This window comes from Benincasa hispida, chromosome 1 (assembly GCF_009727055.1).
Source record: "Benincasa hispida cultivar B227 chromosome 1, ASM972705v1, whole genome shotgun sequence".
NCBI classification, from domain to species: Eukaryota; Viridiplantae; Streptophyta; class Magnoliopsida; order Cucurbitales; family Cucurbitaceae; genus Benincasa; species Benincasa hispida.
Window position 1 is genome coordinate 29,077,407 of NC_052349.1, and position 72,089 is coordinate 29,149,495.

Consider the following 72,089-nt stretch of genomic DNA (forward strand, 5'->3'; position numbering starts at 1 on the left):
GAATGAATTACAGACTTATAAGTCTCTAATTGATAGAAGGAGAGACAAATGTTGCTCATTACAAAATGTTCCACAAGAGTTCATCCTCTGGAACTAAGTCTGTTCCATCATTATCTGGTTCTAAGAAGATCCAAAAGAAGAAAGGAGGGAAGGGGAGGGCTCCCACTGTTGGAAAAGGCAAGGATAAGGTCAAGGTAGCTGATAAGAGCAAGTGTTTTCCCCTGCAATGTAGATGGTCATGGGAAAAACAATTGCCCCAAGTACCTCGTCGAGAAGAAAGAAAAGGAAAGTAAATATGATTTACTGGTTCTAGAAACTTGTTTAGTGGGAAATGACCATAATGTCTGGATACCTAATTCGAGAGCCACTAATCATATTTGTTCTTCTTTACAGGGAATTAGTTCCTTTTAGCAGCTCAAGAAAGGTGAAATGACGCTCATGGTTGGAACGGGAGACACCATTGGGGATGATGCCCTAAAGTCTTGTGTCCTGTAGTTTGTAAACACATTTTGTACGAATGCTTGTGATGTATAATACATGATATTTTCTTCACTACTTGACTTTGCACATTGGATGTTTTATTTGCTTTACCACAAACCAATAAACTAAAATTCCTGGTTGTCATTATGTAACTTAAGAATGTATGTGGTGACCCGTAAGTGGATCATGTCTTAAGTGATAACCAAAATGGTCTGTAGTATATGGATATAAGAGGGAAACTTTATCCTGGTAACGCTACAGATGCGACTCACTTTGTGGAATAGTTACAAGTGTTGTGACTTGCTACAGATGGTCTGATCCTGATCAATCGTGTGGGGATAAGCAAGTGGGGGCGTCCTATACAAAGAGTTTGTATAAGACCTGACCACGAAGTGTTAACGTCTCGCTATATAATGTCATTCATGATAGAGACTTCACTTCACTAGGATAGCCATAGGTAACATGACCTCAATCGTGAGTGAGCTGGGAACTCAGTTACATAAAATGGAATTCACTCTTTCCCCGAAGCAAGGGTAAGTAGATAGATTGCTCCTTTAAGGGTTGAATCCCAGAGCTTGAACGATGTGGCATCACGCACCTTCTCATGGCTCGAGAGGTGTCCATACATAGTAAAACTATGTTGTATTGTTCATTAGAGGGATCAGTGGTACTTAAGAAGTTAGATGTAACTATAGGGGTAAAATGGTAAATTGTCCAACTGTACTTACGAGCATCTGTGAAAGGTTATCGTACTAATGATTGGTTATATCCGATGGACACAGAAATATATATGTGGTAAAAAGAGTTCGACTGTCGATCTTTAGTGGAATGCCTGGAAATTAACGGATGGTGGATCTCTTGGCTAAAAAGTTTAGCCAGATATTCACGTACCGTTGGAGCTTCGAGCCATAGGTCCATAAGGTCCCCTTGGTAGCTTGGATACAAGTTGACAATCATTTTTGGGTCAGTTTAAAATGTTCAGATTGATTAGAAGGAGTTCGATTATATATGATATAATTGAATTGGTTAATTATATATGATATGATTGATTTTATGTATGAGATACATTAACTGGAGGAAATTGGATATAAATAAGATTTATATCCAATGGAGGAGAAAACACTATGGTTGACATATGATATTAAACTATAGGTTAATTAATATAATATAATTATATTTATTATTTATTAATTGGACAGTTATGGGATAATTGGTCGTCGTTTTCTCTGTAACCATGAGTTAGTGGGAAGTTCAACTTTGTTTTCATAATTGAAGAATAAAATGAAAATTTTTTTCATTTTGCAAATAAAACATGGTTAATAGCTCACAGTTTGTTTTGCTTTCTATTGCTAAGTAAATCAGAGCCTATACGATAACTTGTGTTTACTAAACGATCACTTACACGCGCGCGCCATCTACTAGACGATCGCTTACCTTTTCCTACACGATCGTGTACCTCACCTAACGATCAAGCATTTTGTCTATACGATAGACTCACCTTTCTCCCACTTGTTTGATCGTTGCATACGATCTCTTTTCCTCCCCCCTCTACCAAATCCGAACAGAGCCCACTCTTTGGATTCTCACTCCGAGAATACTAAAGGTTCCAAGTGGTGGTGTTGTCCCCATTCTTCATCTGTTCGTGTGGTTTCCATTCGTGGTAGACTACCGGAGTTGTGTTGAACGATAGCTTGCCGTTCCAACGAGAGAAAGAGCATCCGTTCGTGGAGAGAGTGAGATTTTCCAAAAAGAGAGTTTTCAACTGGTACGTTTCTGTTCTTTGTGTTGTTTTTTCTTTAAGCATGCCGGTAATTTAGTAGTTTGATACATATCCGTATGTGTGAATATAAATGTGGTAATTCTGTCACAATGCTTTTGGAAAGATTCGCTTCCGCTCAGAGGTACTTTTGTATAAGAGTTCCTTCAGCCATATCAGCTCGTGCAGTGGGAGCTGCAAAGTTGTTTTTTTTTTTTAGAAATAGATACTTGTTTTTGAAAAACTTGTATATAGTTACTAAAATTAAGAGGAACCTTGTATCTATTTCTTGTTTAATCGAACAAATGTATTCAGTTTCTCTTTCAGAAAAATTGTATGATTATTTGTTCAGCTAAATTAGAAAACAACTTGTATGTGTTAAAACCAACTGAAACAAAAGCACATTTAAATCCTGAGATATTTAAAACTGCTAATACTCAAACAAAAAGACAAATAATTTCTCCAAGTAATAATAATATATATCTTTGGTATTTGAGATTAAGTCACATAAATTTTGATAGGATCGGGAGATTGGTAAAGAATGAACTTCTAAGTGAGTTAGAAGATGATTCATTACCTCCATGTGAATCCTGTATTGAAGGAAAAATGACTAAAAGACCTTTTAGTGGAAAAGGTTATAGGGTCAAAGATCCCTTTGAGCTCATATATTCAAATCTTTGTGGTCCAATAAATGTAAAACTCGAAGAGGGTATGGATACTTAAACTATTTCATAGATGATTATTTGAGGTATAGTTACTTATACCCAATGAAACATAAGTTTCAAGCCCTTGAAAAGTTAAAGAGTATAAGGCTGAAATTGAAAACCTGTTAGATAAAATGATTAAAATATTTTAGTCTGATCAGGGTGGAGAAGTACATGGATTTAGTGTTCCAAGACTATATGATAGAACATGGAATCCAATCCCAACTTTCAACACCTGGTACACCTCAGCAGATAGATGTACCAAGAAAGGAGAAATAGAACCTTGTTAGACATGGTTCGTTCTATGATCAACTATGCTCAATTGCCTAACTCGTTTTGAGGGTATGTAGTAGAGATTTCATTTCACATCTTGAATAATGTTCCCTTAAAGAGTATTTTTGAAACACCTTTCGAGTTATGAAGGGGGCATAAACCTAGTTTACGTTACTTCAGAATCTGGGGTTGTTCTGCACATGTGTTAATGACAAATCCTAAATAGTTGGAACCTCGTTCAAGGTTATGCTAATTTATTGGTTACCCTAAGGAAACGAGAGGTGATTTGTTCTAAAACCCTCAAGAAAACAAGGTGTTTGTATCGAAAAATGCTACACTCTTGGAGAAAGACCACATGAGAGATCATAAACCACGAAGCAAATTAGTATTAAATGATGTTACTAAAGAATTAACAAAGATTGTTGATGCAGTTAATCCTTCATCAAGAGTTAATGAAGAAGCCAACACTTCAGGTCAGTCTCGTCCTTCTCAATTGTTGAGAGTGCCTTAACGCAGTGGGAGTGTTATATCACAACTTGACTGTTACTTGGGTTTAATTAAAACTCAGGTTATTATACCATATGATGGCGTTAAGGATCCCTTTTCCTATAAGCAAGCAATGAATGACATAGACAATAACCAATGAGTCAAAGCCATGGACCTTGAGATGGAGTTTATGTACTTCAACTTGTAGATCTACCTGAAGCGATTAAACTCATAGGGTATAAATGGATCTATAAAAGAAAGAGAGATATAGCTGAAAAGCTACAGATCTTCAAAGTTAGACTTGTAGCAAAGGGTTATACCCAGAGGGAAGGGGTTGACTATGAGGAAACGTTTTTCCTATTGCTATGCTTAAGTCTATAAGAATTTTCTAATCCATAGCCATATATTATGACTATGAAATATGACAAATAGATGTCAAGACTGTCTTTCTGAATGACAATCTTGAAGGGAGCATCCTTATGTCTCAACTCGAGGGGTTCATAGCCTAGGTCAGGAGCAAAAAGTTTGATTTGATCCATTTATGGATTGAAACAGACATCTAGATCTTGGAACATTAGATTTGATACTATGATTAAATCTTTTGGTTTTGATCAGAACATTGATGAACCTTATGTCTACAAGAAAATCATCAACGATAATGTAACTTTCTTGGTACTTTATGTGGATGATATCCTACTAATTGGGAATGATGAAGGGTACCTTACTGATATTAAAAAATGGCTAGCAGTCCAATTCCAAATGAAAAATTTGGGAGAGGCGCAGTATGTACTTAGGATCTAAATTATTGGGGATCACAAAAACAGACCGCTGGCTTTGTCTCAAGTAACTTATATCAACAAAATATTGATTCAATATTCGATGCAGAACTCTAAGAAGGATTTATTACCTTTCAGGCGGGGGTTCACTTGTTTAAGGAACAATATCCTAAGAAACCTAACAAAATTAAGGATATGAGACGTATTCCCTATGTCTCGGCTGTGGGCAGCTTAATGTATGATATGCTCTGCATTAAGCCAAACATTTATTATGCAGTAGGAATAGTCAGTAGATCCCAGTCCAATCCAAGGTTAGACCAATAGACTGTGGTTAAGAATATCCTCAAGTATCTTAGGAGAACGAGGGACTACATACTGGTTTATAGAGATAAGGATTTGATCCTTATGGGATACGTCAACTCTAATTTTCAAACTGACAAGGATTCTAGGAAATTCACGTCAGGATCAGTGTTCACTTTGATCGAAGGAGCTCTAGTATGGCATAACATCAAGCAAGGATGCATTGCAGGCTCCACTATAGAGGCTGATTGTGTAGTTGCTTGTGAAGCGACAAAGGAAGCAATTTGGCTCAAGAAGTTCCTGAGTGATTTAGAAGTGGTTCCAAACATGAACTTGTCTATCATTTTATATTGTGACAACAATGAGACAGTAATAAACTCTAAAGATGCCTGCAGCCACAAACGAGGAGAACATATTGAAAGGAACTATTACTTGATACTGGAAATTGTACAATGAGGAGATGTGACCATCAGAAAGATTGCTTCGGAGCACAACATTGTTGATCCATTTACGAAGGCTCTCTCGGTTAAAGTGTTCGAGAGTCATCTAAAGAGTCTAGGTCTAAGAGACATGTACATTGTATAATCTAGGATAAGTGAGAGATGTGTAATAGGTATTTAGATGCCCTAGTTTATTGTATTTATTTACCATTCTCACTGTTTTGGATTATCGATATTTTGTACATCCCAGTGACTAGAGTTTTAGTTTAAGTGGGATCTTGTTGGGTTTTATAACCTAAAACTCGTATATAGTAAATGTAAATAATTGATTGTCATCTATAAAGAGTTATCGATGTTATTTCAATAAGTATTATTGATTGTGTAGTATTCTTTTTGTCTTAATAACTATAAATACAATAAACTAACATTCTAGATTGTCTTATGAGTCTTGAATTGTATATGGAGACATACAGGGATAAATGTTCAAGACACAGCCTAAGGGTCTATAGTGTTGGGATTGGCGTCCTAAATCTCCTTGTAATCTTGTAGTTTGTAAACTTTGTATAAACATATTGTTGTTATTAAAATAAGTGTTATTTTATAAGCATATACTCAATCCAATAAACTAAGATCATAGGTTATTTTATATAATTTAAATAAATATGTAGAGATATACAAGTGGATCTTGTTTAAAAAATAACTTAAACGGTCTGTAGTAGATGGATAAGACTGGGTACCTGTTAGGATTAGTGTCTTAATTCTCCCAGAGTCTCATAGTTTGTAAGCATTGTACACATTATTATGAATAAAATAAGAGTTATTTTGTTTTGCATTTACTCATATCGAGATCCATGGTTATTGTATGTAAACTTAAGCATATATATGAGATATACAAGTGGATCATACCTTAAATGAACCTAAAAGGTCTGTAGTATAAGAATATATGAAGGATACCTTATCCTAGTGACACTACGGATACTGCCCGCTTTGTAGAGGTTTACAAGTGTTGTAAACTATTACAGATGGTCTGATCCTGACCATTCATGTGGAGACATGCGAGCAGAAGTGTCCTATACAAAGAGTTTGTATAAGACAGGACCACGAGATGACTAGTCTCTTTATATAATGCCTTTGATACTTGAGAGTTACATCTCACTCTAACGACCATAGGCGACAAGACCTCAAATCCTGAGTGTTTTGGGAACTCCTGCCCTTGAGGGAGGTCCTTTGATTAGTATGGGTGATAATGGTCAGATTGCCAACTCAACAAGTCTATCTTTTTAGGGATTTGTCTGGTTGGGGAACTGGGAACTCAGTTACACAAGACGGAATTCACTCCTTCCCCGAAGCAGGGGAAGTAAATAAATTGCTCCCTTAAGGTCTGATTTCGGGCCTTGATCATAGTGGCCACATCCTTTCTATGGAAGAAAGGATTAAGTCATAGTAAGACTATGACTTGTGTTCATTAGAGGGATCAATGGTACTTAAGGAGTTATATGTAACTACAGGGGTAAAATGGTAAATTTGTCCAATTGTACTTACGAGCGATCTATGAAAAGTTATCATACTGTTGATTGGTTGATATGGACACAAAAATATATATGTAGTGAGGAGAGTACAGCTATTGGTCTTTAGTGGAGTGCCCAACAGCTAACAGATGGTGGATCTTGTGGCTAAAGAGTTTAGTCAACTATTCACATACCATTGGAGCTTTAAGTTATAGGTCCATAAGGTCCCCTTGGTAGCTCAATGGATTCAAGTTGAGAATCAGTTCTTGGAGTTAGTTTGAAGTGTTCAAATTAACATGAGGAAATTCAATTATATATGATCTAATTGGTGTGATGTATGAGATATATCAAATGGAGGATTAATGTAAATATGATTTACATTAAGTACCATAAATAGAAAAAGAACTATGGTTTGTATGTTTCATGAGATGAAATATTAAAACTATAGGTTATAAATATAATATGTTATGTTGGTTATCATATTTATTTATGATAATATTAATTATTTGATAATTATCTCTTTTTCTCTAATAACCAATTGAGTGGGAGGTTATTGGTGGTTTTATGGTAACCGTGAGATAAAAGGAAAAATATTTTCCTAAATTTAGAAGATTTGCTTAATTCGGAAAGGAACTCACGAATTTCTACCAAGTGGAATTGAGAGTTACTTGATTCGAAAATTTTCTCACGGTAAAGCTATCAAGTGAAAGTGTTTCACTAAGCGATAGCTCATAGAGAGACTAAATGATCGTAGAGTGTGACTATACAATAGTTCATTCAGTTGGTCGTAGCTAAACGATCGCATGGCATTGTCTATACGATAGGCTGCCATCTTCTACACAATCAAGCATATCGTCATATGATAGATAGCATACTATCTCCCACTTGTTTGATCATCTACACGACTATTGCCTCCAGTTTCTTCCTTAAGCCAAGTCCATACAGAGCCCATAACTCCTGGATTTCCACATCGAGATACCAAGGTAACCATTGTGGTGGTGTCCTCACTCAACTTGATTGATTTCGAGGTTCTGGAGGCCATTCGTTGGGTTTGTGATTGTTGGCTGTTCGTTGTGTTCGTGTTGTTGTTCCAGTCGTTGTGTTCGAGGGTTGTGTTACTATTCTTGGACAATTGGAGATTGATCGAGAGAGTTTGAAGAATGGTTCTTCAAAGGTACACCTACTCTATCATTTGATACTCTCCTAAAGCATGTTGTAATTTCTTGTTGTGCATGACCTGTAAGTTTCCGTTTTCTAACTATAATTTTTTATGTTCAATTTCGAATGGAATTTGGAACGATCCTTCCACTGCTCATGGAAATCCTCATGTCTAATTTCCTTCGGTACCTTATCCTAGTGATACTACGGATATGGCCAGCTTTGTAGGTGTTACAAATGTTTTAAAGTGCTATAAATGATATGATCCTGATCATTCATGTAGAAGCATGTGAGCGGGGATATCCTATGTGAAGAGTTTGTATAAGACCGGATCACGAAATGATTAGTCTCTTTATATAACGCCGTTAATAATAGAGACTGGATGACCATAGGTGAAACATGACCTGAATCCTGAATGAGTTATGAACTCTTGCTCATGAAGACGGTCCTTTGATTTGTATGAGTGAGAGTGGCCAGATTTCCAACTCAATAAGTATACCATTTTGAAGATTCATCTGACTGGGGAGCTAGGAACACAGTCACACGAGACGGAATTCACTCCTTCCCCGATGCAGGGGTAAGTAGATAAATTGCTCCTTTAAGGGCTGATTCTGGGACTTGAACATAGTGGCCACACCCTCTCCTAGCCCAGAGGGACTTGGTCATAGTTGGACTATGACTTATTGTTCATTAGAGGAATCAATGGTACTTAAGAAGTGAGATGTAACTATAGGGGCAAAATGGTAATTTTGTTCCAGCTGTACTTACGAGTAATTTATGAAGGGTCATCGCATTATTGATTGGTTATATTCAATGGACACAGAAATTTATCTGTAGTGCAAAGAGTGCAGTTGTCGGTCTTTAGTGGAATGACCGGCAGTTAACGGATGTTAGGTAATTTAATTAAAGAGTTTAATTGATTATCCAAGTACCGTTGGAGCTTCAATCTATAGGTCCATAAGGTCCCCTTTGTAGCTCGACAAGGATTTAATTCAGAATTATTTTTTGATTAGTTTGAAGCGTTCAAATTAATTGATGAAATTAATTATATATGTGATATAATTAATATAATGTATTTGATACATTATTATATAAGGTAATATGAGAGGAATTTGAATATGATTCAAGTACTAATTATATGAATGAGATTCATGCAATTAAATTTAATATAAATATGATTTATATTAAATACCATAAATAAGTTGACAGGAATTAATTATTTGGATATGATCAAAATATCAATTATATGAATGAGATTCATAAGTGAGTTTACTATAATGTGATTTATATTAAATGTCATGTATGGTTGAGAGAAAATATATCTATAGGATATATTGTATTTGATACAATATGTGACTATAGATTATGTATTATCTGGGATATAACATATAATAAGGTTGTTATTATATGTATAATTATTATTAGTTTTATTTTATTTAATTAATATTAATTAATTAAAGGGAGGTCCCTCCCCCTAATTTCTTTCCGACAAATACGTGATGAAAGGGGTCAGATAAAAGGATGGTGTTGATTCATCTTCATCCATGAAACACCAAGAGAAAAGTTCTCTCTAAGAAAAAAACGAAAAGAGAAGAAAAGTTCTTCTTCTCCCTCTCCTCCTCTCAATCTCCTTCCCTCTTCCAAAACCCTAAGGTAGAACCCACACCTCCTGTCATTCTCAACCCTTTAGGAGAATATGGAGGCTCTGGTTGCTTTTTGGAGAAGGAGATCTGTTCGTGACTTGTTTGAGGGATTCTTGAAGAATAGTCTTCAAAGGTAAGGATTTCTGAAACCCTAAGTTTTCCTTTGTTAATGCCTGCTATAATTTATGTAAATGCATATCTTGTTCTTGATTTATTATAAAACTTTCATTCAATGAAAAATTAATTTGTGACGATCTTGTTTCTGCTCAAGGTTCTCTCCTCATAGAGTTCCTTCATAAAATATAGGGATAAGGCTATGTACCTTATCCTGGTGACACTATGGATACGACCCCACTTTGTATTTGATACAAATGCGCTGATCCAACGCATTCGTATAGGCGATATGCAAGTGGGGGTATCCTATGCAATGAGTTTGCATAAGATCAGATCGTGAAATAGTAACCAATAGAAGTAACTCTGTCGATTAGTTAGGTTTCTATTTCAATAGGATGACCTAGGCAACTTAGTCTTAATCCTAAGTGTATCATGAACTTCTGTTCACGAGGGATTGTCTTTTGATTTGTATGGGCAAGAATGCTGGTTCGCCAACTCAATAAGCTTACCATTTTGGGGACAAGACTGAGTGGGGAGTTGGGAACATAATAATACAAGATGAATTTCACTCATTCCCGAATTTAGGGTAAGTAGATGAGTATTCCCTTAAGTGATGTCTTTAGAACTTGAACAAAGGATCCTACCCTCTCAATGGCCCGAGAGGGGTTTTTGTTTAATGGTTGGACCATAAACATATTGTTCATTAGAGAAGCACTGGTACTTAAGGATACAGAGGTAACCCAGGGGTAAAACAATAATTTCACCTAATTTATATTACGAACACTCATAAAAGACTAACTTGTTGTTATTAGTCCATATCTGTGGACACAGAATTATATCTACAGTGAGAAGAGTGTAGTTATGACTTTTTAGTGAAGTGTACCGAGAGTTAAAGAATATTGATTAATGTGGTTAACGAGTTTAGCCAATTAATCTTATATCGTTGGAACTTCTTATATATAGGTCCATGAGATCCCCTTCCTAGCTCGTAAAGGGAATCGAGGTAACTATGTCTTGAATAGAGTTTAAAATGTTCAAATTCACTTAGGAAAATAATATAATGTATGATGATAAATTACAATATAAAGTTTTTATTTTAATTAAACTTTATAATATAAATTTAATTTTAGATATGATTCAAAATTAACTTATGAGATAATTAAATATTTGAAGGAGTTCAAATATTAATTTAATATGAATTAGACTCATATTAAAACTACGGGTTAGAATTAATGTGTATTTGATGGACATTAAAACAATAGGATATGAAAGAAATACAACTGAATATGATTCATTTGTAGGTTAAATTAAATATTTGATATTTAATTTGGTAATTATTTAATTGAAAAATTAAATAATTATTTAATTTATTTAATTTAACTTAATTTTATTAAATTAAATTAATTGAATTAAAACTATAGGTTATGCGAGAGATGTTTCATTTAAATATAATTTAAATGAAATCATTAATTAAATAAGATTTACTTAATTACTAATTTAATTACTTATAATTAATTAAATAAATTAAATAAATTTATTTAATTTTAGATTAAAATGTTAACTCCCATGTAGGGAGTTAATAGAAACGTGGGATGACTCCCACGTTTCTCTCTCTCATTTGATCAAAAACCTGCAAAATGCATGTAGGGAAAGAGGTGTGTGCTTGATAACAGAAGGGTTCTGTAATTTTATCTCTCCAAAAATTCTTCTACTCTTCCTATAATTTTGGTTTCCACAAACCAATCCTCAAGGATTCTCAGAGAATAGGAAGGAAGCCCCTTTTAGTGGTGTTTTTTATTCCAACCCAATTGGAGAATTGACCATTTCATCTGAGTTGTCAACGAATGTGAGTAACTATTTTCCTTCTTTGTAGAAATTTTTCTATAGCATGCTTAACCTAGATTTAATTTACTGTAGGTTTTGATTTTGTAAATCTCTGTGAAATAGTTTGTTTTTCCCACTGGGTATTTCAGAATTCCTAAATTAATTTCGAGTATGGTCCTGTTTTTTTTTTCGCTACATTCGGACTTTGATCCGTACATGTTCAAGACTTGGAATTAGCCCTTAAAGGAGTAATTCATATACTTGCCATATAAATGAGAAGAAGTGAATTCCATCTTATGTAGTTGAGTTCCTAGCTCCCCACTCAAGCAAATCCTTAAAATGGTAGGCATATTGAGTCGAGGAATCTGGCTACTCTCACCCATACAAATTAAAGGATCGCCCTAATATGCAGGAGTTCACAAATCACTCAGGATTAAGACCAAGTCACCTATGGTCATCTCTGTGAAATGTAAGTCTCTTCTAGCAATAGTGTCATAAAGAGAGACCCAACATTTCGTAGTTCGGTCTTATACAAACTCTTTATATAAGATACCCTCACTCATATGTCTCCACATGAATGATTAGGATCAGATCATTTGTAACACTTTACAACAATTGTAACATTTACAAAGCAGGTCGTATCAGTAATGTTACTAGGATAAGACACCCAACCTTATCCATATATTATAGATCATTTAGGTTACTACTTAACATGATCCACCTGTATGTCTACACCATACATGTTTAAATTACATAAAATAACCTTGGGTTTTTCTTTAATGGATTATTGCATATAAAATAATCAATCAATGATTCAAATAACATAGAACTATGAGGCTTTAGAGCATACATCCCAATAGTAACAATTGTCGACGTGGTGATTTCAGAGGTTGAGATCGAAAATAAAATTTGATGAGAGTAATCCAAACTCTAATTCATCAAAAGGTCGTGGACGAAAAAATTATTCGAGCCCAAATGGAGAAAGATCAAATAATGAAAGAAGGTATGATAAAAGATAAATTAAATGCTTTAACTATCATAAATTTGGCAATTGTTCATAAGAATGCATAAATAAAAGTTGAAAAAAATGCAAATTATGCTAAAAAAGATGAAGAAAGCAGTGAGTCATGCATACAAAGGTGACGAAGTGTGTGAAAATAATGCATGGTATCTTGATAGCAAAATAAGCAATCACATGTATGGAAGTAAGTCGATGTTTATGGAACTTGATGAATCCATTGGTGGTAATATCACATTTGGTGATGTCACAAAAATTCATGTTAAAGGAAAAAAGGTAAGATTTTGATTAATTTGAAGAATGAGAAGCATTCTAATGTTTATTATGTACCTTATATGAAGAACAATATTTTGAGTTTGGGACAACTATTAGAGAAAGACTATAATATTTTGATGAAGGATTATAGTCTTTCGATAAGGTATAATCGTGATAATATGATTGCTAAAGTGAATGTGATGAAGAATAAATGTTTTTATTAAACATTCAAACTGATGTTGTTAAATGTCTGAAGTCATATTTGAAACATCCATCTAGGATTTAGCACTTGAGACTTGGGCATTTAAACTTTGTAGTTTGAGATACTAGCAAGGAAGAACATAGTGAAAAGACTGCCGCATGTCAAACATCTAGATCAATTATGTGAAGGTTGTCTTTAGGCAAGCAATCAAGGAAGAGTTTTCCACAAGAATCTTCTTCAAGAGCAAGGTGACCACTAGAGTTAGTTCACACTAATCTTTGTGGACCGATCAACCCAAGTTTTTTTTATAAGAATAATTATTTCTTATTATTTATTGATGATTTCAGGCGAAAAGCTTACATTTATTTTGACAAGGAGAAATAATAGGTATTTGGCATGTTCAAGAGATTTAAAGCTCTTGTTGAAAAGGAAAGCAGTTATTACATAAAAGCTTTGAGATTAAATAGTGGAAGAGAATTCACTTCAAATGAATTCAAAGATTTTTGCTTAGAAAATTGAATTCATCGACCTATGATAGTTCCATGGACTCCTCAATAAAATGGTGTTGTTGAAAGGAAGAATAGAACGATGGTTAATACCACTTGAAGCATATTGAAGAGTAAGAAGATGCCAAAAGAATTTTGGATACAAGCTACTGAATGTGTTGTATACTTGTCTAATTGTTCCCCTACTAGAAGATTGCAGAACAAAACGCCTCAACAAGCATGGACAAGAAGAACACAATTCCATTGCTCATTTAAGAGTATTTAGTATCGCTTATGCACATATGCCTGATCAAAAGCATAGTAAGCTCGATGATAAAAGTGAGAAGCATATTTTTGATGGCTATGATGCAAGATCAAAAGGCTACAAGCTTTATAATCCTACTACAGAGAAGACGATGTAAGTAGAGATGTTGTGTTTGATGAAGAAGCAACATGGAATTGGAATCATGAACCAAAAGACTAAAAGTTTTTATGTTTTCCTGATGATCATGATGAGTCTAGTGACATTGCTTCTCCATCAACACCACCAACGTCGCCAATCACTCCACAACAAAGCACACTTTCATCGCAAGTTCAAGTGAGGGGCCTCGTGGCATGAGAAATTTACCATACATATATGATGAAACTGAAGAGTTGAGTAAAAATTTTAATAATTTTACACTTTTTTGTCTATTTGGTGACAGTGAAACTTTAAATTTTGAAGAATCTTCACCATATGAAAAATGGAAGACTACGATAGATGAAGAAATAAAGGTTGTAAAGAAAAATGATATGTGAAAACTTTTTACTCTTCCAAATGGAAAAAAAGTCATAGGTGTCAAATGAGTATTCAAGACCAAAAAAAATGAAAGGGAGAAGTGGAGAGATGTAAGGCAAGATTAGTTGCAAAAGACTATTCTCAAAGGAAAGACATTGATCATGATAAAGTATTTTTGCTCTCGTTGCTTGCTTGGAAACCATAAGGTTGTTAATTGCACTTTCTGCTCAAAGTAAATGGAAGATCCTTCAAATGGATGTTAAATCAATACTCTTGAATGGATATTTGGAAAAAGAAGTCTACATAGAACAACCCCTTGGTTATGCCTGCTAAGGTTAGACTATTCTCAAAGGAAAGACATTGATTATGATGAAGTATTTTTGCTCTCGTTGCTCGCTTGGAAACCATAAGGTTGTTAATTGCACTTTCTGCTCAAAGTAAATGGAAGATCCTTCATATGGATATTAAATCAACATTCTTGAATGGATATTTGGAAAAAGAAGTCTACTTAGAACAACCTCTTGGTTATGCCTGTTAAGATTGATGCCCTAAATCTCGTAGGTTCCTATAGTTTGTAATTGTATTGTACAAGCATTTCATTTATGTAATAAAATATATGTTGTTTTCTTCAAAATTCGTTGCATTAACTACAAACCAATAAACAAAAATCCAAAGTTATCTTGTAGCTTAAACATGTATGTAGAGACATACAGGTGGATCATGTTTAAGTGATAACCTAAATGGTCTGTAGTAGATGTACACACATTTTATTTATGTAATAAAATATATGATATTTTCTTTCAAAATTAGCTGCATTAACCACAAACTAATAGACTAACATCCAAAGTTATCTTGTACCTTAAACATACATGTAGAGACATACAGGTGGATCATGTTTAATTGATAACCTAAATGGTTTGTAATAGATGGATAAGGTTGGATACCTTATCCTAGTGATACTACGAGTATGACCTGCTTTGTAGATGTTACAATTGTTATAAATTGCTACAAATGATCTGATTCTGATTATTCATGTGGAGACATATGAGCGGTGATATTCTATACAAAGGAGTTTGTATAAGAACGAACCACGAAATGTTTAGTCTTATTATATAACGATGTTCATAGTAGAGACTTACATTTCACCAGGATGACCATAGGTAACATGGCCTGAATCCTAAGTAAGTTGTGAACTTTTGCTTATGAAGTTGGTCCTTTTGATTTGTATGGGTGAGAGTGGCCATATCGCTAACTCAATATTTTAGGGATTCATCTGATTAGGGAGTTAGGAACACAACTGCACAAGAAGGAATTTACTCCTTCCCCATTGTCAGTGCAAGTAAATAAATTGCTCCCTTAAGGGCTGATTCTAGGGCTTGAAAAATGTGGCGCCATATCCTCTCCTAACCCGAGAGGGGTTTAATCATAGTCAGACTATAATTTATTTTTCATTGAAGGGATCAATGGTACTTAAGGAGTTAAATGTAACTACAGGGGAAAAACTGTAATTTTGGCCTAACTGTACTTACGAGCAATTTGTGAAGGGTTACTATACTGTTGATTGGTTATATCCAATGGACACATAAATATATCTATAGTGCGAAGAGTGCAGTTTTCGGTTTTTAGTGGAGTGTCTGATAGTTAATGGATGGTAAATAATTTAATTAAAGAGTTTAATTAATTATTCACGTACCGTTGGAGCTTCAAGCTACAGGCCCATGAGGTCCCCGGTAGCTCAATTAGATTTAATGAGAATGAATTTTTCGATGAATTTGAATTGTTCAAATTAATTAGGAAATTAATTATATATGATATAATTAATTAAATTTAATTGTATATGGTATAATTACTAAATTATTTGATACATTATAATATTAAGTATTTTAATTGAGAGAAATTAAATATTTGAATATGATTCAAATATTAATTATGTGAATTGGATTCATATAATTAAATTTAATATAAATTATATAAATGGAATTTATATTAAATATCGTTGTTGAGAGAATTAAACTATATGTTATATTGTATGGGATACAACATCAAACTATAGGTTATATCTTATATTTGATATAATATATAGTTTAATATATATTATAAGATAGAGTAGTTATTATATATATATATTAAAGCTTTTTAAATTTTTTAAAATTTTATTTTAGTAACAAAAAAATAATTATGGGAGGGAGTCGTAACTCCCTTCCCACCTTTTAATCTCTCAAACGTGAGAGTGGGATATCCCTCATTCTCTGTAGTTTTGCAAAAACTGAATACAAGAGATTTTTGAAAAACACGAAAGGCTATGTGATAATCTTCTTCCTTCTTTCTCTAAATTCTCTCAACCAATCTCTTTTCCCTCTTACAAATCCAAAATAGCCAAAGCCCCACACCTTCTTAGTTTCTCACCCAGAGAATACCACGGAAGCCATTGTGGTGCTGTCCAATTGTTCGAAGGATTTTTCTAGTGAAAAATCATTCTTCAAAGATAAAGGTTTCAAACCCATTTTATTTTCCTGTAAATTCTTTTATAGCATACTGTAATTTTTTCATTAATTGCATAATTTCATTCTTTTCTTCTGTAAAATTATATTATGTGAAATTTTGGGAATGTAGACGATCCATCTTTTCCACTCAAGGACCCTTATTTGGATCCTTCAATTTCGTGAAAGGATGTGAAGATAAAGTTTTGAAATTAAAGAAGAGTTGTATAGATTGAAACAAGTACCAAGAATGTGAACTAGCAAAATCAACAAATATTTTCTCGATAATGGATATTTGAGATGCCCTTATGAACATTTTCTTTATATTAAGACTAATGATCATAGAAATATATTATTGTTAGTTTGTCTACATCTGGATGACTTAATTTTTACAAGAAATTGTGCAAGTATGTTTGAAGATCTCAAAAAGGTAGTGACCCAAAAATTTGAAATGACAGATATTGGGCTGATGTCATATAATCTTGGCATTAAGGTGAAACAATTAGAAAATGGAATTTTCATTTCACAAAAACGATATACTAAAGAAATTCTAGAGAAGTTCAAGATGATCAATTCTAAATCTATCACAAATTTGATTGAACCTGGGACAAAACTGTCCAAATATGAAGAAGGAGTTGTCGTTGATCCTTCATATTTCAAAAGCTTAATTGGAAGTTTGAGATATTTAACGCACACGATAGAATATTCTTTTCAGCGTTGGATTGATAAGTCGGTTTATAGAATCTCTTATAACTACTTATTTGAAAGTGGCAAAGAGAATTCTTCGTTACCTCAAAGATATACTTGATTGATAGATTATTTTATTCTTCATCGAAAGAATTCAAGCTTGAAGGTTATTGTGATAGTGACTGGGTTGGAGATATGAATGACCGAAAAAGTACAAGTGGATATGTTTTATTTGTTGGAAATATTGTATTTACTTTGAGTTTTAAGAAGCAACCTATTGTGACATTTTCTACTTGTGAGGTAGAATATGTTGTTGCAACTTCATATGTTTGTCATGCAATTTAGTTAAGAAATTTACTGAAGACAGTTGCAATTTTGCAAGATGATGCAAATATGATCTATGTAGATAATAAGTCAACAATTACTCTACCAAAGAATCTAGTATTTCATAATCGTAGGAAACACATTGATACAAGATTTTATTTTATCAGAGATTGTATTTCAAGAAAGAATGTTCAAGTTGAATATGTGAAGAGTGAAGATCAAATTGCATATATTTTCACAAAATCACTTAAAGTTGATGTATTTAATAAGTTAAGAACTTTGTTTGAAGTCTTCAAAAAACATGTTTAAGGGGGGATGTTGAAAATTAAACATGTTTTTAATTAGATAAATTATAGATGAATTAATTCATGAGAGTTGGCAAAATTAAAGGATGAAAGTTAATTAAGTTAATGTAAGAGTTTTATGTATTTAAGTATGAGAGTTTGATGAATTAAAGTATGGGGGTTAATATGAGTTTTTATATATTTAAATATGAGAGTTATGGACCCGTGAGAATTCTATAAGTAGAATTGTTGTTTGAAGAGTCTTTCAAATATAAGTGTTTTGTTTTCTCTCAAATATTTGTTTGTTGATTATATATTTGTGAGGGTCCATCATACGCTTCCAACAAGGTGAACATAACTTAACTGACATAACTATTAACTTCGAGTTTTGAGGTTCGATCCCCACGTATTGTAAAGAAAAATTACATAACCTTAAATATTGAAAACCTTGGTCTACATGTTGTGCCATTTCTCAATCCTCCTCAACCCGTGCTGTCTATTTGTCTCAAGTTGTTATTCATTGTTTATTCTAGCTTTACGATCATTTTCATTAACTTTTTAAGTGTTTAAAAATATTTTTAAACATTTAAAAAATCAATCTAAACATGTCTTTATTACACTACGTTTAACCATTTTTTTTTGTAAAATACTGCATTTTCATCATGTCATGTCCTTTGAATTTTTAATGTTTAATGTGGAATTCTTAGTGATAGAAAAAAATTTAAAACACTTTCGAAAGGTTGAGACGAAACTTTTAAAGTTTATGAGTCTCTTTTGAATGAATTTCAAAGTCTAAGGATATTATCTACAATTTAACCAAATGGATAAATGAGTGGTTTTTAAATTCTCTCTCTCTGAGATGAGATGTCTATTTTAACAGCAGAAAAATCAAATAAATGATTGCAAAGATATATATATATATATAAATAAAAGTAAGCATGTTTTAGTTCATAATACATATCCAAGTCAAAATGAGTTTAGCTCAATGTTAATTGACATAATCTTCTTCCTTAAAAGTGGAAAGGTTGATACTCAATCCTACAATTGTTGTATTAAAACAAATACATACTAAAAAAAAAAAACCAATCACTACTACTACTATAATTATTCTTAGTAACAATACAATTCATATCAATTAATTTTTATACAACTTTCGCTATTGAAATGGTTGGACGTGTACATTTCTTCTATTACAAAGTGTCCAACAACCATATAGACACGTAACCGTTGTGATCTGAATTTAAAGTCAACCCTAGCAACTAGTTCATATCATCACAATAATTAATAGCAATCGCTCTTAGGAAAGAATTAAAATCAATGGATAATACATGTAGTCATATTAATACGAAAAATACTTGAGTACGTCCTAAATAGTATTTGTTTTTATGTAGTCTATCTAAATCTTCAATCATAAATTACCACATAACAATTTTTTTTTCTTAAAAATTAAATATATGTTTTTAACATGTTTTTCCAATATAAGAAAAGAGATTGTACGGACATAGGTACTTCGACTACATTCGAACATTATTCTATTAAAGTAGTGTATCCGTCTTGAATTGTCCAAAGTTTTATTATGTCAACGACAACATGAAGCCGCCCTCCCAATAGTTTAGTACGATAGAGCCCATCGGTTGACTTTCACAAACCCTATATTTCAATCATATTTAATTTCCCAAACGTTAAAAATTTGAAAAATCCCAGGTGCCCAAATATTTCTCCTAATTCAATCTACATAAGGTGTGAAAATGTGAATTAAAAAGTAATCAATAATTGAAACAAACGTGTCAAATAGCCACTGTGAGCAGGTGAAATCTCCACCCTTCAAACCTCACAGCTTCCAACACGTGTCGTTTTCTCACAGCCGTCCATTTTTTGTGGGAAGCTTTTTCAAAGTGTAGTTCACCAACTTCTCTGCACTTAATTACACACCCATTATCATTATCCTATTTTCTATGGGAGAGACGTGTCTTTTTGAAGTAGTTTAAAGCCCATTAATAGCTGAAGAATTATGCCCAATTGTTGATCTTCGTTTATTTTTTTGGCCTTCTAATGGCTGTAGGCCGTGCCAATTCTTTGTTTTTGGCTTTCGCTTTTGCATGGCTCATTAGGGCTTGCATGGCCGGTCAAATTGGTTTTAGATCGAGGTTGCTAGCTAGTGATCGAAATCAAGTGTGGTTTTCTGATAATGGCACATTTGCATTTGGATTTAGTCCGGTGAGTAGTAGCGGTGGCAACGTCGGTGACCGATTTCTACTTGCCATTTGGTTTGCGGAGCTTCCGGGGGATCGAACTGTAATTTGGTCGGCTAATAGGTTGGTCATTATTGAAATAGTTGTAGCATGTTTATTCAAGCTTTGAGTGTTGTTGTTTTCTTTGTTAACCTTTTTATGTTGTTATACATTAAATTTTGTATGGTGAAGTTTCATGGAAAAAGTAAAGTTTGTTCATTTTTAGCTTAGTTTGCAACACAAACACTCGTTCATTCCAAAAAATAGGCTTAGTTTCTAGAGGAAATTAAAAATTAGATTAGTATCATAAGCTAGAGTTCTGACTTTTTTCCTTCTTATTTTTTCTTTTTATTACAATAAAATAAAACATATGACCAAGAGAGACGTTTATTGCTGATATCGTTGATATTTCGACGATAGGGAGAAAAAGACTTTTTCTACCTATATCTTTGTTAGAATCATCCAAATTCATCATCGATAATATTGAACAATATTTCAATCCCTAGTTATAGATTAATATACTCGTTAACATGAATATAACTTAACTAATTTATGCATGCATTATAATTTTTACAATGAAGTTGGAGTTTCATATCCCTACTTAGTATTCCCACATATATCGTTGTGCTAACAATAATACACATCATGAATTTGCAAACCTATAAATAGTAATTTAATTATTTCACAATTTTAACACAAAATTATATACATTTTCAGTAAACTAAATTAAATTTTCAGTAATCTATTTGAATCTTTTTTAATGACGAAGATTTTGATAAGATTTTCAGTAAACTAAATTAAATATTCAAATTTTTATTTCATCAACCATTTGAATGTAACTCAACTAGTTAAGATAAGAGTATTAATTAGGAAGTTAAATATCTATCCTTTCGAATGTGATTAAACTTTATATATATATATATATATCACTTTTATTCAATGAAAAGAAAAATTACAATTATTTTTTAAAAAAAAAAAAAAAAAAGGGAAAAAACACACAAGTTACCGAACCTATACTCAATGAAATATCCTTTTCAAGATTTATTGAAAAATATTCACTGTTTGTTAGAACTTTGGACTCAACTGATATATTACTTTTTTTCAAAAAAGAAAAAGAAACACAAGTTCAATTATTATTAACTTTTTCTTTTTTTGACGGAAAAGAAAGTCCAAATGGTTTCCAGAAATAGGAGTTTTCTTTTTGTTAGTAACAAACTACAAAGGGAAGAAAATAACTTTTTTTTTTTTAATAATAATAAATGTGAATAAATTTGAACTTAATTATTGTAGAATATAATTTTGAGAAGAGTATACGACAAAAAGTCCAGAGTCCACATTCTCCCAACTACCTGCTTGCTAAGATTGTTGATTTTGTTACTTGAAATTCATGCGAATAACATAATTTGATCCAAAATTTTGAGCGATGGTTTTAAAAAAAGTGTTTTTCTAATGCCAAAATCTTAAAAAATAATAATAAAAAGATGAAATAAAATAAAAAGATGAAAAATAACCATAAAGAGATGAGTTCTGATGTTTGAACTTCATCAATGGAAGAACACAGTCGTTCCATTCATCTTTGAAGAACAAAAGCTTATTAAAATCTGCCTTTTTTTCCAGTTCCTCTGCTCTTCGTTTAAGCGACCATGTTTCATTTCTTTCTCAATCATTTACTTATAGAAACTCTCCAGTCTCCAAGAATGCGATTGTGGAACTCGACGGCACCGGGAACCTCGTCCTCACCAACGACGGCAGCGCCGCCGTCTGGTCCTCCAACACCTCTGGAGATGGAGCAGAGTTTGCTGTCATGTCGGAATCCGGAAATTTCATTCTCTTCAACGCTGAACGAAGCCCTGTTTGGCAGAGCTTTTCACACCCTTCTGATACCCTTCTCCCAAATCAACCTCTATCAGTCTCTTTAGAGCTCACAACATCCAAATCCCCTTCCCATGGCGGATATTATACCCTAAAAATGCTCCAACAACGCACCACTCTCAAACTCGCCTTGACATTCAATTTGCCTGAAAGTTACGAGGGTTTGCCTGAATCTTACGCAAATTACTCATACTGGTCGGCCCCTGAAATTTCCAATGTAACGGGGGAAGTCATCGCTGTTTTAGACGAAGGTGGAAGCTTCGGTGTTGTGTATGGGGACTCCTCTAATGGTGCGGTTTATGTTTACAAAAACGATAACGATAATGGCGGATTATCGGCATCGACAAATCAGTCTATTCGTAATGTACGGACACAAGTTGTTCGACGATTGACCTTAGAGAGTAATGGGAACTTGCGTTTGTATCGATGGGATGATGATGTTAATGGGTCTCGTCAATGGGTGCCGGAATGGGCGGCGGTTTCAAATCCTTGTGATATTGCTGGAATTTGTGGAAATGGGATTTGCTATTTGGATAAAAGCAAGACGAATGCGTCTTGTTCTTGCTTGCCGGGGACTTTCAAGGACAACGGCGGCAGCCAATGCTTTGAAAATTCATCGTCGGTTGGGAAATGCGGTGGCCAAAATCATCAATCTCCCTCGACTCAGTACAGGATTTCTCCTGTTCAGCAAACAAATTACTATTATTCTGAGTTCTCTGTAATTGCAAATTACAGCGATATCAACACAGTATCGAAATGTGGTGATGCTTGCTTAACTGATTGTGAGTGTGTTGCTTCTGTTTATGGGCTTGACGATGAGAAGCCTTACTGTTGGGTGTTGAGAAGCTTAGATTTCGGTGGATTTGAGGATGCTGGTTCGACTCTCTTTGTGAAGGTCAAGTCTAATGGCTCAATACCAGAAGCCAACGGGCCAGGAGCTGAAGGAGATTCTTCAGGAAGTGCTAAAGAAAAGGCTACGGTAATTCCTATTGTTCTGAGTATGGCTTTTCTGATTGGGCTGCTGTGTCTGTTGTTATATTATAATGTTCATAGAAGAAGAGCTATGAAGAGAGCCATGGAGAACTCTCTCATCTTGTCTGGTGCTCCCATGAGTTTTACCCACCGTGATTTGCAGGTCCGGACGAACAATTTCTCCGAGGTTCTTGGAACAGGTAACCCATTTGCAGTGTTTTTAAGGCCTGGTTCAGTATTTTCTCGATGATTTTGATTGAAAGGTACTTTTGGTTTTGGCTATGGAAAAGTCTTTTTTGCATCATCCAAATATAGTGCATGGCTGGAAGTGATTTTCAAATTTTTAAGATCACTTTTGTCAAGTTTAAAATCACTTCGAAACACATCCTTAATCATTCCAAATCAATTAAATGTTTAATTATTCCATGAAAATTTCACTAAAAGGCTATTATGTATTTTTTTTAAAAAAAAATAAATAAATGATAAGGCACTCAAATTTAATTTATATTAATTCTTACATTTTAAAGAAGTATTACATATTAACGACATTTCTTTCTTTCTTTTTTTTTAAACCTCCAATATTTAGCATATAAATGGATATTTTATCTCAAATAAAAACGATACCACTTTTTTTTTAGAGTTCAATTTGGACCTTAGAGGAATAAGCTATGATGAGTAAAGAAATATACTTTAAAATGTATTTTTCGTACTATTAAAATTGATTTTGAATAGTTAAAAACACTTTTCGAGTGATTTTGAAAATGACAAAGATGATTTTAATCATTTTTGAATACTCTCAAACATGACATTCTCTAGGAAGAAGAGCAAATCTGAAGTGCTAGATGCATGCTTTAGGTCCTTGTTCAGTGTTTTCATGGGAAGTTTTGATGTTTTGTTTATTTTTAGGGGGATTTGGTAGTGTATATAAAGGAAGCCTTGGAGATGGGACTCTGGTAGCTGTGAAGAAACTTGACAGAGTTTTCCCTCATGGAGAGAAGGAGTTTATAACCGAAGTTAACACAATTGGATCTATGCATCACATGAACTTGGTTCGGCTCTGCGGATACTGCTCAGAAGGATCGCATAGGTGAATTTTCCTACCCCATAGCCCATAATTCATAAAAAAAACTTGTTTCAACTTTCAATGATTGTTGTTTAGAAGCTGTTTTCTCTTGTATTCAGCAAGTTCATTTTCACTGCTGACATGTCTTTTTAAAACGATTTAAGCCCTTGTTTTCAATGATCTCACTCTTTACTACTACCCAAAAGCTTGTTTTAATATAAGTTTCAAAAACAGATGCACAAGAAGTTAGTTTTGATGGCTGTTGTTAATAAGTTGAGTTGCTTTCTCTTGTTTTCTTTAAGTTTGTTTTCATGGATTATTGAAGTAGTTCATACTTTCAAGGATCATGTTCTTTATAAGTTATCTGGAAGTTGAGTTTGCAAAGAGTGTCAAAGACATGCAAAAGTTCTTTTTATCAAAACAATGTCCAAATAGGCTCAAGCGTTTCATATCAAATTCTGGATTGCATGTAGAATTTGAACTGTATCTAAGTACTCATTACATTTTTCAGGCTTTTAGTTTATGAGTTTATGAAAAATGGGTCATTGGACAAGTGGATATTTCCAACGCATCATAATCAAGACAGAATTTTAGATTGGTCGACTCGGTTTCACGTAGCTGTTGGCACAGCACAAGGGATTGCTTATTTCCATGAGCAATGCAGGAATAGGATCATACACTGTGATATCAAGCCAGAAAACATTCTATTGGATGAAAACTTTTGTCCCAAAGTTTCAGACTTTGGTCTGGCTAAGCTGATGGGAAGAGAGCACTCACATGTTGTAACAATGGTGAGAGGGACAAGAGGATATTTGGCTCCAGAGTGGGTTAGTAATCGCCCAATCACTGTTAAAGCCGATGTTTATAGCTATGGAATGCTTCTCTTGGAGATTGTTGGTGGCAGGAGAAACCTTGATATGTCTTTTGATGCTGAAGACTTCTTCTATCCTGGTTGGGCTTACAAGGTTAGCTTCTAAATCTTGCTATCACTTCAAACCATATAGTTTAAGTTGTTTTCACCTCGATCACTCTATATTGTTTCAAAAGTTCCATTATAGTTTGTTATCAAATCAACAATGAAAGGTAGATAGAAATTGTAAACAGTACAAGAAATAAAGATTTACGTGGTTGACTAACAGTGTATTAGTTATGTGTAGATGGAGGGAAGGAACTGCTTTATTATTAAAGAGAAACTATCAAATTTTAGATTAAAGAGGGGCCTTAAGGTTAAAGAGTTTATATTAGATAATAGATTCAAGACATTTTAACATAGTTACTAGATTAAAATTTTCAAACATTCTTGCTGCTGCCAAATGTTAATAGTTTTCTTACTTGCCACATTTTGAGGGGAAAAAAGTGGATTTTGCGAATAGGATTTCGTGCAAGACTCAAATTCTTATAGAGTTGGGCAATTTAACTTTCACATGGAATGGTTACAAACTATTACCATGTGGTAATAATTGATAACTAAACGGAGAACAACTAATACTACTATGGTATTTTAAGCAAGATGTGGCATTTGAAGTTGTCGAAATGTCATCAAGCGATTCCTTGGTGTAAGGTTATGATACTAGAGAGATTTGCTGTCCGGATAGAACAACCGATGGTTTCACAAACTTATATCACATGGGGATTTTTTTTCTGAACAGGAGATGAGGAATGGGACGCATTTCAAAGTTGCAGACAGGCGACTAGAGGGTGCAGTGGAGGAAGAAGAGCTTATGAGAGCATTGAAAGTTGCATTTTGGTGCATTCAAGATGAAGTTGTCACAAGACCGACGATGGGCGACATCGTGAGGATGTTGGAAGGATCGATGGAAGTTGACATGCCGCCAATGCCACAGACAGTGGTGGAGCTGGTTGAGGAAGGATTGGATCAAGTCTATAGAGCCATGAAAAGAGACATCAACCAGTCAAGTTCCTTCACCATTAATAGCCATCCTTCATCTTCTTTGGCTACCTGCAGTCATTCCACAATCTCTCCAAGATAGTTAAAATGTAACACACAACAAAGTTTTGTTTAGAACATCAGAAGTAGGATCCTGCAGTCATTCCACAATCTCTCCAAGATAGTTAAAATGTAACACACAACAAAGTTTTGTTTAGAACATCAGAAGTAGGATTCTGCTCTGTATCTATAGCCAATATATATTTTTTTTTAAAAAAAAAAAAAAAAAAAGAAAACTATGCGTAGATGTCTATTTGGAATGACTTTATGAGTACTTAAAACTTATTTTAAGATTTATAAAGTCATTTCAATCAGATCATTGGTCATCATCTTTGACCCATTTGTAATGTAAAAAGTTGATTGCATTATGCTCTTACACCCAAAGATAATACAGTTTTGGATGTTTCTATTATATTCGGCCTAACCATTTTATTATTTTACTTATGTAAAATTAGATTGATAATTGAGCTAATGAGATTAAAAAATGACGTTCAACCTGCTATTTTGTTGATATCATATGATTACTTTACGATGAAAATTACATAAATATAAGTACATAAAGAATAAACCAATAAGGAAGCAACTAAATTAGCCAAGATTTTGCTAATGTACAATTTAAATAATAGACATACGGTTGCATCCACCATAAAATTCAAGGTAGTAAAGTTGAAACCAACGTAGAAACAATAACCCTATCTACGATGATATTGTTTGACATATATCTATCATTTTGATTTTCTATAAAGAACTTTGGACTATTAGATTCGTTTTGGATAAAATTTTCATAAATCTTTAAAGAGATTTGTCTTCCTCCAAATAAAGACTTCATATACTTCATTTTGATCATTTTTTTAAGGACAAATTATTAAGTGTTTGTTTAGAATTGTTAGTAACTCAAAATTGTAAATTAGTTTTGAATTGGTCTAGTCAATTTCTAGTTTTTAGGAAAAATAGTTAGAGGTTATTTTTAGTTGTAATCAAGTCTTCTTATCTTGATAGAGTCTGGGATTAGTTGCTAACATTGTGGAATCTATTTTTAGATTTAAAATTGTATTTATATGGAACATTTTAGAATGAAATGAACATATTTCCCAGTTTCTCATTTCTCTCTCAATAGTTAGAACTATAGTGGTATCAAAGTTGAATTCTTACGGGACTTATGAGTAAGAGTGAGATATCTCTAAGAGAAACTGAGTGATACACTTGTGAGGATTGAGTGAGATGGAGTCAGGACTGAGCAATCTTTCTTCATTAACCCCACTTGTGTTTGATAGTGAGAATTACCAAGCATGGGCTATCAAAATACAAGCCTACATAGAGGATTGTGATTATTACGAAGCAATTGAGCAAGACTATGAGATTGCTCCACTTCCTGATAACCCAATAATACATCAGATCAAGACTCACAAGAAGAGGGTCACCAGGAAGGCAAAGGCTCGAGCTTGCCTATATGCAGTTGTGTCTCCCACCATATTCAATAAAATTATGGCCTTGAAGTCGACAAAGGAGATCTGGGAGTTCCTCAGAAGTGGGTATGAAGGTGATGAGAGGATTAAAGGCATGAAGGTGTTGAAGTTGGTGAAAGAATTTGAAAGAATGCAAATGAAGGATTGCTAACAAGGCAAGAGCATTAGGATCGATTTATCTAACAATAGATTGGCTCAGAAGTAGTCAATGCTTTGCAAGCACAAGAGTAGAGAAGATTGATGAGGCAAGAAGGAAGTATTGAGGGGGCACTAAAAGCTAGAGTGCAGCAGAGAGAAGAAGTGGAAAGAGAAGAAAGGAAGTGGCAATAGTAGCTCAGAGTCTACTGCAAAAGATGTTGGTGGGGAAGTAGAATCATCCACATTTCAGGTGCTGGAGAAGGCCAGATGTGAAGTGTATGCACATTGAACGATTCTGTAAGGAAGCAATGACTCAACAGCAAGGAGAAGCACATACCATAGTACAACAAGAAAAAGATCAACTCTTTGTGGCACTTGTTTCTCATCAGTTACTCAATGTGATGGTTGGCTGGTTGATAGTGGGTGTACCAATCATATAATAAGTGACAGCATTGTTCAAGGACCTTGATAATGAAGGGATAAAAGCCCTAATACAGCAAAAATCACATAACCAAACTCGTTATTGATTTAGGATTTTTGAAATATCCACACACTAGGAAATTCAGAAAAAAATACAGATACCAAATTACAGCCTACTGCAAAATTTTCCTAGCTTAAGCGTGCAATTAACTTTTCTATAAAAAAGGGATAGAAACCTTACCTTTATAGAACCAAATGAAAATCCAATTCTCCAATGGGATTTCATGAACACCACCAAGAGAGTGCACTCTATTCTTTGAAAATTCTTAAGATAGAATTGGTTTGTGGGAACCAATTCTAATTGGGATTGGATAAGGAGAATTCGAGAGGGAAAAGATTTACAGAACTGTTCTATATATTGTGTTACCTATGATAAAAAGCACAGTGCCTTTTGATTAAAAGAGAGAGGAATGTGAAAGAACCCAGATTCATATAACTTCCTATGTGAGAGTTATCTAATTTTATTAATTAATTAAATCTAATTTAATTAATAATTTCATTTAAATCGTATTTAGATGAAATATCTTTCACATAACCTATAGTTTTAATTCAGTTAATTTAATTAGATCAAACTAAATTAAATAAGTATTTAATTCTTCAATTAAATAATTACCAAATTAAATATCAAATATTCAATTTAACTTTCAAATGAATCATAATCAGTTGTATTTCTCTCATAACCTATAGTTTTAATACGCATCAAATACACGTTAATTTTAATCTATTGTTTTAATATGAATCTAATTCATATTATATTAATATTTGAACTCCTTCAAATATTTAATTCTCCTATAAATTAATTTTGAATCATATCTATAATTAAATTTATATTATAAAGTTTAATTAATTAAAAAATAAACTTTATATTATAATGTATCATTATACGTTATATTATTTCCCTAAGTGAACTTGAAAATTTCAAACTCTATTCAAGGCATAGTTACCTCAATTCCAGCTAGGAAGGAAGGGACCTCATGAACCTACAGATCAAAAGTTTCAACGATGTGAGATATTGACTAAACTCATTAATCAAATTAATCAATATTCGTTAACTATGGGTACACTCCACTAAAAACTGTGCACTCTTCTCACTGCAAATATAATTTTGTGTCAATATAGACCAATAATAGTAAGTTAGTCCTTCACGAGTGTTTGTAACACCAGTTGGGTCAAATTACCATTTTACCCTTGGGTTACCTCTATATCCTTAAGTACCAGTGATCTTTAATGAACAACCTGTTTATGATTCAACCATTAAATAGAAACCCTCTTGAGCCAGTGAGAGAGTAGGGCTCTTTGTTCAAGTTCTAGAGACACCACTTAAAGGAACACTCATCTATTTACCCTAAAGTCGGGAATGAGTGAAATTCATCTTGTATTATTATGTTCCCAGCTCCCCACTCGGTTTTGTCTCCAAAATGGTAGGCTTATTAAGTCAGTGAACTGGCCACTCTCACCCATACAAATCAAAGAACAATCCCTCATTAACAGGAATTCATAGTATACTCAGGATTAAGACTAAGTTACCTATGTCATCCTATTGAAATAGAAATATAACTAGTCAATAGTGTTACATCTAGTGATTACTATTGCATGGTCCGGTCTTATGCAAACTCATTATATAGGATACCCCACGCATGTCACCTACAGGAACGTATTGGATCATTGCATTTGTATCAAATACAAAGTGGATCGCATTCATATTGTTACCAGGATAAGATACCTAGTCTTATCCCTATACTATAAACCCTTTAGGTTATATCTTGAAAGTTGATCCCTGTATGTCGCCACATATAGTTATAATATGTAAAATAAAAACTAACATGTTAGTCATATCAAGTTACATATAAACTATATATCGTCAACGTTCAATACACAAGATATATATTAGGTATATTATACATATACGCCCGTATACATGAAACTTATAGAAGACGATTGTCACGAATAATAAGTAGAAAACAATCCCTACCTTTAACTCAACAAGAAAAGGGTAATGTTTCGTACTAATAACGTATTATGAAACTAGAATATCATAAAAACAACAAAAACAAAAACAACACAAAAAAATGGAGAGTAAAGGAGAGAGCTCTTTTATTTTCAAAATGTGAGAGGTGTGTTTCTAAAGGTTTGCACACCTTTTATTTATAGTATCTACAATGGAGTAGGCACCAAGTAAAGAGTGTTGAAAGATGAAGAGTCTAATGACTAATTAAGAGGAAGAACAAGTTAGTGGCAAGATTAAGTAATTAAATGAAAAATTTAATAAAAGTCATAATATTTACAACAAAAAAAATGTGATCTCAAACAATAAGGGAAGATTTTGTCGACTATAATATAGGAATGCCAAAATATAATTACGGTTTAATAAAGAAATCGGTGAAGGTATTTTAGGATTAACCAAAAAACTGTCTCACTTGCAAGGAAGACATTTTGCTATAATTCAAAATAGTACCACGTTTTGCTATTTTTTTCCAAATGCGAGAGTATAATGAGTGGTATAGGTCTGAATTTCCGCCTTACCCATTGTTGGGTTAGGCCCATTTCTAAAGTAGAAGCTTAGTGGGTTACGCTTCAAGGCCCAAGATGATAAAGCCCAGTTACTAGTCTAGTTTCACATTTCTAATAAAAGAAAAAAAAAAAAAAAAATTCATCGTCTGATTCCGCTGCCTTTCCCAGCTCTCTCGTTCTCGTTCGTCCTGCGTATGAACATCTCAAATCTAAGGCATTCTGATTCGTTTGGGTTCGACTATGTTCAATTCTTCAGCAATATATGGAGGTAGGGTTGCTAAACGTGATTTTCTAGTACATTATTATTTCCATTTATATGTCTATTTGTTCTTGAATTTTATCATGTCATGAAGTTGAAACGTTTTGCTAATCTTGCCTTCATTGGTACTTTGGCATCAGTTGATTTGATCATGTTAATTTCCTAGAACTAGAAAGTGTTTCTTACAGCTGGTTGTCAAGATAATTAATGAAGTTTGACTTTGTTTAGTTCTGTCTTGCTTAATCATTTCTAGCTCATTCCTTTTTCTAGCAAGTAACCGTCAGTGTCTTGATCAGTCTTTGTGGAGTTGATTAATTTTAGGGGACAACTGAAATATTCTACAACATATGTTGTTGAAAAATTAGTTGAATATGCAATGTCATTAACTGCATGATTGAACCGATGACTGGGAAAATATGTGCTTACAGGTTGCTTCTTGATCAGTAGGCCAATCTTGATTTCTAGCTGAACTTATTTTATTTGCCATGCTGCCGATTTTCTTCAATTAACTTATACATGGTTTAACTATCTATGTGCAGTAGTATTTGAGTGGAAATCAGGCTCAAGTGTATTATTGACTAGTGTAGCCTAAAGGTCCTGTATTTTGAATTGTGGACCGTAATGGAGAATATGCAGTATGCTGAGGAGCTCGTGAGGGAGTTCCTTGTCTTCAGGGGGTTTACAAGTTCTCTACAATCTTATGAGAGTGAGCTGAACACAGATATTGGAAAAGGGTTCCAAGTGGACAGGATTTTAGATTTAATCTTCTCAATTTATATACCCAAATTTGAGGCAGAAAAGTTGGTGGGGCTACTAGGTTTTTTCAAGCAGTGCCTTGCTTCATCATCTGACAATACACTTCTATCAACTGTGTCAAAATTGGAGGTTTCCATCCTTCGTTATTATATGGTACATGCCATACAATCAGGAAGGACGGATAAAGTTCTGGAGTTTCTGAAAATAAATGGCAATGATCTACTGCAGAGGACTAAAGATTGGACTCCATGGTTTGGTGGGTAGAAAATTTCTATTAATCGAGCTTAAATAAACTAATTTTTTCTGTATTCATATGAGTGGGTGGACATTTTGCAGCCATGCCATACCTAAAGAATCCGAAGTTTGATCCCAATTTTCGAGTTTATTTTACAAAGGAGTGGTATGAAGCGCTGCATGTTTCTGTAAGGAATTTCTTCAGTGAAGTCTTCAATGGTACTCATATCCTGCATATAATTGTTGTAATGTTCGTAGTCTTCAATATCAAGAATTATGATTTTTATGTTTAAGCTCTCTTTACTGCTTGTTATATTTCTCTAGCAGTCAGATTTGATTTACTCTCATGAAACCTTGTCTTTTAGGGTGTTTGTATTGGTAATTCACTAATTTTTCCTTCTGTAGCTAAGATTAGGACTGTCGGAGCAGTCCTTGGCATTCAAAATTTAAATATGTTCTTTCAACTCTGTTTCTGCAGAATAGTTTTTTGTGGAGTAAATTTAGGTCGATACTATGGTTTATGGCTTTATGCAATGGAGACTGGAGAGTTCTTTCTGGCTTATGTTTACCACAGAAAATATGTATTTCATTCTAATGGAAAAATAAATAGAAAATCAAATAATAGGAGAGAGTAATTTAGGGAACTATTTCTCTCAAAATTTGTTTGTCCTTTCTTTTTTTTTTTTTTTGTATTTTTCTTTTTACTCATTCCCTCCTCCAAACATAGATCCTTCATGCAAAGCAACATATATTTGATAGTATGGGCATTAGGTTATTATTAGAGGACTCTTAAAATTGGTAAAATGAGGTTTATGATTTTACTGGAAGTCAGAAAAAATTTTCTTAACAAAACCACGCATTCCTGCCCTGCTAAAGCTCAGTTCAGAGAAGAATACAGTCAATCATCTGAAAAGAGATATAAAGCAGTTAAATCTTAAATTGGCACAACTTCAGGCTTTATTGGAGGAAAAGGAGGCTCATCTTTGCCACTTAAGAAGGTAAGTTTTTTTTTTTTTAATTTTTTAAGAGGATACAATAAGTTCAAAATCTGAAAGATAGAATTTTAACCCCTCGCTAGAACTAGTCTTAATATCTCATTGATGCCAGCCTGGTGAACGGTTCTTCTAGCATGATGAACGAAGAGAATGCTACTTCATCAAATGACGCTCAGGAGACTTGTCCCCCTCCAACTACACAAGTTGGGGAAACACAAGTGGCTCGAGATCGGGTTTTAGCTGGCTCTGACAAGTATACTGCTTCAAATGAAGATTCAAGTTCTTTGTTAACTATTTGCTCCGGAGACGGTGAAGTTGGTGACCCGAGTCATAGTTGTGAAGATGGTCGTCAAATGGGTCTGTAGCTCTACTTTAGAGTATTTTATTTCTTCTATTGACAAGGTTTTTTTTGACAATTTTATAAAGTATTAGAACAAAAAAATAAAGGTCGACTGCACATTATATTATGAAAAGAAAGGTTCAATTGATCTTGTTACAAAATATTTAAACTCCTAAATAATGAAAGTAATAATTTCTTTTGTCGACATATTCTCAATATTTGATTACATTGAATCATAAAATAGTTAAATATGATAATAAAAATGTGTTGATCGGTGATATCCTAACCCTGGAGCAACTTCCTGAAATTAGGGAAAGGGGCAGGATTTAAAATCCACAGGTGGTTAGGGATGGGGTGAATCCTTGACTCTAATGCTATAACATCGTGAAGCAATTAGTTTTTCATTTTAGTGCCAGTGAAATCTTACATTTATCAAAGAAGAAACCATGCATTTATGTATCAAATAGAAAAACAACCCAGTTTTGATCGATTCTACAATAATTTTATGCAATATTTTCCATCTTCATATTATTTTGATAGCCCCCTAGTGATTAAAGTATATTGTCGAAGAAGAATTGGGAGAAGAATATGTAAGTAGTATTTTTGTAACAGGTGAGTGGGACCCAGATTTATTTGATATGGATACAGTTGAGGGGAGGGGTTTATAGTGAGAGAGTGATTCTGTTGGAGATATTTGAGTCATTTTGTGGGTTGTTCTCCAAGTGAGACTTGGGAAAAGCAGTGAGCTCTCTAATCTTCTTTGGCTATTCTCTTGACACAAATAAAATGGGTTTCTATCAATCTTCAGCGACTTTTTGTTCTTTTCTTTTCATAAAGAGGTATCACATTTGTATGAATAATGTGCCAGTGAATAGCGGAGAAGTCCACGTACAAGAAGACTTTCCTGAAGTGAAAGTAGAATTTCAGGTAATACTACTACTAAAATTTCATATTGGCATTCAGATTCAGTTTAACCTATAACTTACACCTTTACAGTTCGGTAATTACATTTCTTGTGATTAGATATGTCCATATACTTCTCTATCTCTCCTTACAATGGAGTTTTTTACTCATATTACCGTGGTAAATAGGAGACATTTTTGGGCCACACAAGTCCAATCAGTCGTTGCCGTTTTTCTGCATCTGGAAACAATGTAGCAAGTGCTTCTTTGGATGGTACAGTCAGGTATAATACTCAAGGTATTTGAGGCGAAAAATTGAAGGGAGATACATTGAAAATGGGTTGATAATTAAGTAATCTTGTATCTCTCCTTCAACTGAGGGTGTCCCTTAATGGTTAAAATACCATTTTGGTCTTTGTATTTTGGATATAAATTTTAAATACTCAAATATAATTTAGCTTAAAGTTAGCCCTTTGAAGTTTATTTTTATTGAAATTGGTCAAATAATAAAATAATTTTCATATAAGACAAGACACTACATGAATATGTTTATAAAATTTATAGGGGGACGACTAAAAGAAACCAAATTGTTTTTGGAAAATCAACAATAAACTAACATGAAGAACTATTTTTAAGATTTATTAAAAGTAGACAAATAAATTTGGACATTGGAAAATATAGGGACTAAATTAAAACAAGTCTCAAAGGACAAGAACTGAAAGGGGATTTTAACCAAATTTAAATGAAGTCCAGATGGCTGTTTGTCGCTCCTTTCCCCCTCTCTTCTCTGCTGTTGGTTTTCTAATTCATTATCTTTTGATTCAATACGTGTAAAATAGGATATGGACATATGATTCATCCACTCCAGCATCTAGAAATGCAACAATTTACTGTGGGGCAGAGATTATGTCACTTGACTGGGAGTGTAAATCCGATCGCCTAGTAAGTTGATATGGAAGCTTGTGTTACATAGTGAATGCATATATTATTTCTGTATAAAAAAATTGCACTTATTTTCGTGAGTTTAACCAGAGGCTCTTGTATTTTGCTTTTGGCAAAAGCTTCTAATAGGCACTGCTGATGCGGGTGTTAAAGCATGGAATGTTGATGCAAAGAGAGTTGTGTGTGATCTCAACACAACTGATATGTTCCCTAGGTTCTTTCAGTTGATACTCTCTGTAATTTAATTCTTCCCTTTCCAAGTGTCTCATATATTATTATGTTGCAGCGTGTTGGATATCAAATGCAGTCCTGTTGAATCTATTTTCGTCTCTGCAGCAGCATCTAGAGGGTATTATCTTTTCTCATAATATCATAATCTTTCATGTGTTCTGTAAACTAAAATTGGTTTCAATTTTTTACATTGATTTTTTTTCCTTTTTTTAGTACAAACAATAGGGGTGGGAGATTCAAACTACAAAAGTCACTAAAACATATTATATGCCAATTGAACTATTGGCCGATTTTTGATATTGATGATTCTTTCGAATTGTATTTCTATGCAAGATTTTTTAGGGCATTGTTTCCCATCTTATACTTCATTATAAAATCATTCTTGCATTTCCTTTTGTTCCTTTTGTTCCTTTTCCCTTCCATGAGGAAAAAAGTGCAAGAGATTTTTAGGAATGTGTTGTCTTTGTAGGCATGGTTCACCTTATGTAGATAGTTTGGGGTTTGCTTCACTCACAGTTTGGAACATGAGAACTTGGAAGTCAATGGTATGGAAATGCTTTCTGTTGGAACTTAAGTTTGCTTTAGCTTCAATTTGCTATTTGGTGCCTTGACTATCTTTTGGTTTCTATGAAGACAGTCCTTCCTCTGGGTAAGGATCCACCTGCAATCACTTCAATGTGCTTCAATCATAACGGGAAGATTTTAGCAGCTGCTGCTACTGATGGAATGATTCACATGTTTGGTATCCTTCCAATACATTTTAAGTGCTAAGTTTTCTTGTAAGGCTATATCGGTATTCATTTTTTTAAATTGAATATTTTATTATTAGTGTCTTTCATTTTATTTTTATTTTTATTTTTATTTTTAATATTGATATTATTATTTTTACATTCTTAGTTAATTGGAACTAAAAAGTCAGGAATGATTTTTCTGTACGTTTTGAATGGATCTTGGAGTTTATATATGTGCTTTGATGGTTAGATGTAAGGTTGGACAATTGCCGGGTTAAAAGATGGGTTCCCCACTAGAAACCTAGAAATGGCAGAAGACTTCCACTCATTACATGCAGCTCTAGATCCGGGCTCGGACTAAATCACATGGAGAAGTGTGGAAATTTACTAGTATTTACTTCTTTTTTAGTGGATTATACAAGTAGGGAAGTCGTACAATCCTGGATCTGAACCATAAATGAGTGGATAAAACTAAGTGGTTTGTGGAACTTTGGTAGTCCCATTAGTGGTGAGCTGCATTAACTTTTTTGACTCATACGATTTCAAAATTCTAGACCTTAACTAGGTAAAGACATGTCTGCTTGTCTACAAATTACAGGGTGGCCGGCACATGATTCTGCCATTAACTCAATTCTTTTTGGGCCGGATGAAACTAGCATTTTTACCTTAGGGTCAGACGGGAAGGCAAGTAGTTTTATCTACTCATTGTTCTGGATTGAAGTTCTATTGATGCATTGATAATTTTATTTTGATCTTTTAACTCTTATTGGGTTGTAAGATGATATATATTTCTGTGGTCAGATATTTGAATGGAGCTTGCATAATCAAGGTCAAGTTCTGTGGTCAAGAAATAATAGCAGGTACTTTCATTGGTTAGAAATAAAATACCGTAGGGTATACAATTTTAACTCTTTATGAGGATTTTAGCAATAATAATAATTTATAATTAGCACTTCTTGTTGGTACTATTAAATTTTCTTTTAGATCATAGAAATCTTTTTATTGATGACAAAGACATACAAAGACAGAGGGGTGTAAAATCATCTCTCAAATGAAAGCCCTTGGACGTTGGAGTTACAGAAATGTATTTCAATTAACACTAAAGGGAAAAAAAGGAGTATTTTGAGAAATTGCTACTGTGGGAAAATCAAGTGGAAGTCACATGAAATGGAAAAATATGTTCTTTTTTCTACTTGCTATCTGTGGGTCAAATTTATAATTTTTGTTTGTTTTTGTTTTTAACTTTTTTTTTTTAATCCATCATAACGTTTCTGTTGATGGACGTTTTTGCAGTCCTGTTGCGTGCTCATGAATGTGAAGAAGGGAGAATTTCCTGATAGACGAATGAATCAATTTTGTGTTTGGCATGATAATGTTGAAGATAGCTAGTGAATGTCAATCTATGTTTGTACCATGTAATTTATTGCTAATCAATACCTTTTTATCTTCTTTAAACAAAATTTTTTCTGTGCATGTAAACATATCCTGAACTTCACAGAAAACTACACGTTTCAATCTTCTTTGACTACTGTCCACTTTGATGCTGTTTTCCTTGACAACATCATATACTAAACTATTCTTGAACTTGGCTTAGTAGTTATACTTTGTTCTGTACCTTGGCTCGGGGTACTTAATAATATGTTTGAGTCTCTTTTAACAGGTTTTGCGATTCGGAGAGCTCTCTATCTTTGAGACATGAAATGGCTTTGGATGCAAATGGGAAAAGACTCTTGGCTACATCAAATTCAGTGAGAGCTCCCATATACCAGGTTCATCATCTTCTCCATTCCTTTCATCTTGCATTCAGTAGCCCATAAAATTTTAATTTTGTTGGTACGGAAATCTTGTATATAAGTATAAATCAATTTTGAATTGTAAAGAGAAATTCGAAAGTGATCTTGAATATGACAAAAGTAATTTTAATCATTTTAAAATTGAGTTGTGAAAGGTAGCGACTCCAGCCAAAACTTGTTTAAGGACTATATCCTAGACCTATTTGTTCTTGAAATTGAATTCCTTCCATTCAATATAATGTTTGTTCTTGAAATTGAATTCCTTAGGTGGGTGGTCGTGTGGGCGGATTGAAAACTCTTCCACACACGGCAGCGATAACGACGGTTGATTGGCACCCAACTTTACCCGTGTTCTTGACTGGATCTGCGGACCACTCAGTTCGAGTTACGTCTATTTCTTGAAGGCCTTTCGTTTTGCTTTTGTTTTTGTGATCAGTGCTTTGATCGATTAGTTTGTGAGTGATTCTCGTGTTATTCTGCGTATGATTCGATCTTAAACCTTAATGCTGTCTCCTTGTATTTATTTTCATTAGTTCATTTTTCAGAGAGAAGTTCGCAGTGATGTATTATTTTTGGTTAATAGTGGGGGATTTGAATTGTATCATGTGATAATTTCTCACAAGAAACATTATAGAGCAAATAATATAGTGTTCTCGATTGGTGCTTTCATTTATTTAATATAATAATTGCAAAGATGAATGATCAAATTTCTGACTTAGAGGTTGATAGTAACAATGTTTTTGCCAATTAAGTTGAGCTCATTTTGGTGTTTGCTCTTACCGGCGCTGAGGTTGATTGTGTATAATCTTGTTTGGCTTTGTTAATTGGTTTAGGTTGGTCTTAATTTTTAAACTGAAATTTTATGACTCGTTCTTGCTCTTAACGTTTTGAAAGATGAGAAAAATGATAAATAATTTCGTAAATTTCAAGTGCAGATCCCTTGTTTAGCTCATAACTGCTAAGCAACATTCGATAAATTTCATTACTCTTACCCCCCAAAAAAAAGACATTTGCTTTCAATATTAAACCACCCTGTGGCGAGACTAAATACATCCAGAATATTCATCTTTTTAAATTTATCTATCAAAACAAACCTAATTTACTGGATTCTCTCGATTAAGGTGAAGGTTTAAATTTACATCATCTACATTGTAATGAATAAAAAAAATTAAATTTTCTGAGGTTGGTAGATTGGTAGGAGTTTGGTAGACTTTTGACAAAAAAGAAGTCACGTGGGTTGTTTATAACATTTGTTTTTTAGATAAATAACAGTTTTGGTATTAACTATATGTTTAATAGCCAAATAAAAACAACAATCAATAGTGGCAAATCCTAAATAAATAAATATATATAGACACATATACATTTGTTAGCGGAAATGATATATCTAAATTAAGTTTAATTATTACATTGGCAAAACATTCTAAGTCACACGTTAAAAACTCAATTAAAAAGTGTTGAGTAATGAAAATTTATTGTCATTCTCCTTTCTACCTTAATAATCAATTCAGGTTACTTTTCAAATGATAATCATGGAGTGGGGGTTAAAAATATGTTATTCACAAAAAAAAAAGAAAAAAAAAAGAAAAAAAGAAAAAAAACATTTTAGAAATTAAATTTAATGCAAAATTTCGTTATATATTGGGCCTTGAAAAAAGGGGAAAAGGGTCGTGGTCAGGCCCAAATGTAGGCCCATCAATTCGACTATTTGAAGCATGTGTCATCACAGAAAGGCGAGTTGAGTACACGTGCTGACAAGCGCCCCCAAATATTATTTGTAAAATGTTAGTTCTTGTTCTTTAAAGAGCCAAACCGCCGCTTTGAACGAAGAAGCCCAACCACGCTGCCAGCTTCCCCAATTTCTTCGATACAACCGAAGCTCTCACTTACTCTCACATTGTCATTGGTAAATTCGCCTTAGGATTGTGGCGAAATTTTCTACGTTCGACTCATCAACCATTTCTCCGTTCATTTCTCTCTCCGTTAAATCTCTCCTCCGGACCCTTCTCCTTTAGTTTCTCTCTCTGTTTTTGCTTCTCTTCGTAAAATGTCACAGGTGGTTGCTACCAGGTCGATTAACAGCACATTCCTGTGCCCTAGTTCGGGATCTGTGCAAGAACGAGTAGACAGGGCTCGGTTGTTTGGTATTGGCTCTAAAGTGTTTGCGCATGAGAAGAAGAGTTGGAATTTTGTTTACAGGAGAAGTCTAATCACATCCAAAAGAGCTGCTCAAGCTGAAGTTGTTCCGGTATCACCTGAGGATGTTCAGAAGGTTTGTGATCTTCTAGTTTGTTAATTTGTTTTTTAAAAGGAAAATATTTTTTATTTGCTTGTTACGAAAAAGATTTTGAGGAAAAATGGGGAGATGGAGTGGGGAGATTTGAATATTGAAAAGACGTGGCTTAAAAGATTACGTAGTTGTTTGGAAGGTACGTTGCATTCAGGAAGCAAAATGGTGTAGTGTTTTTGTATAGCAACGAGTTGTATGGATCCATAATTTCGCATAGCTCTTGCATTTAGTTGCGTTGAGTTTTTGTTTAGCTGAAAATTTAGTATTCCTGTTGCTGTCTCTGAGAAAGTAAAGATACAAGAACTGGTTTTTCTTTAATCTCTGAATTAGGAACATGCACGTGTCTACACACACATACACACATTCATACGGTTGCTCGAGAAGCATCTTCTAGTCTTCTAATTTTCACGTGTTAATACCATTCTGAATCTTGCTTATCAGGCAGATGAGCAATTTGAACATATACGAGCAGTTCAACAGCTTGGGGATACACCGGTTGGTATGTGGTCGAAGCCAACAGTTAGACGTAAGACAAAGATCGTGTGCACGATTGGACCTTCGACTAACACGAAGGAAATGATTTGGAAATTGGCTGAGGCTGGAATGAATGTTGCTCGATTGAATATGTCTCATGGAGATCATGCATCTCATCAGAAAGTTATAGATTTAGTCAGGGAATACAATGCCCAATCACAAGACAACTGCATTGCAATAATGCTCGACACCAAGGCAAGTTCGTTTTCATATTTCTGCATGTTCAATACATTCATTTCATTAACCTAGCAACAAATGTTTTCCCAGATAACTATTTAATTTTGCTGGAAATCACAAATACTGTATTTCCTTTATCTTTACCCTGCCAGTGAATAATAGTATAATGGTGTACAACTGAAGTTGCAAGAATTTTCTAAAAACAAGTCTGCAGTTTGGACACTACCATGGGTTCTTAATTATATTTCCTAAGTATTGTTTCATTCTGATATGTACCTTCCTTGTTCTTGTGCCTTGTGCCATTTTGATATGTACCTTGTTCTTGTACCTTGTGCTTTAACTTTCTTTTTTACTATTTTTTTTATTATTATTTTTAATTATTGTTTTTTATTTTGAAATTCAGGCCATTCCAAAAATACAAATTAAGTTTGTTAACTGATGAGATGCTATTGTGAAATGTCATTGAAAAACTTCTGTTTTTATTTACATTTTTTTCTCTTTTAAGGTTTATAGTTTTTCTTGTGCTCAGTTGTGTCTTCTAGATTTTTTTTTACTTGATGTAACTACTGAGCGACTTCAGTCCTGTTTAATTTTTTAAAATAAAACTTTAACTATTTATTTCATTTTGTCAGGGTCCCGAGGTTAGGAGTGGTGACCTACCACAACCAATATTGTTAGAAAGTGGACAGGAATTCACTTTTACCATACGGAGAGGTGTTAGCACTGCAGATTCTGTCAGTGTGAACTATGATGATTTTGTTAATGATGTTGAAGTTGGGGACATGCTTCTTGTTGATGGTATGCTGGTTTTTTCTAACATATTTGTTTTCCTTTTTTATGTACATTTCTTTTGCTACTAGTGTGAAACTTTGTTTAGATAGATTACTGGGTTACATTCCATGTGGTAAAGTCTTGGCTTTGAAGCATAGGAATATTGTGTTATATGAGAATGAGAGTCAAGTGTGCGTCAGTTCTCTTTTTCTTTACTTTTTTGATACATTTATGTTGCTTCTGTTTTCTCACGGTGCATGCTAATGCCTTTTTTTTTTTTCCCCTTTTTTGATCTCAAATGTGTTGTAAACTTGCCTTCCTATTTTAAAATAATGATTGATGTTCATTCATCTTACAGACTCACATCACAATGCTATTACTAGTTGAAATTATATAAAAATAAAAAACCTTTTCATGATCAACTCGCTCATTGTGCAAACATTGATTATAGGTGGAATGATGTCGTTGATGGTGAAGTCTAAGACAGAAGATTCTGTCAAGTGTGAAGTTATTGATGGAGGAGAGCTCAAGTCCAGGCGTCATTTAAATGTTCGAGGGAAAAGTGCTACGCTGCCTTCAATTACTGGTTGGACTTTGAATTAGCATATCCTACAGATTTCACCTTTTAATGAAGTTTCCAGTTTTCTTTTTTCTTTTTTCTTTTTTTGCCTGTGACTCAATGAATATATTGTACTGCTTCTTGCAGAGAAGGATTGGGATGATATTAAATTTGGAGTTGACAACAAAGTTGATTTTTACGCTGTCTCTTTCGTCAAAGATGCGCAAGTAGTTCATGAGTTGAAGAAATATCTCAAGAGTAAATAGCTTCAGATCTTTATGTTTGTGCTTATAAAGTCAATTTGGATGCTGCATTCTTGTTAGTCTGCTAAACTTATTAACTTCTCTGACTCTGCAGGCTGTGATGCTGATATTCATGTGATTGTAAAAATAGAAAGTGCAGACTCCATACCGAATTTGCATTCAATTATTACAGCTTCGGATGGGGTAATTATTTGATTTTTTTTCAATTTTGTTGATAGTTTGGGGCTTGGTTGCTAATTGAAGGACAAATTCATTTCTTACTATTTTAGGCAATGGTTGCCAGAGGCGATCTTGGTGCAGAACTCCCTATTGAAGAGGTTCCACTTCTGCAGGTAGTTAAATTTCCCAATAAAAGAAAAAGCAGCGATATTTACAGTAGAAGGGATGTTTAGTGTTTCATATGTCAGACTTTCTAAACATACTTGATCGGTATGAAGGAGGAGATAATCAACCTTTGTCGAAGCATGGGGAAGGCTGTCATTGTGGCTACTAACATGCTTGAGAGTATGATTGTTCATCCAACACCAACCAGAGCAGAAGTATCTGACATTGCTATTGCAGTTAGAGAGGGTGCTGATGCAATCATGTTGTCTGGAGAAACTGCTCATGGAAAGTGAGTTCTCTCTTTAGTTCCTTAGTATGCTATTAGTTAACCTGTGATTTGCTCATACATTTGGGGCCCATTATATCGCTTTTGAACTCTTTAGTTCCTGAAGATGCTATTTAGCCTTATGCTGTCTGGCTGAATGAAATTGTTTCTTATCCAAGAAATTTCAGGGAGTTTTGGTCCAGATTATGTTGTTTCTTTAGATCTTGCGATGGTTTTCAAGACTAAGTGTTCTGTGGTGGATTCAGCAGAATGATATGATTCTGCAAGTCAAAAATTCATATCGATTAATTAATTTGACCTGACCAGCTAGAATGCATGATGTGCAGATATTGAGCGTATTGCTTACAATTCCCAAAATAAAAAAGAAATAAATGAATTTTGAATAAATAAACACACTTCAACTGGCTTCTTTTGTTGTTTTGGTGTCTATTTGATGAGTTCACATAAATAAAGTATTTTCATTCATTTGATCAACCGGTTATGCCAATTTCCAGATTCCCATTAAAAGCTGTGAAAGTAATGCATACAGTTGCTTTACGGACTGAAGCAACTATAGAAGGTGGTCGAATGCCATTGAATCTCGGTCAAACATTCAAGGTTATTCAAAAATTAGTAAATTTATGTTACTTTGATATGAACATGATTTCTTTAATAAGAACATCATTTCTCCCGCTTCTGTTCTTTTATTATTTCATTTTTCATCATGATACTGACTTGGTAACTTTGCTTCTAAGTAGAACCATATGAGCGAGATGTTTGCTTATCATGCAACAATGATGTCCAACACTCTTGGAACCTCAATAGTCGTCTTCACTAGAACTGGTTTCATGGCTATCCTCCTCAGCCATTATCGACCATCTGGCACAACATTTGCCTTTACAAATGAGTGAGTTGCTTGTGTTCTTGAGAACCAGTTATATGCTATGTGACTTAGATATGTTTTCATTCAAGATTCTGATTTTTCCTTTCGTTGCTTTTGTTTTTGTCTGACAGAACCTTAACTACTTATGCTTATCAAACTGCTTCATTAGTCATTTGTTTCCTTTTTCTTTCCTTGATGTTTTGTGTTAGTACTAAACGATTTTGATCATTCCTTTCACTGTACTCAAAGTACGCGTGTGCTCTTGTGGGTCTGATGAAGTAAACAGCACACACAATTATACAAACAGTCAAGTTCATTGTTGATGAAAATGTTTGCAATTTCAGTATTAATCCACTGAGGTTGTTTAAGCTACTACCCTTAGGATCTAAAAAAAGGGCCAGTATCATGGATGAAAATGTTTTCTTTCCTGTATGCGCTCAATTGAGTTATTCTTATTCATGAAATTGAAATGTACCATTTAGTCAGATACTAGGATTTCAGCTGTGATAGTTTCCTTAAATACCCTACTGTGGCTTGCAGTAAAAGGATACAACAGAGGTTGGCTTTGTATCAAGGAGTGTGCCCCATATACATGCAGTTCTCTGATGATGCTGAGCAGACCTTTACTGATGCCTTATCTATGCTGCAGGTATTGGCCTATCCGCCAATTTTGTTTAATTTTTTTTTTCTACAGAAACCTTTTAATGGCTTCTCAATATAACGCACGTTGGTAGTGATTCGAAAAGAGTTAAAAATAACTTTTGTCATTTTCAAAATTATTTTGAAACATGACTTCATGACTTCATTCAAACCAACATTGATGAGAAGAAAGGGTAAAATTAAATATTAAATTAATTTCGAGTGATTAAAGACATATTTTTTAGTCATTTTGAAAACATGCATGGGAATGTCTCTGACTCATCGAGTTTGTCGTGTACAGAGACAAGGAATGGTGAAGGAAGGAGAAGAGGTAGCACTCCTTCAGAGTGGCAGACAACCCATTTGGCGGTTCCCATCTACTCACAATATTCAAGTCCGTAAAGTGTAGAGTAAGAGAGCCAAGAAACGTGAAAAACGCCACTTAACTATTCTGTCTTTGATTATTTTTACATTTCTCCCCCTCAGTATGTGAACCTCAACATTTCCTTATTCATTTTCATCTACGAATACGAGATGTGCTCTAGCTTGTTTTCTGGGTTATGTAGCCTAGCTTAGCCCTGATAAAAATTTTGGCTTACGTAGCTCCCAATCTCTTTTTATCGATAATTTTCATGTAATTGAAGTGCAGCCTCCGACTCTGAACTCGACCTCATTATTTTCTGTCAATTCAATTCAGGGCTTAGGCTTATCATACTATATTATTTTCTGATTTGTTTGTGCTGCTACAGAATCTAGTTGATCTTTAGAAATTCTTATCTGAAAGAAAATGCTAGTTTGGTAATGGGTTTGATCTTTGGTGGAGCATTAGATTAAGGTAGTCAGTTCAGGGGTTGATTTAGATTGGATTAAGCTTCTTTCTGATTTAGAATATTGAGTTCAGGATATTCTCCATTTTAGTAGAGAAGAACCTTTCGGAAAAAGTTCAAAAACTGACTTTTTACTTGTCTCTTTTCTCCCGATTATTCTTCACTGGTACATTTTCTTGCAAATCTCTTTATGCACACTAGTCTCGAACTTCTTTCGACGTTTATAATTATTCTCATTAGCATCTTTTTGCACCTAGTTTTTCCTAATTGCATCCTTACATTGTACCTTTAAATGCTTTCCGTTGAACATTTGTAGAATATCTCACTTCAGCTACTTGAGCATGGCTCAATGGTTAAGGCGTCAATTATGATTTTAAACATCAATGATATGAGAAAAAAAAAAAAATCAAGTACTTGAAGAGTGCAACGGATATGAAAAATATAATATAATAATATTTTTATATAATAATGATAAATAAATAAGAACTAAAATTATGAAATAATATAACTAAAGCATAAAATAATCAAGATCATAAAATTGGATGATATGGAAATGGGTGGAAGAGGAATTCTCATAAATGGAGGCGTGTTCTTAAGATCCATCAAATGTCAGTATTTATAGACAAAGTGACAAGATGTGGATTTGCATGGACATTAAGTATGAATAATTATATGGCACATGAATAACATGAATGGTGATACACGGTTTTTGGGACACCAAGCAATGTGCATCTATTTTCTTTTATAATATTCATAATACTCCCTTTCAGATGTTTATATATATATATATATATATGTCTTGTTAAAACCTTACTAGGAAAAACCTAATGGAAAAAATCCCAAGAAAAAGAGTACATATTTCATATAATACATACTCCTAAAAAATATAATATATTTACTCCATTCATGAAAATATTAGTTAAGATCTCTGAGTCGCTGCATTCTAATATTGTGCACCAATGTTTCAGTTGGTAATGCCATTGTAAATAAGTTTTACTATTTCTTTATCTCACTATATTTAAAATTAAATTTGAAATTTCACTTCATAATCATTTTAATTATTTGAATGTTGAATTAAGTTCTTCAATGTGTATATCATTTTAAGATCCACCAAAGACTATTATTTATAGGCAATTTGGCAAGTAAGGTGTGGACTTACATGGACACCAAGCATGAATTACTACAAGGTACATGGACAACATGAATGACTACATATGACCTTTGGGACACTAAGCAATGAACATCTATTTTTTTATTATAATATTCATAAAACTCCCCATTAGATGCCCACATATATATATGAAATATGCCTCGTTAACATCTTACTAGGAAAAACCCAATGGAAAAAAACCCTAGTGAAGGAAAAAGGGTACATATTTCATATAATACATACTCCTAAAAGAATACAATATATTTACTCTCACTCATGAAAACATCACGTAAGATCTCTAAGTCGCCGCATTCTAATGTTGTGCACCAATTTTTTAAAAGTTGCGGTTGATAATGCCTTTGTAAATAAGTCTGTCAGGTTATCCTTCGAACAAGTTTATTGTACAGTGATGTCTCCATTTTCTTCAAGATCATGAGTGAAGAAAAGCTTCGATGAAATATGTTTTGTTCTATCTTCTTTAATATATCCTCCTTTGATTTGGGCTATGCAAGCTGTGTTGTCTTCGTTTAATATTGCTGGAAGATTTTTAGAAGACAAGCCACATGTTTCACGAATGTATTGAGTCATTGACCTTAGCTATAAACATTCTTGACTAGCCTCGTGAATTGCAAGAATTTCAGCATGATTTGAGGAAGTGACCATTATAGTCTATTTCATCGATCGCCATAATATAGGCAGTTCCTCCACATGTGAACAGATAACTTGTTTGAGATCTAGTTTTGTGTGGATAAGATAAATATCCAAAATCTGCATAACTAACTAGATCAAAATTTGATTTATTTGAATAAAACAAACACATATCAATTGTTCCTCGGAGATAACGGAGTATATGCTTAATTTCGTTCCAATGTCTTTTTGTAGGAGAAGAACTATATCTAGCTAATAATCTACTGAAAATGCAATATCTGGTCATGTATTATTAGCAAGATACATTAGTGCATCAATTGTACTAAGATATGGTACTTCAGGACCAAGAAGTTCTTCATTATCTTCTTGAAGTCGAAATATAATATTTCTTTATATCCAATGAACGAACTTCCCTAAAATATTTTAATGGATGTGCTTTGTCCATATAAAATCTTTTCAAAATTTTTTCTGTATAAGTTGATTGATGAATAGATATTTCATCTGCTAAATGCTCAATTAGCAAACCAAGGAAAAATTCTGTTTTTCTGAGATCTTTCATTTCAAGTTTTTTCTTAAGATATTCTATTGCCTTTGAAACTCTTCAGGAGTTCTAATTATATTCAAGTGATCAACATATATAGTTATAATAGCAAATCCTGATTGTGATTCTTTATAAAAACACATGGACATATTGAATTATTTTGATATCCTTTTTTTCAATAAATATCTACTTAGGCGATTGTACACATCCGTCCTGATTGTTTCAATCCATATAGTGATTTATGTAACTTTATTGAATACCATTCCTGGGAATTTGATTTTTATGTTTCAGATATCTTAAATCCTTTCTGAATTTTTCATATAAATATAATTATCAAGAGATTCATATAAATATGTCATGACTACATCCATAAGATGCATATTCAAGACTTTTATACACAGTCAGGTCAATTAAATATCTTAATGTAATTGCATCCACCACAGAAGAATATGTTTTCTCAAAATCATACTAGGTCTTTGTGAAAAACCTTGTGCAACTAGTCTTACTTTATATCTCGTGACCATCATTATTTTCATTTCTTTTCCTCACAAATGCAACTAGTCTTAACTATTCATATCTCGTGACCTCATTATTTTCATTTCTTTTCCTCACAAATACCCATTTGTATCCCACAGGTTTAACACCTTCTGGTGTTTGGACTACTGGTTTAAATACCTGACGTTATGAAAGTAAGTTGAATTCTACCTCGATTGATTCTTTCCATTGAACCCAATATTTTCTATGTCAGCATTCTTCAACAAATTTTGGTTCAGGATCCCCATTTTCAAATATAATATCAAGAGCAATATTATACGCAAAAATCTTGTCATTAATTACATTAGTTTGATTCCATTTGTTTTTCTTGTCATGACATAGTTTATTGAAATCTCATTATTATCTTTAGGTATTTTACCTTCCTCACTAGTCATGTCGATGATTTCTTTATGGGAATTTACATCCTCAACCAAGTCTTTTCCACTATTAATTATTTCACCTTCCTCACTAGTCATGTCGATGATTTCATAAGTAATGGTGTTGCAATTAATTGCAAATGTTTTATAAATGATTATGCTAAACCATTTTGTGTATGAACATGAGCTACATGATGTTCAACACTTATTCTAATTGACATATAATAATTATCAAAAGCTTGGGATGTAAATTCACCAACATTATCAAGACGAATGATCTTAATTATATAATCAGGAAATTGTGCTCTTAACTTAATTATTTGAGCAAGTAATCTCGCAAATGCAAGATTTTGACTTGATAATAAGCACACATGTGACCATTTGCTAGATGTATCTATTAATACCATAAAATATCTAAATGGTTCACTTGGTGGGTTGATGGGTTCACATATATAACCATGAATTCGTTCTAAAAATGCAAGTGATTCAGTCCCCAACTTTAGCTGGTAATGGTCTAATTATCAATTTTCCTTGAGAGCAAGCATCACATGATAATTCATTAGATTGAAGAATCTTCAGGTTCTTCAACGGGTGTCCATTTGAATTCTCAATAATTCTCCTCATCATTATAGATCCTGGATGACCCAATCGGTCATGCCAAATTGTAGATATGTCTAGATTCATGAACTTCAGGTTCATTGTTGCATATGTTTCAATTACTCGTATATGAGTATAATACAATCCAGAAGATAAAGCACGTAACACTTCGAAGATACTTTTTTCATTTGAGACAGTGGATATGATATATATATTTCATATTATTCTTACTATCAGTTTCAATATGATAACCATTGCAACGTATATCTTTAAAACTTAGAAGATTTCTCTTTGATTGACTAGAGAACAATGCATTGTCAATTGTAAATTTTGTTCCTCTAGGAAAAATAATATTTGCTTTTCCAAAACCTTCGATCAAGTTTGCAGAACCCGATATTGTATTTACTTTTGCTTTCAGCATTGTCAATTTGGAAAAGTATTTTTTATTTGTAAGTATTGTATGTGTAGTTGCACTGTCTGCCAGACATAGATCTTCTTTGCTCATTTTTGAAACACCCAACATACGAAAATGATCAATATTTCTTCATTAAAAGAAAATAATTACAATAAGAAAAACAACACTTAAATTATACAAAAATTACTAAAAAAACATGAATATAGATAAAAGAAAACAACAACATTAAGTCTAGATATTCTCAAAGTAAAAAAAAAAAAAAAAATACTTGATATGCCACCAACTATGCCAATATTCTCTTCAGAAGATTCAAAGAAGTCCGCCACATCCAAATTTGTCATATGGGATGGGTCAAATATGTTATTATCCTGGTATGCAAATTTTTTTTTCCACATTTTTCTCTTTTTCCTTCAGGGAGGCTTGATAGAGGTCAACTAAGTGTTTTGATGTACGACAGGTACGCGACCAATGCCCAGTCATTCCGCATCAGAAGCATTTATTTTCAACACTCTTTGAATTTTATCTTATGGAGCTTTTCCTTTGTAATCATTATTTTGTGTGGTTCTTTTGAAATTTAAATGATTAAAACGATCACCACAAAAATAATAATTATTTCTTTCTCTGCCACAACGATCTCGACTGCTACCACGATTATTATTAAAATTCACAGCATTTACTTTAGGGAATGGTGTTGTTCCGGCTGGTCAAGATTCATGATTTTTCATCAATAACTTGTTATTTTATTCGGCCACAAGAAGACATGAAATTAATTCAGAATACTGTTTAAAACATGTCTCTCGATATTGTTGCTGCAGGAGCATATTCGAGACATGAAAATGTAGAAAATGTCTTCCCTAACATATCGACATCAATAATTTTCTCTCTGCATAACAACAATTTTGAATTGATTTTAAATAATCTGCAGTTATAATCACTTACTGATTTGAAATCTTGTAGCCTCTTGTGCATCCACTCATAACGAGCTTTAGGAAGAATAACTGTTTTTTTTTTTTTTTTTTTTTTTTATGATCATACCTCTCTTTTAAATTTTTTCACAAGATATAAGGGTCTTTTATTGTAAGATACTCCATTTTCAACCCCTCGTAGATATGATGACGAAGGAAAATCATAGCTTTTGCTTTGTCCCGACTGTGTCATATTTTTTTCTTTAATAGTCTCCCCAAGATTCATAGCATGCAGGTAGATTTCGGCATCAAGTACCCATGACAAATAATTATTGCCGTTAATATCAAGGACAGAAAATTCTAATTTTGTGAGATTTGTCTTGACGGCACTATCATAAAATATTGTACTTATGTTAGAAATTTAATAGATATTGAATATACAAAATATTAATTATAATGAAGAGGGAAAAACTGATATACCTTTAGGACCTACCTTTAGCGAGGAAAACGACAAGAGCTCGTGCTGATAACGTGTTATGAAAATTGAGGGGCGCAACGGGAATACGGATATGAAAAAATATAATATAATAATAATAATAAATAAATAAAAACTAAAATTATAAAATAAAATAACTAAAACATAAAATAATAAAAATCATGAAATTGGATAATATGGAAATTGGTGGGAGTGAAATTCTTACCAATGTAGGTGTGTTCTTAAGATCCACTAAATGCCACTATTTGTAGGCAAAGTGATAAGTAGGATGTGGATTTACATGGATACCAAGCATGAATAATTACATGGCACATGGATAATTTGAATGATGAAACATGGCCTTCGGGACACTAAGCAATGTACATCTATTTTCTATTATAATATTCATAATAGTACTAACTTTGTATCAACTCCTATTATTCAATATTTAACTTGAATGATTTATTAATTTATTATTTATTTATTTAGTTGACGTCACATAATTCCTAAATGCTAATATTGTGGCAAATAATGAAGCGAGGTCACATGGAAAAGTTTATATATTATCGTACTCTAACTCTCATTTTTGCTTACTATGAATGATATATAAAATTTCAGCCAACCGCTTTAAAAGTTTCATTATCTTTTTCTTTTTCTCCTGATTCTTATTTTCTTTTGATGGTAGTATTTGAAATGGACTGAATTAGCATGATGTTTGCCCGTCATCTATAGCATGGTTTTCAGTTTGATCTTCGAATGATGTGATTTTATTTAATAAATTAACATCCAACTCTGATCTTCAACGCTTCCAATTTATTTTTGTTCCAATTGTGCCAAAAAAAGAAAACAAACAACATTTATTTTATTACCAACTCCATTGGAGGATTATTACAATAAGGGCACATTACATATATAGGGACACTTGGAAATACAAGCATCTTTCATGGAAAGAGACGAACATATAATCCAGACAACCACATACATAATTTATTTAGTAGACTCTATATTATATCCAAACTCATAAGTAGCTTCACGTTTCATGTATATATATATATATACACATATATTAGACACTTTTGATAATTGCAGTACTATATCCAGTCTGTTTGTCCCAATATCGTGACCACAACATTACTCCTCCATACCTTGGCGACCTCTTTATTTTTGGAAGAATTTGCGAAGTCAACACACGAGGTGGAATGTATCCACTTCCTGCAGCTCCTCTTGCTGCTGGCAAGCCAAGGAAGATCTTCCCCGATCCCCTCACCGACGATGTCCAACGGTTCCATGACGATATGAGCTTGTTGATGTTGCCAGCTTCGTACTGGCATGGGCCATTGTTGTAGAACTGAACCCAAACGTAGTCAAAAAGGCCTGTGTCGAGGGCTTTGCCAAGAAATTTATCTGGGAATGGACATTGAGGAGCAGCTGATAAGTAAACTCGTTTGTTTGGCTTGCTGAAGCCCTTCAGGTACCTTGCAAGGTATTGCCAGTTTGCAGTGGAACCGAGTTCGATGTCGAAGTCTATTCCATCCAACACCGCATCACCCAGCGGGCGAGCTGATGATCGGCCACCAAGGTAGTTGTTGTAGAGATACGTTGCGAATCTTTTGGCATCAGCAGGTGAAGCTAGGGAATAGCTTCCAATGCCACCTCCAATGGAGAGAAGAATTTTGATCCCTTTGCTTTGACAAAACTTTATGTTTCGGCTGGCTACCTTGCAGCCGCCATTCGCAGGGTTGCAATGTCCGGAGAGGTTGATCGACGGTGTGCGGCCGTTGCCGAACTTGTTGAGAAAAGCAAGCATAACATACTTGTATCTTCCTGTGGCGCATGCTTCTCTTAGAGTTCCTTCTGCACCACTTTGGCCCCAGTAGATGGCAATGCTGCCTCCATAGGAGGTTGAGACATGAGCCAAGAGAAGGAGAGATAGAACTGGAACAAGGCAGCTAATTTGCAAACTTGTAGCCATTTTTGTTTTGATAGATTTTATCCTTTGCTTGCTTGCTTTTTATAGGGTTTAGAAAGCTTGTGTTTGAAAATTTCCACCATGAAACTGATATAAAAAAGTAAAGAAATGTGTTGCAGATTATGATTTTTATATCATTATTGTAACATTGCTTATACTTAAAGTCTTTGACATGGACAGAAGGTGTCATTAGTTTAATTACTATTTAGGCTTAAAGATAAGAACATAAACATAATTTAGAATATGAGAGTTGAATTTTAAGCGGTTGACCTCATAAATTAAATTTAGGACTAATGCAATGGGCAGGCCCTCAACATGTTTACGCTATGATACATATTAAAAAAAAAAAAATTAATAGGTTTTCCAGCTATTTGAATAAAGTAATTATAGAAATTAAAACCCAATGTATACTAATTTTCTATAGAATAACATCATTTATCATCCAAAGAGAAAATCCATCTTTTTTTTTCCTAGTATCATGAAATTCAATATATAGATAACAAATGCACACTAGAGAAACATATACTTAAGGATATAAAGATTTCACTTGGAAAATTCTTTTAGATTAAAGGGAAAAAAAGTTGCATATGCAATGAAAATGTAATACAAAAACTTCAAAGAAAGAAAGGAAAAAAAGAAAAAAGAATAAAGAATAAACAAATATATCTCTACCATTATTAGATAATTCAAACTTTCTGCATTTAAAAATTAAGTTGAACTAAATCCTTTACAAGCTTCCTATTTCCAATGTTACCTTAATACGTGTTGGAGCCTATATTTTTTTTATATATCATTATTAATTATTTGACAGTTGTTTATCAATAAAAAAACAATTAATTAAATAAAATTACCACTTAAGTTAAGGTACATGTTAAGGTGTATTATTATTAATTATTTGACCGTTGTTTATTTTTTTTTAAGTTTTAAGGGCATTTTTGATATTTTGGGAAGTTGAAGGGTATTTTTGATATTTTGAAAAGTTTAAGAGCATTTTTGAAAAAAAAAAAACACTAACGGTCTCCATCTAAAACTAACAGTAAAGTTGTTTTTTTTTTTTTTAACTATCTTTTTTAAAGTTCAAAGGTATTTTTTTTTCAACCTTTTGAAAGTTCAAGAATATTTTTATACAAAGTACAAAGTTTAAAGAAATTTTTTTTTAATAATTTAACCTAAAAAAATTCTCAGTGAATTAAATGGGGGAAAAATCTATTCCCTGCATCCCGTTCCGTTTGTCTTTTTAAATTTATTATTATTATAATTATATATTTTTATAAATATGTTAAATTAGGTGTAATGTAGATGTCCACTGTTAGTATCCATTAGCATGTGTCACTTATCCATTACCCATGTGTGTTGTGCATTTATCTTAAGAGTACACACTATTGGTGCAATATAATTCACCTCATCCATTATCCCATGTGTTGTCCATGTGTCTCAAGATTACATACTATTAGTGTTCATGTAATCCACTTTCTACTTGCCAAATTACGTATAAATAGTGGCATTTGATGTGTTTTGAAAGACACATATTGGTGATCAATACAAAAAGATTGGAAAAAGTAGAGAAATCCACTCTTTGTTATTTTATTTATTTTGTATATTTATATATTGTTATGTTGTTATTCTTATTATACAAATATATTACATTTAAATTTCAAATTTGATTATTTATTGGAAAAAATAATNTGTATATTTATATATTATATTTATTTTATTTATATTAGTATTATATTATATTTTCTCCATATCTATGTTATCGTTGTGCATTGTTGTGCTCCTCAAATTCACAATATATATAAAATTTTAATTTCAAAATTTATTATTTAATGACCAATAGAAAATGGGCATGTTTGAAATATATGCATGGTTGAACATTTAGTTCTATACATATAAGTAATTTGATAGGTAATTATTTAGTTCCACCGGTAGGTATAAGTAATTTTTATTTAAATTAAAATCCTTTATGTGAAATTAACTATTTAAATAATGAATTTTTTTGGTAGAAAATTAACTATATAACTAACATTTTCAATAGAATTTATTTAATTTAGCTGATTTTTGAAAAACATATACCTTTTTGATCCCTTAGTTTTAGGTTTAGCTTTCATTTGGTTCCAAGGCCTCGTAATATTACACTTTTAGTTATTAAGTTTTGAGTACAATTTCAATCTACTCCTTAGATTTTGAAATATTACAAATTTATATCCTTAAAGTTTGAATTTTGTCAATTTGGTCCCTAGCTGGGTTTCAAGTTTTAACTTCGATTTTTCACTAAATACTCACTCTCCATCTTTATTTTTTATTTCTATTAATTAGTTTTTATAAAATCAAGAGAATTATAATTAGTTAAGTCTCACTATTAATTAATAGACTTTAACACCAAGGATTGAAGTGAGTATTTAGTATAAAAAAATCTAGGATGAAAGTGTAAAATTTTAAAACCTAGTGACCGAATGGAAATTAGCTGCAAAAACATTGGAACCAAAAATTTATCTTCCCCTTGATTTGTTTTCTTAAAAAACTAAATGGTGGATAATTGATCGACCAATTGTGTATGAATGATATTCTAATATTTTAAGTGATCTAGTACAAGTATATACTGCAGTAATAAACTTAGGAGCATTCCGAGTATTGTATTCCAAGAGTCTAGAGTGCCTTAATTTATGAAATAACAACAATAACAATGCAAGTCGATGGTAACAAGTGAAAATAAGTGAGATTTTGGTTGATGTTGAATTTAAAAGTAAACAGTAGATGACAATAGAGATTTACAGTAAGGTTAATTTTTTTAACTCTCTTTTTGAAAGTTCAAGGATATTTTTCAACATTTTGAAAATTCAAGGATATTTTTATACAAAGTGCAAAGTTACACTTTTCCCCCCTCTAATTTAGCACCCCAACATAATTTTTAGTAAATTAAAGAGGGAATATAAAAAATTAAAAAAAATAAGGAAAACTATCTACACAAAATACCAAAATTATAATCTTCTTTGATAGAGACTGATAGAAATCTATCAGTGTCTATCAGTAATAAAAACTGATAAAAGTCTATTACTAATAGGCGCTCATAGAAGTCTATCAGTGTTTATCAGTGTTTTTTTTTTCTATTTCTGTAAATAGTTTGACATTTTTTCTATCTGTAAAATTTTTCTTAAATTATATGGGGAAAAAATCTAGGGACAATTGCAACTTTAATAAAAAAAATTGAAAACTAGGCACTTGTCCCTAGGTTTTTCTTTTTCTTTTTTTTTGCAAACATGTCAAAAAAAAACTTCCGCTTGAAAATTTGATAGCTATTTGATTTCTATTTAATAGCTATGTGATTGCTATGTTTTCATACCTGCAATTACAAAAAAGTTGAAGTCATGGTTTTGGTTTCTTAAAATATATTTGACATACAATGTAGTTTCCAAAAATCTATTCCCTGTATCCTGTCCCATTTGTCTTTTTTAATTTTTTATTATTATTATTATTTATAAAATTCTAATTTCAAACTTTAATATTTAATGACCAATAGATGATGGATATGTTTGAAATATATGCATGGTCGAACATTTAGATTTAAGTTCATAGGTAATGATTTAGTTCTACTAGTAGATTTAAGTGATTTTTTTATTTAAATTCAAATACTTTATGTGAAAATTAACCACCGAAAATTTTTGGTAGAAAATTAACTATATAATTGACATTTGCATTAGAATTTATTTAATTTAATTGATCTTTGTAGAAAAAAAAATTTGTTTGGTCCGTTGGTTTTGCATTTAGCTTTCTTATGTTCCTAAGTACCCTAATGTTACACTTTTAGTCTTTAAATTTTGAGTTCGATTTCAGTTTACTCTTTAGATTTCAAAATGTTACAAAATTATACCCTTAAAGTTTGAGTTTTGTTTCAATTTGGTCCCTAGCTAGATTTCAAAATATACACTTTTTAACTTTGATTTTTGACTAAAAACTCATTCTTATCTTTAATGTTAATGTGTATTAATTAGTTTTATAAAATTAAGAGAATTATAATTAATTAAGTTTTACTATTTCTTTATCTCACTATATTTAAAATTAAATTTGAAATTTCACTTCATAATTATTTTAATTATTTGAATGTTGAATTAAGTTCTTCAATGTGTATATCATTTTAAGATCCACCAAAGACCACTATTTATAGGCAATTTGGCAAGTAGGGTGTGGACTTACATGGACACCAAGCATGAATTACTACAAAGTACATGGACAACATGAATGGCTACACATGACCTTTGGGACACTTAGCAATGAACATCTATTTTTTTATCATAATATTCATAAAACTCCCCCTTAGATGCCCACATATATATATGAAATATGTCTCGTTGACATCTTACTAAGAAAACCCAATGGAAAAAAACCATAGTGAAGGAAAAAGAGTATATATTTCATATAATACATACTCCTAAAAGAATACAATATATTTACTCTCACTCATGAAAACATCACGTAAGATCTTTAAGTCGCCGCATTCCAATGTTATGCACCAATTTTTTAAAAGTTGCGGTTGATAATGCCTTTGTAAATAAGTCTGTCAGGTTATCCTTCAAACAAGTTTATTGTACAGTGATGTCTCCATTTTCTTCAAGATCATGAGTGAAGAAAAGCTTCGATGAAATATGTTTTGTTCTATCTCCTTTAATATATCCTCTTTTGAATTGGGCTATGCAAGCTGTGTTGTCTTCGTATAATATTGTTGGAAGATTTTTATTAGAAGACAAACCACATGTTTCACGAATGTATTGAGTCATTGACCTTAGCCATAAACATTCTTGACTAGCCTCGTGAATTGCAAGAATTTCAGCATGATTTGAGGAAGTGACCATTATAGTCTATTTCATCGATCGCCATAATATAGCAGTTCCTCCACATGTGAACAGTTAACCTGTTTGAGATCTAGCTTTGTGTGGATAAGATAAATATCCAAAATCTGTATAACTAACTAGATCAAAATTTGATTTATTTGAATAAAACAAACACATATCAATTGTTCCTCGGAGATAACGGAGTATATGCTTAATTCCGTTCCAATGTCTTTTTGTAGGAGAAGAACTATATCTAGCTAATAATCTACTGAAAATGCAATATCTGGTCATGTATTATTAGCAAGATACATTAGTGCATCAATTGTACTAAGATATGGTACTTCAGGACCAAGAAGTTCTTCATTATCTTCTTGAAGTCGAAATATATATTTCTTTATATCCAATGAACGAACTTCCACTAAAATATTTAATGGATGTGCTTTGTCCATATAAAATCTTTTCAAAATTTTTTCTGTATAAGTTGATTGATGAATAGATATTTCATCTGCTAAATGCTCAATTAGCAAACCAAGGAAAATTTTTGTTTTTTTGAGATCTTTCATTTCAAGTTTTTTCTTAAGATATTCTATTGCCTTTGAAAACTCTTCAGGAGTTCCAATTATATTCAAGTGATCAACATATATAGTTATAATAGCAAATCCTGATTGTGATTTCTTTATAAAAACACATGGACATATTGAATTATTTTGATATCCTTTTTTCAATAAATATCTACTTAGGCGATTGTACCACATCCGTCCTGATTGTTTCAATCCATATAGTGATTTATGTAACTTTATTGAATACCATTCCTGGGAATTTGATTTTTATGTTTCAGATATCTTAAATCCTTCTGATATTTTCATATAAATATAATTATCAAGAGATTCATATAAATATGTCATGACTACATCCATAAGATGCATATTCAGACTTTTATACACAGTCAGGTCAATTAAATATCTTAATGTAATTGCATCCACCACAGAAGAATATGTTTTCTCAAAATCAATACTAGGTCTTTGTGAAAAACCTTGTGCAACTAGTCTTACTTTATATCTCGTGACCTCATTATTTTCATTTCTTTTCCTCACAAATACCCATTTGTATCCCACAGGTTTAACACCTTCTGGTGTTTGGGCTATTGGTCTAAAAACCTGACGTTATGAAAGTGAGTTTAATTCTACATGATTCTTTCCATTGAACCCAATATTTTCTACGTCAGCATTCTTCAACAAATTTTAGTTCAGGATCCTCATTTTCAAATATAATATCAAGAGTACATTATACGCAAAAATCTTGTCATTAATTACATTAGTTCGATTCCATTTTTTTTCTATCATGACATAGTTTATTGAAATTTCATTATTATCTTTAGGTATTTCACCTTCCTCACTAATCATGTCGAGGATTTTTTTATGGGTATTTACATCCTCAACCAAGTCTTTTCCACTATTAATTATTTTTTTGTTTTCGAAGATTTTTATCTTTGGAATCCACTGGTCTATCACGCTTCTGGTGTGTTCCAGACTCATTAGTGACAACTTGTTGTATTGGGATATTAATTTTTGATCGAATATTTGTAGCTGGTATATGTGACTTATTTACTTTATTTGCATATATAAATGCATCTGGTAATTGATTTTCTATATTTTGCAAATGAATTATTTTATGAACTTCAAGTTCACATTGATCTGTATGGGGATTTAAATGAGATAATAACGATGCATTCTATGTAATTTCTTTTTCCAACTTCTTAATTCCTCCCCCTAATGTTGGAATATTTGTCTCATTAAAATGACAATCAACAAATCATGCCGTAAATATCATTCGTCAGGGGCTCAAGATATTTAATAACTGATGGAGAATCATATCCAACATATATTCCTATCCTCCTTTGAGGACCCATCTTAGTGCGTTGTGGTGGAGCAATTGAAACATATACTGCACATCCAAAAATTCTCATATAGGAAATATTTGGCTCATGACCATAAGCTAATTGTAATGGCGAGTACTTACGATAAGCTATTGACCTAATGCATACAAGTGACGCTACATGCAAAATAGCATGTCCCCATACAGATGAAGGAAGCTTAACTCTCATAAGTAATGGTTTGTAATTAATTGCAAACATTTTATAAATGATTCTGCTAAACCATTTTGTTTATGAACATGAGCTACATGATATTCAACACTTATCCCAATCGATATACAATAATTATCAAAAGCTTGGGATGTAAATTCACTAGCATTATCAAGACGAATGATCTTAATTGTATAATCAGGAAATTGTGCTCTTAACTTAATTATTTGATCAAGTAATCTTGCAAATGCAAGATTTTGACTTGATAATAAGCACACGTGTGACCATCTACTGGATGCATCTATTAATACCATAAAATATCTAAATGGTCCACTTGGTGGATTGATGGGTCCATATATATCACCATGAATTCATTCTAAAAATGCAAGTGATTCAGTCCCCAACTTTAGCTGGTGATGGTCTAATTATCAATTTTCCTTGAGAGCAAGCATCACATGATAATTCATTAGATTGAAGAATCTTCAGGTTCTTCAATGGGTGTCTATTTGAATTCTCAATAATTCTCCTCATCATTATAGATCCTGGATGACCCAATCGGTCATGCCAAATTGTAGATATTTCTAGATTCATGAACTTCAGATTCATTGTTGCATATGTTTCAATTACTCGTATATGAGTATAATACAATCCAGAAGATAAAGCACGTAACACTTCGAATATACGTTTTCATTTGAGACAGTGGATATGATATATATATTTCATATTATTCTTACTATCAGTCTCAATATGATAACCATTGCAACGTATATCTTTAAAACTTAGAAGATTTCTCTTTGATTGACTAGAGAACAATGCATTGTCAATTGTAAATTTTATCCCTCTATGCAAAATATTATTTACTTTTTCCAAAACCTTCGATCAAGTTTGCAGAACCTGATATTGTATTTACTTTTGCTTTCAGCATTGTCAATTTGAAAAGTATTTTAATTTGTAAATATTATATGTGTAATTGCATTGTCTGTCAGACATAGATCTTCTTTACTGCTTTTTGAATCACCCAACATACGAAAATGGTCCATGTTGCTTCATTTAAAGAAAATAACTACAATAAAAAAAAATAACACTTAAATTATACAAAAGTTACTAAAAAAACATAAAGATAGGTAAAAGAAAACAATAACACTAAGTCTAGATATTCTCAAAATCAAAATAAACACTTGATGTTCCATCAACTGCGCCAATCTTCTCTTCAGGAGATTCAAAGAAGTACGCCACATCCAAATTTGTCATATGAAATGGGTCAAATATATCATTATCCTGGTATGCAAAATTTGCTTCCACATTTTTCTTTTTTTCCTTCAGGGAGGCTTGATAGAGGTCAACTATGTGTTTTGACGTACGACAGGCACATGACTAATACCCAGTCATTCTGCATCTGAAACATTTATTTTCAACACTTTTTGAACTCTTATCTTGTGGAGCTTTTTCTTTGTGATCATCATTTTATGTGGTTCTTTTGAAATTTGAATGATTAAAACAACCACCAGAAAAATAATTATTTCTTCCTTTGCCACGGTCACTACCTCGACCACGATTATTATTAAAATTCACAACATTCACTTCAGGGAATGGTGTCGTTCCGGTTGGTCGAGATTCATGATTTTTCATCAATAACTCGTTATTTTGTTCGACCACGAGAAGACATGAAATTAATTCAGAATACTGTTTAAAACCTTTCTCTCGATATTGTTGTTGCATGAGCATATTTGAGACATGAAATGTAGAAAATGTCTTCTCTAACATATTGACATCTTTCTCTCCGCATAACAACAATTTTGAACTAATTCTAAATAATGTGGAGTTATAATCACTTACTGATTTGAAACCTTGTAGCCTCAAGTGCATCCACTCATAACGAGTTTTAGGAAGAATAATTGTCTTTCTGATGATCATACCTCTCTTTTAATTTTTTTCACAAGATATGGGGATCTTTTATTATAAGATACTCTATTTTCAATCCCTCGTGGAGATGATAACGAAGAAAAATCATAGCTTTTGTTTTGTCCTGACTAGATGTCGTATTTCCTTCTTTAATAGTCTCCCCAAGATTCATGACATCCAAGTGGATTTCGACACCAAGTATCCATGACAAATAACTATTGTCGTTAATATCAAGGGCGGAAAATTCTAATTTAGTGAGATTTATCATGGTAGTACTACCATAAAATATTATACTTATTTTAAAAACTTAATAGATATTGAATATGTAAAATATCATTAAATTTATTAATTATAACGAATAGAAAAAAACCGACATACCTTTAGGACCTACCTTTAGCGGAAAAAATGACAGGAGCTCGTGTTGATAACTTGTGAAATTAAGGAGCACAATGGAAACACAAATATGGAGAAAATATAATATAATAATAATAAAATATAATTTAAAATAAAAAAAACCAAAATCATAAAATAACTAAAAACATAAAATTGAATAATGGAAAATTTAGTGGAATTTAAAGTGGAACTCCCACAAATGTGTATATCATTTTAAGATCCACCAAAGACCATACTTATAGGCAAAATGACAAGTAGAATGTGGACTTACATGAACACCAAGCATGAATTACTACAAGGCATATGGACAACACGAACGGTGACACATGACCTTTGAGACACTAAACAATAGACATCTATTTTTTTTATTATAATATTTCTAATAAAATGAAAATTTCGCAGGGATGAAAAAATAAAATGGAGTGCCGAACACAAAAGTTATGGCGCTCCACCCTGTCCTGTAAACATCTTTATTCAAAAACCAGAAAAACGTTTGCTTTGTCTTTGATACGTTTGTACAAATTAAACCTTCTTTTGATTAATATAAATGAATATTATCAATCGAGACGTTACAATTTTTGTTTTCAAGTAATATAGTAACTGACCAATATAATAATAATTCAATGATATATAATCAATGGGCGGTTAATGACAGTCTCTTGCATATTAGAAAAAAGAGAGAAACACCTGATTAAAGAGAGGAAGAGAATGACTCAGAAGTATGTTCCATGTGAGTGTGTGAGCCTAAATTTTTTTAAATGTGTGACCTACCGTACCTTTTAATAACTTATAGCTGAAGGTTTTAAATCTATTTATATATGACTAATAAGTAGATTTAAAATACAGATCCTTTTTAGGTTATTCTTTCTTTTTTTACACAACCATCATGTGTAGAGAATCGTTAGTTACATTGCTATTATTATTATTTGACAATATATGAAGGGAGAATCGAATAACCTTTAATCTTTAATCTTTAAGGTTAGATTGTATAAACACTATGTTCCATGTCTGAAAGAATGAAAAAAAAAATGATCATGGCCTCCAAGCATTATAAAAGAAGCATACGCATTTGGTTTCCAATCACCCCAAGTTATGAACACTTTAAAATTTGGTACATACTAGTTCAGTTGTATGAAGTGGTGTGATATAATTCTTTGAGAGAGTGCTCTTGTAGTTGAGATTTGGGAGAAATTTCTCTGTGATTGTAATAATTTTTCATAGTGAAAATTTTCTAGTACGGGATTCTTTCTCCGGCTTGAAGTTTCTTCACATTAATTCTTGTATATCCAATTTTATTGCTTTGTTTTAATTTTTCCATTATTTTTTTACTTATTCCTGCCATAGCAATAAAAAGATTTTTTTTTTTCAACAAGAATGTGTTACATGTGAGAGTATAGACCATAGAATAGAGTAGAGGAAGAGTAAAAGACATTAGAGAAATGATACAGGGAGGGAGAATACCAAAGGGTAGTTCCATATATTGACAAAACTTCATTACACAATAACAATGAGAGAATGAGAGTGCAATATTAATTTTCCTTTTCTCGGAGAGGCTATTTATAATATGTTTCTCAACATAAATAATTTTGTTTCAGAGGCTATTTCATAATATTGTTAATTCATTCTAACGTGCAAAATTGATAAATCAATTTCCATATTTATATTTTCCAAAAATCTATAACCTTCTCTAACTTTTTCCCATACATTCTCTAATGAAATTTTGATCGAATCATTTTTTTATAACAATTATTTTTCTCAAACTTTATCAAAAAAGATTGATTAAAATATTAGATGTGATTTTAGTAATATAACATTTTAAATAAAGCTTTTTTCAAATATAATAGAAAAGCACAAAAATTTACATAAATAGCAAAAAATGAACCCAGCCCAAATAAAATCAATATAAGTTGACCAAAAGCCCAACCCATGGTAGTGAAATACCAAAAAAAATCCTCAGCCCACACAAAAGTCGGATCACCCCCAACCCACCCACTCGGATTACCCATCCAACCCACGACTAATCGTCTTCCCATGTCTTCTTTCAACGACAATGACTTCTTCTTCATCAAACAATACACGATAACCATCTATCGCTCTCTATCGGCTGCTTCTACGACTTCTCCTTCTCCCGCTGCTTCATCTTCTTCTCTCGCTGCTGCTAATGCTTCTTCTTCATCTTCTTCTTCCTCTGTTGCTAATGCTTCATTTTCTTCTCCCGTTGCTATTGTTGATTCTTCAAGATTACAATCTATCATCAAATCAACTCTTCAAGATTTCTTTCTCTTGTCTTTTCTTTTCATCAACTCTTCTATTTAATCATATTTATTAAACTTTATTAAACCTAATTTTGTGTAAATAGATGGTAAGCACAAAATAAAAAGTGGTCAAAGTTGAATCATCAACAAGCAAAGGAAGCAAAGGAAAAGGGAAAAAAAATAATGAAAGTTAAATCATCAATAAGCAAAGCAAAAGAAAAAAAAATAAAATCTGAGGAGAAAAAGAAGGTAAAACCAAAGTAGTGGTAGAGAGTGATAGTGTTCTATCACTATCTATCACAAATAGACAGTGATAGAACCATTAAACATTGTGTTGGTTATTAATTGTTGTTGATAGATATTGCTAATGGTTTGCACTCTATATTTTTTTGTTCACCAAGGAATAGAAAGTGATAGAACCACTACACGATGTTAATAATGTTGGATTTAGCATGCAATTAGCCGAAGAAATTAGGATCTTAAGCACTCTAATTCCTTCATGCAAGTTCATAAACTAAAAATAGAGTTTTGAATATATACCTTTGAAGAACTCTTCAATCTTCAAATCCCGCTTGAATCTTCACTCCAAATGCTTGTAGACCACCACTTGATCTTCCTTAATATCCTCTAGGACCTTAGATTGGATTGTGAAACCCAAAATGAGTTGGAATTGAAGGGAATATTTGAGAAGAAAGGCTGGTTCTTGGTTCCAAGGTTGAAGAATACTTCTTCGATAAAAAATTTCATAAAATTTTATTTTCATTTTTTTCTTAGCAAATTGGAGTGAGGATTTGTTCAAATGCATCATGCAATACCTTTGCATAACATGATGACACTTCAAACATTTAGGTTGTTTGTTATTAATTATTTCATTACTTTAGTATATAAGTGTTTTGTATGTTTAGTAATGAAATAGAAATTGCATGATGTATGACACTACTTTAGATAATTTTATAAATGTTATAATTTTATTAAGTATGTCAGTCGATGCAATGTATGATTTTAATTTCTTTCATTTATTTTATAATTATTATAATTAAATGAAATTAGAAATTAAAATCAATAATTCAAAATTGCATGCAAACTTAGGTAAAATCATTTTTAATAGTTTTAAAATATGCAAACTTAACTCTTTAACCTAGTTGGACATTCATTAACTACCGGGTCCCTCCACTAAAACCCAGTAGTTGCACTCCCTTCACTGTAGTTATATTTTTGTCCACTCGATATAACCATAATCAGTAAGTCGACTCTTTACAGGTTGTTCATAATAACGGCTAGGTCAAAAGCTATTTTACCCCTAAGATTACATTTTGTTCTTTAAATCTCACTGATCCTCTAATGAACAATTGGTTTGTGATCCAATCACTAAACCGAGTCTTTTTGGGCCAATAAGAGAATGGGGCCACTTTTTCAAGACCTAGAGTCAATACTTAAGGGAACTGAAGGAACTCTTGTGAGGAGAACCTTGAGCGGAAGCGGATGGACCAAATTCCACAAATTATCGAATACTAAGTTTACAGTAAACATACAAACATATATGCATTTAAATTAAATTACAGCATGCTATTCAAGAAAAAGGGTTTCAAGAATTTCACATTTGAAGACCTTTTTCTTCATGAATCCTCCCTCAAATAGACACAAACTCTTTTGAAGACCTTCTTCAAAATAACCTCGAATAGAAACCCGGACACAACCACAATGGAGTCCTCGGTATTCTCAGGTTGAGAACCCAGGAGTGGTTGGCTCTGACTATTTTGGTTAGGACAGAAAAGTTTTAAGGTGGAGGAAGAAGATTGAGAGCTTTTATCAAGAACACTCAAAGATACAGAACTATTCTATAGAAACTCTCTCAATCGCTCAATCAAGTTCAACGTTGAAGAAGAAGAAAAAAAACTGTTTTTCTTTTATTCTCCTCTTGCTAAATTGAATAACCACCCCACTAAAGCATGTGGAGAGAAAAGATAGGGAAGAGAGTTGTAATTCCCTTCCTTATTATTCAAATAATAATAATAAAATAATATAAATAAATATGATAACTAACTTATCATATTATATTTATATTAAATTATATGCTATATCAAATATAACATATAACCTATAGTTTTAATATTGTATCATATACAATATAAACTATAGTTTCTTTTCTCTATTATAAGGCATTTAATATAAAATATATTTATATTAAATTTAACAACTATGAATCCCATTCATAGAAAAAATATATTTGAATCTCAATCAAATATTTATTTCCTCCCATTAATCTATAACGTATCAAATACATTATGACAATTATATCATATATAATTGAAACTATTTAATTATATCATATATAATTAAATCCTTCTATTAACTTAAACAATTCAAATTAATCCAAAAATTTATTCTCAACAAAATCCTTTTGAGCTACCAAGGGGACCTCATGGACTTACAGTTTGAAGCTCCAACGGTACATGAATAATTAATTAAACTCTTTAATTACATTATTCACCATCTGTTAACTGTCAGTCACTTTACTAAAAATCGACAACTGCACTTTTCATACTACAGATATATTTCTGTGTCCATTGGATATAACCAATCAATAATACGATGACCCTTCATAAATTTCTTGTAATTACAGTTGGGCCAAATTATCGTTTTTCTCCTGTAGTTACCTCCAACTTCTTAAGCCCCACTGATCCCTCTAATGAAAAATAGATCATAGTCCCACTATGATTAACCCCTCACAAGCCAGGAGAGGGTGTGACGCCACATTGTTCAAGAGCTGGACTCAGCCCTTAAGGGAGCAATTTATTTACTTATCCCTACCTGAAAGGAGTGAATTCCATCTTGTGTAGCTATGTTTCTAACTCCCCAATCAGATGAATCCTCAAAATGGTAGGTTTGTTGAGTCGGCGATCTGGCCACTCTCACCCATACAAATCAAAGAACCTTCTTTATAGGCAAGAGTTCACAACTCACTCAAGATTAAGGTCATGTTACCTATAGTCATCCTAGTGAAATGAAAGTATCTATTATGAATGGTGTTATATAATGAGACTAAACATTTCGTGGTCCGGTTTTATACAAACTCCTTTGTATAGAATATCCCCGCTCATATGTCTATACATGAATGATCAGAATCATATCATTTGTAGCACTTTAAAACAATTGTAACACCTATAAAACAGGTCATACTCGTAGTGTCATCAAGATAAGGTACCTTGCCTTATCCATCTACTACAGATCATTTAGGTTATCACTTAAACATGATCCACCCATATGTCTCTACATACATGTTTAAGCTACAAGTTAACCTTGGATGTTAGTTTATTGGTTTGTGCTTAATGCAACTAAAATATGGAATAAAATATCATATATTTTATCAAATAAACAATGAGTTTGTTCAAAACATTTACAAACTATAGGATCCTACGAGATTTAAGGCATCGATCCAATAATCTCCCACTTTTCCTAAAGCTAGTAGGGTATACAATATAGTCAAAATACAAAGTACACAAATAATAAACTAGGACATAATACGTGCCTAGTACAAATCTCCCACTTGCCCTAGTCTAGACCTGGTCTATCCCATAGACCCATACTCTACAAGTGACCCTCAAACACCTTAGCTATAAGGGCCTTTGTAAACGGATCAGCAACATTGTGCTCTGAAGCTATCTGCGTGACGATCATGTCCCCTCGATGCACAATTTCTCGGATGAGATGATGCTTCCGCTCTATATGCTTCCCGTGCTTATGACTCCTAGGCTCTCAAAAATTAGCCACAACACCACTATTATCACAATAAAGTGTGATGGGCTTTGCCATGTCTAGAACGACTTCCAGATCAGTCAAAAATTTTCTGAGCCAAACAACTTCCTTAGCAGCTTCACAAGCTGCTACATGCTCAGCCTCCATAGTGGAGTCAGTGGTGCACCCTTGCTTGGTGCTTTTCCATACTACTGCCCCTCCATTAAGAGTGAATACTAATCCTAATGTGGATTTCCTAGAATCCTTATCAGTATGAAAATCAAAGTCCATGTATCCCGTAAGGATCAAATCCTTAGAACCATACACGAGCATGTAGTCTCTCATTTTCCGTAGATACTTGAGGATGTTTTTAACAACAGTCCAATGATCTAATCCTGGATTAGATTGATATCTACTGACTATCCCCACTGCATAGTAGATGTCAGGTCTAGTATATAACATCGCATACATCAAGCTGCCCACAGTCAATGCATAGGGGATCCATCTCATTTTCTCAACCTCTTGAGGTGTCTTAGGACATTGTTCCTTAGACAATGTAACTCCTTGCCTAAAAGGCAATAAGCCTTTCTTGGAGTTCTGCATTGAATATTTAACAAGCAACTTGTCAATATACGACGCTTGAGACTGAGCTAGCATTTTGTTTTTTAAATCTCTAAAATCTTAATACCTGAACAAATTGAGCCTCTCCCAAATCTTTCATTTGGAATTGGGTCGCTAGTCAGTTCTTAACCTCAGTCAGTAAACCTACATCATTCCATGAGTAAGATATCATCTACATATAATACTAGAAAGACTACTGAACTGTTGACGATCTTCTTGTATATACAAGGCCCATCAATGTTTTAATCAAAGCCATAAGATTTGATCGCAGTATCAAACCTTATATTCCAAAATTGAGAATCTTGCTTCAGTTCATAAATGGACCAATTAAGCTTGCAAACTTTTTTCTCTTAACCTTAGGTTATAAATCCCTTGAGCTGCTCCATGTAAATGGTCTCTTATGAAGGAATTCATATTGAAGAGATCCTTGAGCAGAAACGGATCATCCAAATTCCATTAATTATTGAAAACTAAATTTACAGTATACATACAGGATATATGCATTCCAAATAAATTACAACATGTTTGATACAAGAAAAAGGGTTCAAGATACATTACCCTTGAAGAATGTTTCTTCACGTAAATCTCCCTCGAACAATCACGAGTCTCGAACGGACACATAAACTCTTGAAGACCTTCAAGATTTTCTCGAACCAAACAAAGAGGACACTACCACAATGAGCCTTTGGTATTCTTGGGGTGAAAACCTAAGAGTGGTGAGCTCTGACTATTTTGGTTAGAAGGAATAGTTTGAGTGTGGAGGAAGAAGATTGAGGAACACACAGAACTTTTCTACAATCTCAATCGTTCAGCCAATACATTAATCGTTGAGGAAGAAGAAGAAAACCAATTTTCTTTTATTCCTCTTGCCATAAAATCAAATAACCACATACTAAGGTGGTTGGAGAGAAAAGAGGGAAGTTATTATTCAAATAATAATAAAATAATATAAATAAATATGATAACTAACTTATCATATTATATTTATATTAAACTATATGTTATATCAAATATAACATATAATCTATAGTTTTATTATTGTATCATATACAATTTAAACTATAGTTTCTTTTCTCTATTTTATGGCATATTTATATTAAATGTAACAACTGTGAATTACATTCATAGAAAATATATTTGAATCTCATTGGAATATGTATTTCCTCCATTAAACTATAATGTATCAAATACATTCTGAAAATTATATCATATATAATTGAAACAATTTAATTATATAATATATAAATATAATTAAATCCCTCTTATTAATTTGAACAATTCAAATTAACCCAAAAACTTATTCTCAACTAAATACTTTTGAGCTACCAAGGGGACTTTATGGACTTGTAGCTTGAAGCTCCAACGATACATGAATAATTAATTAAACTTTTTAATTATATTATCCACCATCCATTAACTGTCGGGCACTCTACTAAAGACCTACAGCTGCATTCTTCGCACTACAGATATATTTCTATGTCCATTGGATATAACCAATCAACAGTACGATGACTCTTCACAAATTGCTCGTAAGTACAACTGGGCCAAATTATTGTTTTACCCCTGTAGTTACATCTAACTCCTTAAGTACCAATGATCCCCCTAATGAACGATCATAGTCCTATAATGACCAAACTGAAGGAAATCGGACATGAGGATTTTCATGAGCAGCAGAAGGATCGTTCCAAATTTCATTTGTATATGAACATTAACAATTACAATCAAGAAACAGAAACATACGATCATGCACAAAACGAAATTACAACATGCTTTTCTAAAGATCAAGGGATAGAACAAATATATCTTTGAAGACTCATCTTCAACACCCTTGATCACGAACGCTCAAACAATCTCCAAGACTGCAATCAAGAACGCTCGAACACTACGACCGCTACACTGCATGATCAATGCGACCATGAACACAACGAACGCAACTAACGGCCTCCACAGAATCTCGACTATGTTGAGTTGAGTACGACACCACTACAATGGCTAGCTTGGTATTCTCGATGTGAGAATCTAGAAGTGTGGGCTCTGTATGGACTTGGTTAGAGAATGAGACCGCAGGAAGAACAATCGTGTAAACGATTGAGCAAGTGGGAGATGTCAAAGTCTATCATATAGACGATGCCCAATCATTTAACAAACGCTATGCGATTGTTTAGCTACTTGGCCAGCTGAGTGATCTATCGTATAGAAACACTCCATGATCGTCTAGTCTCTCTTGAGCTGTCGTTTAGCAAATCTAATTTACTTAACAGCCTCTGTGAGTAATTTCCAAGAATGGAAATCTCAAATACAACAACTACTAAATTTAGAAAAATATTTTTCCTTTTATCTCACGGTGACCATGAAACTACCAATAACCTCCGACTCAATTGATTATTAGAGAAAAAAAGAGATAATTATCCAATAATTAATATTATTATAAATATATATGATAACCAACTTACCATAGTATATTTATAACCTATAGTTTTAATATTTCATCTCATGAAACATATAAACCATAGCCTTTTTTTTTTCTCTTTCATGGTCCTTAATGTAAATCTCATTTACATTAATCCTCCACTTGTTGTATCTCATACACCATACCAATCATATAATATTATAATTGAATTACCTCTTGTCAATTTGAACATTTCAAATCAACACCAAGAACTGTCCTCAACTTGAATCCATTGAGCTATCAAGGGGACCTTATGAACCTGTAACTCGAAGCTTCAATGGTACGTGAATAACTAACTAAACTCTTTAGTCACGAGATCCACCATCTGTTAACTACCAGACACTCCACTAAAGACCGATAGCTGAACTCTCTTTACTATAGATATATTATATGTCCATCTTAACCAATGATCAGTGCAATAACCCTTCATAGATTGCTCGTAAGTACAGCTAGGCTAATAACCATTATGCCCTTGTAGTTATATCTAACTTCTTAAGTACCATTGATCCCTCTAATGAACATAAGTCATAGTCCTACTATAACTGAGTCCTCTCTTCCAAAGAGAAGCTTTGGCCACTATGTTCAAGCCCCGAAATCACCCTTAAAGGAGCAATCTATCTATTTACCCCTGCTTTGGGGAAGGAGTGAATTCCATCTTGTGTAACTGAGTTCCCAGCTCCCAAATCAGACAAGTCCCCAAAAAGGTAGGCATGTTGAATTGGCAATCTGGCCATTCTCACCCATACTAATCAATGGACCACCCTTAAAGGCATGAGTACCCAAAACACTCAAGATTGAGGTCATGTCACCTATGGTCGTTTAAGTAAGATGTAAATCTCCAGT

At 32.9% G+C, this 72,089-nt stretch overlaps 4 protein-coding genes across 7 annotated transcripts; 3 read left to right on the forward strand and 1 right to left on the reverse strand.

Annotated features, from left to right (window-relative positions):
• The first annotated feature begins 19,951 nt into the window (after positions 1-19,951).
• On the forward strand, positions 19,952-26,272 carry LOC120087538 (G-type lectin S-receptor-like serine/threonine-protein kinase At5g24080). 4 transcript variants are annotated; one of them, XM_039046219.1, is made up of 6 exons: positions 19,952-20,290; positions 21,824-23,057; positions 23,214-23,250; positions 23,957-24,137; positions 24,625-25,078; positions 25,763-26,272. In XM_039046219.1, the coding sequence occupies exons 1-6, from the start codon at positions 20,028-20,030 to the stop codon at positions 26,102-26,104; spliced, it is 2,511 nt and encodes an 836-aa protein (XP_038902147.1). In that variant the 5' UTR covers positions 19,952-20,027; the 3' UTR covers positions 26,105-26,272. The 4 variants fall into 4 exon arrangements, with proteins under 4 accessions (XP_038902147.1, XP_038900644.1, XP_038901380.1 ...); XM_039044716.1 differs by having other exon boundaries at positions 19,953-20,290; positions 21,824-23,250; XM_039045452.1 differs by having other exon boundaries at positions 19,953-20,290; positions 21,884-23,250; positions 25,763-26,104.
• Positions 26,273-30,770: 4,498 nt separating this feature from the next.
• Positions 30,771-38,517, forward strand: LOC120087923 (WD repeat-containing protein 91 homolog). The gene is made up of 16 exons (XM_039044939.1): positions 30,771-30,924; positions 31,455-31,927; positions 32,008-32,130; positions 32,762-32,903; positions 33,013-33,257; positions 34,109-34,167; positions 34,332-34,426; positions 34,982-35,084; positions 35,204-35,298; positions 35,371-35,433; positions 35,785-35,860; positions 35,949-36,057; positions 36,618-36,730; positions 36,848-36,906; positions 37,707-37,815; positions 38,107-38,517. The coding sequence occupies exons 2-16, from the start codon at positions 31,537-31,539 to the stop codon at positions 38,239-38,241; spliced, it is 1,917 nt and encodes a 638-aa protein (XP_038900867.1). The 5' UTR covers positions 30,771-30,924; positions 31,455-31,536; the 3' UTR covers positions 38,242-38,517.
• A 1,085-nt stretch (positions 38,518-39,602) lies between these two features.
• LOC120067512 (plastidial pyruvate kinase 2) lies at positions 39,603-45,261 on the forward strand. Its single transcript, XM_039019063.1, has 12 exons — positions 39,603-40,111; positions 40,571-40,858; positions 41,473-41,638; positions 42,063-42,197; positions 42,318-42,428; positions 42,528-42,616; positions 42,703-42,765; positions 42,871-43,046; positions 43,538-43,640; positions 43,781-43,929; positions 44,446-44,554; positions 44,846-45,261. The coding sequence occupies exons 1-12, from the start codon at positions 39,887-39,889 to the stop codon at positions 44,951-44,953; spliced, it is 1,722 nt and encodes a 573-aa protein (XP_038874991.1). The 5' UTR covers positions 39,603-39,886; the 3' UTR covers positions 44,954-45,261.
• A 6,818-nt stretch (positions 45,262-52,079) lies between these two features.
• LOC120067517 (hevamine-A-like) lies at positions 52,080-52,985 on the reverse strand. Its single transcript, XM_039019068.1, has one exon. It carries the CDS (start codon positions 52,983-52,985, stop codon positions 52,080-52,082), a length of 906 nt encoding a protein of 301 aa, XP_038874996.1.
• Positions 52,986-72,089: the final 19,104 nt, after the last annotated feature.

Excerpts from the sequence above, each read along its gene's own strand:
- LOC120067512 (XM_039019063.1), top strand. The coding sequence starts at position 39,887 with ATGTCACAGGTGGTTGCTACCAGGTCGATTAACAGCACATTCCTGTGC. Across the intron at positions 42,766-42,870 it reads AAGAGGTTCCACTTCTGCAG|GAGGAGATAATCAACCTTTG; the intron begins GTAGTTAAATTT and ends ATCGGTATGAAG. Across the intron at positions 43,047-43,537 it reads GGAGAAACTGCTCATGGAAA|ATTCCCATTAAAAGCTGTGA; the intron begins GTGAGTTCTCTC and ends GCCAATTTCCAG.
- LOC120087923 (XM_039044939.1), top strand. The coding sequence starts at position 31,537 with ATGGAGAATATGCAGTATGCTGAGGAGCTCGTGAGGGAGTTCCTTGTC. Across the intron at positions 34,168-34,331 it reads AAGTGAAAGTAGAATTTCAG|GAGACATTTTTGGGCCACAC; the intron begins GTAATACTACTA and ends CGTGGTAAATAG. Across the intron at positions 36,907-37,706 it reads TGGTCAAGAAATAATAGCAG|GTTTTGCGATTCGGAGAGCT; the intron begins GTACTTTCATTG and ends CTCTTTTAACAG.
- LOC120087538 (XM_039044716.1), top strand. The coding sequence starts at position 20,028 with ATGGCTGTAGGCCGTGCCAATTCTTTGTTTTTGGCTTTCGCTTTTGCA. Across the intron at positions 20,291-21,823 it reads GTAATTTGGTCGGCTAATAG|TTCCTCTGCTCTTCGTTTAA; the intron begins GTTGGTCATTAT and ends CTTTTTTTCCAG. Across the intron at positions 24,138-24,624 it reads TGCTCAGAAGGATCGCATAG|GCTTTTAGTTTATGAGTTTA; the intron begins GTGAATTTTCCT and ends TACATTTTTCAG.
- LOC120067517 (XM_039019068.1), bottom strand. The coding sequence starts at position 52,985 with ATGGCTACAAGTTTGCAAATTAGCTGCCTTGTTCCAGTTCTATCTCTC.